This window comes from Pagrus major, chromosome 1 (genome assembly GCF_040436345.1).
Source record: "Pagrus major chromosome 1, Pma_NU_1.0".
Lineage (NCBI taxonomy): Eukaryota > Metazoa > Chordata > Actinopteri > Spariformes > Sparidae > Pagrus > Pagrus major.
Window position 1 is genome coordinate 1,762,881 of NC_133215.1, and position 70,781 is coordinate 1,833,661.

The following is a 70,781-nucleotide window of genomic DNA, read 5'->3' on the forward strand; positions in this document are numbered from 1 at the left end:
CCCTTTTATTAAGTTAACATTTTTATCCCTCCGCTCATCCGCGGCCTGCTGGAGGAGTCAGGAAGGTGTGTGCTGGCCGGTGGGAACCTCGAAGACGGTTTTGGTTCTGACTCATGAAGTCAAACAGCTGAGAGTCGGCTGATGACCTCATCCACAGCAGTCTGTGTTCGTGGACAGAGTCGAATCCTGTCCGTCAGTGTGTCGTCTCCTCCTCAGCACCGACAGTTTGGGTTCATCTGAGGTCACAGATCCTGGCACTCATGTTCACACCTGAAACTCCTTCAGGACATCATGCTTCATTCATGCGTACGCCTGTCAGACAGAACCAGAATCACTGCTTGATGAATTCCTGAGAATTGTTCAGTTTCAACATGTCGATTTACTTCCTCAGTGTCTGTGAGTCGGAGGAGACCACGGACAACAGCTTCACCTCTGGACCGGCAGATCGTCAGCTGGTGAGCCCGGCCGACCGCTCTGGTTTCCTTCCAGCTGTAACATTCAACTCAGCACATTGAGTGACCCGCGGCACCTCTGGGGAACGCTGTCTTCCCGCTGAGGTTTCAGTGTGATCATCTTAGGTTTTGGTGTGTGGTGTTCTGGGGGCATAATGAACAGATTGTTCTTCGTTGTGTTCGAGGTTTAGTCGGAGTCACAGTGAGGAGTTTAACAGCAGAGACGAAACTTCTGTTATTAAAGAAAAAAAAGGGGAAACAGCAGCTGATCAGTGACGAGCTGAAAGAAAAGAAGTGAGGAGGTCGGTGACTCGTGGCCTCCTGCTGTGAGCTGACACAGATTGTGCTGCAGCCACAGCTCTCAGCCCGTGAGACTCTCTTCTTCTGACCCGATGAGACGCTGCAGACGATGGTGGAGCTTCGCCAAGTTTTCCACTTCGCACGCTGAGAAAATTCCTCAAACGACCGCATCAAACCGCGAAAGTCAACATCAGCTGATCTGAAGCTGGTGGTGAGGAGGGAGCAGCTTTTTATACACACACTCTGTTTACTGTTGAGGTCGGTTCACACAAGACGTCTTTGTAAGTTATTCACATCAAGATTTATATCTGCTTGGACAAAACACATCACTTGCCCCGTAGCTTTTAATGTCATCTATAAAACAAAAAATTAAAAGGACTAAGTTTTAAAGTACGACAGCTTCACTGAGCCGTGCCGAATGTCCCCTGCAGGCCACCGTTGATGATTTATGGGAGCTGATGTGCAAGAAAACTTTGACCAACACAAAACCACAGCTGCAATTTCAAAAAGGCCCAAAACAACAACAAGAAGAAAAGATGGTTCAAAATCCAAGAAACAACTCTGAGCCTGATTTTTGTTGCTTGAGAGCAGAGAAAGTCAAAACATCATCAATCAATCAATGAGCAGCAGGAGGCGTAACAGGCTGCGTGCAGTCGGACACACGTGCACGAGTTTATTAGAAATGGCCGTAATTCAAAGGAAACTTCAAAACTACAGGGGGCAGCACGTAACCAGAGTAACTGATGCTCTTTGCTAGCTATCCTTGGCTGTAGCTAGCTGCCGTTAGCTGATTAGCTCAGTAGACTAACATTAGATTGTGTTTTATCTTTTTACTTATAAATAAAATACTTTTTTAAAGTTTCATTGTAAAATAAACTGACACAAACGATTGTTTCAGGATTTTCCAGGTTTTGTATCGACACCAGTGAAGAATCTGAGGAGTGTGAATTGTGTTTGAGGGTTTTTCTTCACGTCGGGGAGATTTTCAGTTTCAACATGTCGGTGTTGAAATAGTACAAATGTTTCTGCAGAGGAGGAGTTAGCTCCCGATCGCAGCCTGCCATCAGTCTGCTGTCTTGATTTTAAAGCTCCGGCTGAGTTTTGAACACATGAACATTAAGTGCCGGCTGCTGTTTGCAGAGCTGCTCCGTTTCACAAAGCAAAGAGCAGCTTCATCTAATTACATTTCCCTCAAACAAACTGCGGACAGTAAGGCATCTGTCAGCAAACAGAGGCCTCAGTCTGCAGGACGGGAGGAGGTTGTGCTGCATCAGGAGCAGAAACAGGATTAAACTCTCAGTCCGGTGTGTGTGTGATCATCAAAACACATCAGAGCTTCAACATCTCAGTTTGAGGAACACAACAATTATCAACACAGATACAAGAACGTTTTCTTTTCTGATTGGTGTCAGTAAGAGTCCGTTTAAAGAAGCAGTAGGAAGAGGTTCATCTTCTCTCTTAAAGGAACAGTTCACCCAGAAATTTAAATTCACCCCCATTCAGATGGAAAACACTTCTGGAGCTTCACAGTAAAACAGAGTTGCAGCGTTCTGCTGAACAACTGAAGCAGCTGGAGATGATTTAAACATCAGATGTCTCCGTGCAGCTCGTCTGCTGTGATCACAGAGATCAACCTGATCTGAGGAGACCAGATTAAACTCTTTATTAAGATGAAGTCTTCACTGTAGCTGCTGAGCTAACAGTGTTAGCGTGCAGCCCGTCTGAAGTGGCTGCACGAGCTCGACCACACTGGCTGAAATGTGTTGGAGCTCATCAGTCATCGTCTGACACTTATTTACATTTCAATCAGCTTTTTATTAGGATTCATTTGTAGATTTGTGGTTCGTTCATAGACGTCGTCGCTCAACTTCAACTCCATTCTCGCGTCTTGAGTTGTTAATTGGACTGTGAACAATCAAGATCAACTTTTATCAAACAAACAGGAGGAAATAATTAATCTACATCTGGTGCTGTAGTGAGTGTTTGTGTCAGACGAGGTATTCTGGTGACGCAGCAGCAGAGCAGCTGATGAATCTGCGTGGTTGTTTCGAGGTTTCAGGAGGAGGACAGAAGGAGGAGCTGGTTATTCATTCACAGGATGAACCGATGTCCTCCTGCAGAGGGTTTAAACTAGGAAACATGCAGCGAGGGAGACAGCTGGATCACATCTACTCCATTAACTGATGCAACAAGGAGCAGGAAAAGGTCCAGGGTCAAAGGTCACACTCAGTATGACAGTGAGCGAAGGTCCGTCACAGGTCCAATCCTCAACATCTACATCAACATCCATTATCTATAGCTGCTTATCTCTGAGGGCTGTCAATCACCCAGTGAGCAGAAACATATCGTCACTGTCAAGTCAAAGTTTTGGAGTTTGTCCTGTTTCTTGAGCCAAACAAACCATTCACAAAGTCACTGAACCGTCTGAACAACGCACGTGTTTCTCTGAGCTCATGAGAAGTCGACGTCCTGGAGAAACGTGGTTTCGACTGGACAGCGACGATATGAAAAAGACGTCCGGTGGAGAGTCAGACGTCTTCTCATCATTCACTAGTGATGTCATGTGACGTCCTTACAGGGCTCACAGGGTTTTATAATGTTTAAACATCTTTTCAACTAAATATTAAAGCTTTTATTACCAAATTTACCTTTGTGCTGCAAAAACCCTGAACCTCGACCTCAGGAGCTGCATGAGTATAATACAAACCTGAGAGTGAAATGAACCTGGAAGGAAATGATCGTGGATTACTTTAAAGAAGAAAGTGACTCGACTGGGACGAGGTGGAGCTGAGAGTCCGGCTCTGGGACGGTGTTGTGTCCCAGAATCTGACCAGAACCTGCTCACAGGGGAGCGTTTGATGCTCTTTGGGTGGAGAATTTGTTCATGGAGGAATTTCCCTGCAAAGCGTCAGAGTCCAGACAGAAGCGTCTCCCACCTCGACGCTCCCTCTGTTCCAGTACTCGGTTCTGGTTACTCAGCTCTGATGACGTCATCACAACCAAACTGTGGACCACAGGAGAGCCGAGCATCGTTCACACGGGAACGTCTCACCCGGTTCATCGCGTTGTGAGTCGCAGGCCCCACGTTCATACCTGGTATCAGCCTCCGTCCTCACTGATCCGATCACACCACTGAGAGTTTTACACTTTTATTTTACATTGTGTCCATCGTGCTGCTGAACAACTCACAACACTGAGACAAACAGGTCCTCCAGTCCTCAGATCAGGGATCAGAAGGTGATTCTGACTGTGGACGTCTGGACCGCAGTCCTGGTCCACATCGGGTCGTCCTGGTCTGTCTGATCATGTCAGCAGCAGCGAGGGGAGGGTGAGGAGGGTGAGGGAGGGGGGAGTGTTTTGTCTCTCTTTCAGTGACAGCGGTCCAATAATCTATTCATGGGGCTCCTCGAGGGAGAAGAGCCCAGCTGCTCTGATTTGAGAATAAAGAGGAGGCACCTTTGTTCTGCCGCTCAGCCTCCGTTTCACCTCCTCCTCCCCTCCCCCTCCCCTCCCCCTCCCCCTCCCCCTCCCTCCTTTCATTCCTCCACTCCACGTTTAGATATTTTGCTCCAGATTTACATAATCTATCGTCATGTTCATGTTTTATATGAAGCCGTGCTGCATTTTTGTCTCAGGAGTTGTAAAGTCAGAGTGAGAACAGTGTGTAACTAAAGTGGCCTGTGAAGACGGACTAGTGAGCAGATGAGTCTCCGTGTTCGCTGTGAGGACGTTTAATGTCCCCGACAACCTCTGTAGTCTCATTCAGACACTCGTTAGCAACCGCTAACTGTTTTTATCGGCAGTAATCCTGTAACTTTTCTGCGTTTCAGCGTTATCTTCTGAGAAAGTGAAGTAAAACCTCTTTGTGAGTCGTTGTGTTATATCGTCAGGACGGTGTGTAGCTAACTGCAGCCTGACAACAGGAACCACGGTCGCTGTGTATATATTTATGATATTATTATGTTTCCACACAGTTAACACTGTCCTCTCTGCCGTCTCGCTACACTGAGTTAGCTCGCTACATGCACACTGACACAACTGCAGGTTTACCTTCAGCAGGACGGAGACAGAGACACAGACAGACAGAGACGATGCTTCAGGGAGTTTATTTGATTTCTTTGGCCACAAAAGAAAAATACAGCGATTTTTATTTCCAGTAACAGATTATTTTTATGAAAAAGTAACTAAATAACAGATTACTTTAAGAAAAAGTAACTAAATAACAGATTACTTTAAGAAAAAGTAACTAAATAACAGATTATTTTAAGAAAAAGTAACTAAATAACAGATTATTTTTATGAAAAAGTAACTAAATAACGGATTACTTTATGAAAAAGTAACTAAATAACAGATTATTTTTATGAAAAAGTAACTAAATAACAGATTACTTTACGAAAAAGTAACTAAATAACAGATTACTTTATGAAAAAGTAACTAAATAACAGATTATTTGTATGAAAAAGTAACTAAATAACAGATTACTTTACGAAAAAGTAACTAAATAACAGATTATTTTTATGAAAGTAACTAAATAACAGATTACTTTACGAAAAAGTAACTAAATAACAGATTACTTTATGAAAAAGTAACTAAATAACAGATTATTTTTATGAAAAAGTAACTAAATAACAGATTACTTTACGAAAAAGTAACTAAATAACAGATTACTTTATGAAAAAGTAACTATATAAAAGATTATTTTTATGAAAAAGTAACTAAATTTAGTTAAATCTAAGTAATCTGGTATTTATACCAGATTCCTCTGTAGCTGTTCGGTCCACAGAGACAGTAATCGTCCTCTGAAGCTGCTCTGGGGTCAGTTTGGGGCTGTTCGCCTCCACGTGCGAGGCCACTTCTCCACCTCCGTGTGATCTGACTGTCAACAAACCGCGGCTCATTATCATGCGGCAGTGGGCGTGTCCCCGGCAGGCCCCGCCCTCCCGCTGGTTGATATTACCCAGCCTGCCCCGGGGCCGAGCAGAGTGCGCTCCGCTGCGGCTGCAGTCACACGGTGTCCGACCCGACAGCTGCTGAACAACACCAGGACAATAGCAGACAAAAGGTTCGGTTCGGAGCGGGACGGGTCTGTGTGTGCGGTTCTGTGAGGACGTGCATGTGACACAGCTCTGAAACCCGGAGCGGAGGAGCGCACCGACCGTCACTGAGCCCCGACAGCCGCCAGGCAGCAGCCGCCGCCGGCATGAGCTCCGTCCTCCTCCCCGCTGCCCTCAGCCTGCTGCTGCTGCTCTGCGCCCGCCTGCAGGTACACCAGGGTCCCGCTGACTTTTCTGCTATTTAAGTTTCTCTCTCTCACGACGGGTTGATTTTTTTTTTTTCGCTGCTGACATCTTCACTCTCTGTCCTGGTGATGAACCAGATGGATGACATCATGTTTGGGAAAGTTTTGAGGCTGTGATGAATCTGAATTATTAATGAGGCTTCATCACAGGTGAGCTGAGCTGCAATCAGTGACGCTGACAGGTGAAGGACAACAGGCACAATGTGACGTCAGGGTTCAGTTTAACTTTGCACTGAGGTTTGATCAGGACATTTAAAGCAGCGTCGGTGAATATTTACAGTTGTGTGCATTAAAAAAAGTCATTGTATTGGTTCCGTGTAAACTCCATCTGGTTCTGCTCAGTTCTGGATCATGTGGACTGTATGAGACAGTGCAGGGAACACAGGGTGAAGTGTCCAGGACGTGGTGGACTGTCTCCTCCTGCAGCTCCACTGGAGTTAAACTGACTTTATTTCAGAGTGAAGCTTTGGTTTAAAACATCCTGGTGACCGAGTTGAGCTCTGAGCTGCACAGATGTGTCAAACAGCTGCAGATCCTCCTTTTAACCAGCTGGTTTATTCATAGTTTCAGTTATATCTTCTTTTTTTTTTAACAGACTTATATTGTTTTGTACAAACTTTGCTCAAACGTGATTTATATTCTGGTGGAGATGCAAAATAATTCAGGCAGAATCTGGGTGTAAAATGATACGAGGCTCATATCTGTATGGAGGACCAACACTGCCGAAATCAATAATAAATACATTAATATGCCATTAAATGCACCAAAATAGTGTTTAAAATGTATTTCGTAAAATGTGACATCATTTCTGTTTGTTTTGATTGTTTCTGTAATTATTTACTTTCACATTTTGTTAATTAATTCAGTCATTTTTAAATTATTATTATTGTTTTTTTTAATCAAATTAATCTAAAAGAAAAAAGAAACCGGTCTGAGGACGTTGGATCGTGATCCGTCTCGACAGCGTCTACAATCTGTTCTGCAGGTGAATCGTGCAGATTGCAGTATTTAAAGGGACAGTTCACCCAGAAAGCTAAATTCAATCTTCAGTTTTGTAGTCGACAAAACATTTCTTCACAACGAAACATGATGCAGCTTTCCTTCAGTCTTTAATATAATCTGTCCTGTAGCTTGTTGCCGGGGACTCCACCTGCTGTGAGCTCACCTGTCCTCTCCTCTCTGCAGGTCTCTTCAGCTTCAGGACACTTTGAGCTTCAGATTTTGTCGATGCAGAACGTTAACGGGCAGCTGCAGAGCGGCGCCTGCTGTGACGGATCCCGGGACGCGACGGATCGACGATGCACGGCGGACGAATGCGACACCTACTTCCGGGTGTGTCTGAAGGAGTACCAGCTGAAGGTGTCCTCCGCTGGGCCCTGCAGCTTCGGCGCCGCCTCCACACCGGTGCTCGGCGGGAATACCTTTTCTGTCCACAACGCCAAGAGCGACAACGCCAGGATCGAGTTGCCGTTCAGCTTCGCGTGGCCGGTGAGTTCACAAGGCTGCGTTGTGTTTGTTGTGTCTGAGGTTTGGTTGGTTGAGCTTCTTCAACCAGATGTTGAGCTCTTTGAATCGGAGCTGAATCGACACCGGGAAGTTAAAACAAGTTGTGATGTTCACAGAAGCCGTTTGTAGTTCAGAAAAACAAAACAGTTTGTCTCGTGGATCCAGGAGGAATCAGGGAACCATCTTGTTATCAGGTCTGCGTCACTCTGACGCCTCAAAGCTTTTAATTCAGCTTCATCTTTTGGAGGAATGTGCAGATTTCTTTCTTTTATTGTTTGTCATTTGAATTTGAAGCTGTGTGGGTCTGAATGTTGTCCACACAGGATGGAGCCGCTCGGACGGTCCAACAGAGAATAACGAGTCGACTCGTGTTTCACTTCAAGCCTCAGAAATATGAGTTTTCCATGAGGTCTGAGCAGAAGTCAGGACCAGCAGTTTGCTTCTACAATCTGTGCAGCTGAGGAAGGTTTTGTTTTTAATGGCTGTGAGACCCTGATGGTGATAAACGTCATGCTAGTGACCGACATGATATCTGACTGGTGATTCGTGCTGGTCAGCGAGGGACTCTTTAATCACGTGTGGTTTGTGTGGTCTCACGTGTAGCTTCCTCCTCCTCCCAGCCTGTTTCCATCACATGGACACTGAGTCGGAGGAGATCCAGGAGCTGGAGGAAACAGCTTGAACTTGGATGACGTGTTGTTGGTCATCAGCTCCAGGAGGAGGCAGGTGATCTGAGGATTGTAGATTGCGGTTGATCTCGAAGGCGTCCGGTGAGTGAATCGTGTAGATTGTGGTAAATCTACTTGGAGAACGGTGACACCTGCAGCTTCCTCTCGGTGGTGATCACCTGTGAGGACGACTGTTTCTGCTGCACACGGTTTAAAGATGAAGACGGTCTGTGCGCTGAAAGCTGCTCAGTGACTTCTCCTCAGACTTTGACCTGTAACTCTTCTTTTCCTTTGTTCAGTGGTTTGATGAGATTAATTTGTGGTGTTCAATAACTTTATGAAACATTTCTTTTGAGTCGAGCTCCATGAGCAAACCCATAAAAATGGAATTTCTTAATGACACTGTTTGATCTAATGTTTTATGTAAGTTGTAATTATGAGTCCATAAAGTAATAATTATCAGTCAGTCTTTAATAGTTTTGACTGAGTCATGAATCTGATCATTACGAGCTCCTCGCAGACGTTTTCTCTCTGCTTCCTGTTTATTTTCCCGGTGGGAGCGAGCGGCGGATCGGCCTCGGGGTCGATCCGTGGCGCTCTGCTGACACCGGCTGAGGTTTCATGTGCTCATCAGTGGCTGCTGCGGTTTCCTGCCTCCAACTACAAATGAGGACAAACTGCACAGAAAGACTTTCCGTCCTGCGTTGTTGCCGTAGTTTTCTCCTCTGACCTTCCAGCGTGGCGGCGTGGGGGATAAAGGCCCGTTGTTGGCGGCTCTGCTGGGGCGGCCGCGGGACATTCCTGCTGTCGACCCTGGTAACTGGCATGTTAAATGAAGCCGTCGTGGTCGGCGGCAGGATGAGGTTTCTGTTATTGTTGTTCCCCTTTTTTTGTCTCCTCAGTCTGAACTGGCAGGACCGAGCCAGACTCTCTCTGTGAGCGCGCCAGTCGTGTTTATTGGAGCTGCGATGGCGGCTCAGCATCTGTAAAGTTGCGTTTCACGCCGAGACTCGTCTGTGTTTCTGGATCCAGGACTTTCTGTCTCTGTTTGTCAACCTTTGTTTCAGTGTCTCATCCTCTGAATTTATGACATTTTCATCCTTTTTTCTGTCCTTTGCTTTACATTAGCAGGTTACCATGGGAACAATGGGCGGCCCTGTCCTTCGGCGCTACGTTCCCTCAACCGTTCAACATCTGTATTCCTCAGCTCCTAGTGTTTCAAGTCTGTAGCCTCGGTTGTGAGGACGACAGCGGCCACAGACTCGTCCTCTTCAGTCCAGTCAGTTTGATTTTCATCTCTCGACTCTTCCAGCTTCCTGTTACAAAGACGAGAGAGGAGTGAAGGAAGGATGGAGAGAAAGTAAAGCCGGTAGCTGCCCCAGTGAATTATGGGAAGAGGGGGAGCAGAAGGGCCTGCTGGGATGTTTTTCCCTTCCTGTGCCAGAAGAGTCCAGATGTGGCTCCGCTAGTCGACCAAACATGGACGTATCTGAAGACCTGAGTCCCACTGCCTCCACTCACTCCTTGATTCCCTCCTCATTTCCTTTCCTTTCTGTCCTTTCTTCCACTCTTTCTTTCTCTCTCTGCTGCTGACGTTTCCTTTTCAGATGTATCATTTATTTATGCCAGTTGGATGCAGAACTTAAAGTCTGGTGAGACGTCGCAAGGCTTTATTTTCTATTAAACAGAGTATTTTTGAGTTTCCTTCTTGACGAGGTGACCTCGTGCTCGGAGGACGTGAACTTGGATGTTCAATCAGTAAAAAACACGACCAGATTCTCTGATAACGACAGTAACTTTCAGTAAAATGTGTTCCTGTTTTTGTTGTGAATCTCTTCTTGATTCTCACTTTGAGAAGCAGCGATGCCTGAACTGCATCTCGATCTCATCGTGCTGTCAGTGAGCGTGGACGAGGCGTCGCATCAACCACCCAAACAGATGGTAAACAGAAGCTGCAGTGTGAGTGAGTCTGCAGCTTCCCTCCTCCTCCTCCTCCTCCTCCTCCTGGACCTGCCTTCACATGTCGCCTGGCTCTGCACGCTCACAAACTATTTTCCCACAGTGAGCCTGCAGCCAGAGAAAGCAGTTCCACCTCTTCAATCAAACAATCAAAGGCAGTGGGAGTGATGGGAAATCACCAGCGGCCTGCAGACCAACGCCGGTCGATGTTTTGGCGAGAAGTGGCTGGAGCCTGTTGGCAGGTGACCATCTGCCAGCGTCTCAGTCCTGCTCTCAAAATCTAATTAGCTGCTCAAACCTTTTCGAGATGCCACCCACCGTGTTCGGTGGGCGACATGTTTGTTTTCCTCCGGGGTCGGGATCATCAGCGCGACGCCCAGATCGCGTTTTTTTAGCCAGAGAGGTGACGCAAGGATGTTGCAAGAGTCGCTCAGAGGGGTTTTTCAGTCACAGCTGCTAACGTTAGCTCGGTTCTGCATTAGTGACAGTCATGTGGCGTTGTGGTAAACAGCGCCGTGGTACACTGGAGATGTGACGCGCTCCGTGCTGAGCCGCTCAGGACGAACCAGGAGGGTTTCTAGAGATCTGAGCGTCGTCAGATTTTATTTAATCTGATTTTTTTTTTGCCTTTTTAGATTCTCAGTGACGTCTGCCTCTTATTCTTGTCAGGGAGAGAATAAAAAGCTTTATTTGCAGCCTTCAGGAACTGTGCCTCATTAGAAACCAGCATGCCTCTCAGTAGAGTGCATACCTCCGCCCGGACCCAGCAGTACCCTTTAATTCAACCAAGCCTGATATATCAAATAAAACATTAAATCTGCTGAAGTAGTGGAGTAAAAAGCACAATATTGGCCTCTGGAGTGGAAGTATAAAGTAGCAGAAAATGGAGATACTGAAGGAAAGTACAAGTACTTCAAAACTGTGCTTAAGTACTGGACTGAGACTCAGCCTCCATCTTAGTTTGGTGTAAATCTGTTCAGTAGTTTTTGTCCTTGGTGGAGGTGATGATGAGGCACAGGACCTACTGAGTCGTTGTAGACGTCTTTATCTCTCGGACATCAGTCCATAAATCCACCGTATATTTCTTCTTCCTCTTCAGAATCGGCGAACACATGAAACTCGTGTCAGACAGAATGAATCCCCTGTGTGATGTTTGCTGTGGCTCATTGTGGTCCAATAATCCTGTCAGCAGCTCTGAGCGCTCGATAACCTGACATCACAGGCCGAGCTAACCACTAATCTGTAAACTACACGGGGCCCGACTGTGGTTTCCTGCAGAGCCGAGTGTGGGTAGAAGAGAGTTTATCTAGCTGCTGTGGATCTACGCCAACATCAGCAGGGTTTGATAAATGTGCACAGGATGATGTAAGACCACCGAGGTTGACGTTCGGGAACATTTAAAGCAATCTAAGTTTTCTATCAACGAGTCTGATAGGACATCGACGCCACAACAAACCAGGAAACCATCGAGTCACGACAGTGTTTCCACTCGGACCTGGTCCACCCTGTGGCAGCTTTCCTACAGTTTTTGTTTTGGATGGTGGTCGGGTGTTGGTGCTATGTGCTCCTCACACAGGACTGACGTGAGCAGAGACCTTCACTGATTCATTTTTAGAGTAATACGTTTCAATTTAAATGGGATTTGTTGATCCTGACTTGAGACTTGTTGCAGGACTTATTGTTGATCATAACTCTGGACTTGACGCATGACTTGTGTGTTTTGGGACTTGGGATTTGTGGGTTTTAACTCAGGAATAGTTGTCTTGTCTTGACAGATGTTGCTGGACTTAACTTGGTTATTGTTGTTTTTACCTCTGCTCTTGACTCAGGACACGTTGGTCTTCTGGTTGGGACTTGACATAAGATTTGTCGCAGGACAAATGGGACTTGACCTGGTTCTTGTTGGTTCTAACTCTGGACTTGACTCTGGATTTGTGGGTTTTAAGGACTTGTTGGACTTGATGATCTAAAGATAGTTTTTGGTCTTGTCTTGCCAGATGTTGCTGGACTTGGTTGTTGGTGTTAACTCGGCTCTTGTATCGGGACTTAAGTGTAAGTGGGTCTCGTTGGTCTTGACTTGGGACTTGTTTCGGGACTTAAATGCCAGAACGTGAATTTACTTGTGAATTTGAAAACAGTGGTTTTGTCCTCAGAACAGAACTTTTCTTGTTCCTAACAACATCTGCACAGATACACTGAGTGCAGGACCAGCTAATATTAACTGTGGCCTCATTTACAACAACGTCCAGTCTGTTAAATTATCGGCACTGAAAGAAGTCGTTTCAAAGAGAGAAAACACACACACACAGACACACACACACACACACACACACACTCCTCAGTTTGTGTGACTCTGCTGTTATTTCTGGAGTCGTGTTGAGTTCAGAGTTTGGATGGTGTGAACGCTGGAGGGGGAGAGTCACTCCAACCACACACACACACACACACACACACACACACACACTGGCTCTGGTCCCTCTGTCATTCGATAGCGGTGAGAGCGACAGTGGCCTTAAGAGACAAAGAGTTTCAAAGTGGCGCCGAAATAATGGGACACACACACACACACACACACACACACACACACACACACACACACACACTCTCTCTCTACTGTGGTTGGTTGTTAATGCTCCTTTAAACTGCTGCTTGGAGATGAAAACTGCTTTAACGTTGTGAATAACAGACGAGATTTTCTGATAAATTACAGTTTGTTTCGACGGTGACGAGTATAATCATCATCAGTCCTGATGAATCTGTAGAGGAATGAAACCAGAAGGTTTATTTGAAGACACAAATGTTTTGGGTTTAACACTAAAACACAGAAACAGTAGAAAAACACGTTGTTCTGTACACACGTGCTGATTGTTGCTGTAGTTACATGTTGTTTTATTTTGTTTTTGTCCAAAGTTTTTATTGTTTAACCTAAAATGTTTGTTGTCTTCTGACATAAAGTCTGAGAAGTGTTTCATGTTTATTTGATGTTCATGTTTATCTATAAATGTTATTAAACTCATTCGGTGTCGGTCATGTTGGTTCCCAGACAGCTTTTTAAAAAAATGTGTTTTGCTTATTTTGTTGCTTCATGACATCACGTTGTTTAAACTAATATCCAATCCCAGATTGTGAAATTGTACCAGAAGCCCTCATCCGGCCCACGTACGGCGTGATGGCACGTCTGCGGTCCAGATCGGAGCCACACGCGGGAATAAACCCGAATAAAGCAGATCTGGGCCACAGTTCAGTCTATTCTGCTGGGCTGCGTCCGTCCCAGCCTTCAGCCAGTTCTGGTTTATTTGGTTGGCTCAGATCTGGCTAACCGGAGTGGACCACACAAGTGCCATCACACCACGCGGTACGTGGTCCGGATCTGGGCCGCAACAATGCTGCTCTCAGGGTTGAGCATCAGAAATATCTAGTTTATTACAAAAGCAAGAAAAATCATCATATTTTAGAAACTGTTTGGTCATTTCTCTTGATAAAATATTAAATGATTATGACTCTTTCCATTGATGAGTTTTCTCTGTGTGTGCAGAGGTCGTACACGTTGATCGTGGAAGCTTTGGACTTCAACAACGACTCTTCCTCTGGCAGTGAGTATCATCATCTTCATCACTCATCCTGTCCTGACGCTGCTCCTCCTCCTGAAACAAACATGACCTCTGAGCTCTGTGCAGCACAGGACACAGACACAGAAATGTTCCTGATTAATGAGTCTGTAATTAAACGTCCTGTTCCCTCTCTGGTTTCGGGTTGATGAAACAAACCCCCTCTAGCAGCAGTTTCTGGAGGTGTTTACGTCCCATTCAGAAAATGTGAGGAGGAGTGAAGCCGCTTGTCATCCAGCGGTCAGCGAGGCGGCCGCAGCGAGAGTGTTGGCTCGGTGCTGTATTTGGCGTCCCACGGGGAACCATTATAGACCCGGTGTGAAGTCGGCTGACCTCGGCCCAGGTGGGCTTCAGTGCAGGCGGCGTGGATGGGGGATGGAGGATGAGGCGGGGGCGACGCGGGGAGTCCAGTTCATCAGAGTTTTAGTCCGAACGTGGAAGCAGAAGGTTTAGTGACGATGCTGAAGCTGTGTGAGATTTGGAGGCTTCGTTCAGACACAAACGGAGCCGAGAGGTGGAAGCTGAAGCTGCTGTCCAGCCAGACGAGGACAGAACAAATATTGACCTCTCAGTTTAGCATCAACAAGCTAAGTGCTCCCCGGCACGAGGCCTGCAACCAACACCCGCGTCAGTCCGTTACCGTGGCTCAGCTCAGGTAGCAGCCGGCCTCCTCCGTGATTTATTTGATTTCATTATGATAAACATGATTGTACAACAGCAGGAAGCACTCAGGCCGAGTCCTCGTGTACGGTCCTTTGGAAAACTGGGTCTAAAAACAGAAAGGATCCGTCCAGATGAACATCTGAGCACAGTACCAGCACACCTGGGAAATAAACATATGACGTGACCATTCAAGACCATTAGCTGCATGAACTACCATGGACGAGTTATCATTTTACACACTCTTTACTTACCTGCTTACCTGATTATTTTCCAGCTGTAATAAAGGCTGACATCAGTGTGTTGGTAACAGACATGGCTGTAAACGGGCCTCGGACGTTCAGCGGCACAGAACGGGTCCTCTTCAGCTCCTCTGGCTCTCGGGCAGGTGTCGGCTCCACAGCTCAGGCGGTATTCATCGTTAAAGTGCCAGTTTTGAATATTTGCTTAAATATCCTGGCCGGAGCGGATCCAGGGTAACTATTTTTCAGATCTGCTACCTCTGTGCCGTTTTTAGCACCTTTTTCTTTTTTTTTTATTCTCCACCGTGCTGTGAAGTGTCACAGTTTGCTTCCAGGCCGATGGTTTCTGCAGTTTCTTTTCTGCTCTTTCAGTCCAGCTGCTTGTCGGTTAAACAGACGCCGTCACCTCAGCCCGACCACACTTTCCACCCCGCCGGTGAAATACCGCAGAGCAGCTCAGCATTTTCAAACTCTCTGGAATATTCCTGCAGCTACGACCACCTGCCGTCCTCCCTGACGGACCTGTTTCTGTCTGCGTTGACACCAGAGACGGTTAAAGACTGTTCATACAGCTCATGTATTCCACCTGCTGTACAGCAACATGTCTCTGTAACACAAACGTTCATCACTTCCCCTCCGTCTTCCCTCTCTGATCCGTTGTGTTTGCAGGCGTCGGCGGGGCGCTGATCGAGAAAGCCGTCCACTCGGGGATGATCAACCCCAGCCGCCAGTGGCAGAGCCTGAAGCACAACGGCCCCGTGGCTCAGTTCCACTTCCAGGTCCGCCTCGGCTGCGACGAGCACTACTACGGCTTCGGCTGCAACAAGTTCTGCCGCCCGAGAGACGACTTCTTCGGCCACTACGAGTGCGACCACAATGGCAACAAGACGTGCCTGGAGGGCTGGTCCGGTCCGGACTGCAACACTGGTGAGTTCTGAGGGTTCGATTGACGTGGGGCTCTGTTTGTTTTTACATAAAGACGTGTTCTGCTGACTCAGACTTTAAATCCAACGTCTTTATAAAGTTTAAGGTTCAAAGTTTAGTCCTGTTTACTGGGACTGACTTCAAGAACTCTCCCTGATGTTGTGTTCAAATGCTCCTGTGAAAGTCAGTCCTCCGTGACAACAGTCTTACTTACTGACTGACTTGCAGCTTATTTATTCATTTATTTACTTGCTTACTTACCTACATACTTGCTTGATTACCAACTTACTAAGTTACTTGCTTGCAGCTCACTTACTTACTTATTCACCTCCCAGCTCGCTGACTGTTACTGTTTTTAAAACCTCCCCCTGACGGTGTGTTCAAATGCTTGTGTGAATCTCATCGTCCATGACGACAGAGACGTCCGCTGACAGAATATTCATGTAGTTGTTCTGGAAACATCGTCGTGTGCTGACCGTTTCTCCTTTAACGTCTCTTGCAGCGATCTGCAGACAAGGCTGCAGCACCGAGCACGGGTCCTGTAAAGTGCCTGGAGAGTGCAAGTGAGAACCGACACACACACACACACACACACACACACACACACACACACACACACGCACACACGCACACACACACACACACTCTGTGTCCACAGTGACGTTAACAAACCAGCACACTGCTCACAGTATTTGTTACCCATCCTGTTCATGATATTTTTAATTTTAATCTTCTGCTTTGATTCATGCAGGTAAAAGACTCTGAGATTAAATGAACCTGTAAAATAAATATGAATCACACTCAGTAATATGTAGAAATCACAGCCTGAAATCAAATTCAAACAATTGAACCTGAAACTTAATGAACTCATCTTGTAAACCAGGTTCACATTCGTCCATGTTCCTGTAGATGATGTGTTCAGAAGTCTGATGTAGTTCATTGATATAAATCCTGTAAAAGCTGCATTAAGTGTATTTTTATGATTTCTTCTGTATTCTCATAATAATTAAATCAGAGATGTGATACTCATGTGTGTGATCACCTCTCAGGTGTCTGTATGGCTGGCAGGGGGAGTACTGTGACCAGTGCATCCCTCACCCCGGCTGTGTTCACGGCAGCTGTGTGGAGCCCTGGCAGTGTCTCTGTGACACCAACTACGGAGGACAGCTGTGTGACAAGGGTACGCACACACACACACACACACACACTGGACACACACACACACACACACACACACACACACACACACACACACACACACACACACACACAGATGAGCACACGAACGTTTTCATCGTACGTGTTTGTTCCTGCAGATCTGAACACGTGTGCGACGCTGCAGCCGTGTTTGAACAGAGGAACCTGCAGCAACACGGGACCGGACAAGTATCACTGCTCCTGTCCCGACGGCTTCTCTGGGGTCAACTGTCAGAGAGGTGAGAGCGGCGGGTCTGTGCTTCAGAGTCAATACAGTTAAAGAGTCCAGAGGGAGATAAGTCTTCATCATCTTAGTGATGTTGGGCTTTTTCCCCTGGTGGTACTGTCAGGCAGTAAATGTCTGACTGCACCTGAACACAAGCAGCAGGTGTGTGATGAACCAGAAGGTTCCCGTCTCTTGAAAGAGTGAATGAATCTTCTGAGCTGATGTTAAACGTGTCCCTGTCCGTCTCAGCGGACCACGCCTGTCTGTCCAGCCCCTGTCTGAACGCAGGCAGCTGTGTGGAGACCAGTCAGGGTTTCGAGTGTCGCTGTCCCCCCGGCTGGACCGGACCCTCCTGCTCCATCAGTAAGACCTTCACCTTTTACCAGATCCTCTCTGAACCCTCAGCGACGCCTCGTCACCTGCTGGACTTTGTGTTTCTGTCTGTCTCAGATGTGGACGAGTGTGTGGTGAACCCCTGCAGTCACGGAGGAACCTGTCAGGACCTGGTCAACGGTTTCAGGTGTACCTGTCCTCCTCAGTGGACCGGGAAGACCTGCCTCATCGGTCAGTCTGCTCGGCTCTTGTTGAGAAGTTCTGAGGTTGTGGTTGAGGTCTGAGAGGCTGTTTAGGAAACTTGTGGAGTGTTTATTGGAGTTATGAGTCATCTCTTCCATTGTTCATCAGTTTTATGTTCAAAATAAAGTTTGACCTCTTCCTCCGGCGCTGTCAGACAGCAGGTCTCCTCCTGCTGCTGAGGTCATACTGAGCCCTGATGAGCGCTTCATCATCTGTTTATCGTGTCGTTTCAGATGCCAACGAGTGCAACGACGGCCCCTGCGTCAACGCCAACTCCTGCCGAAATCTGATTGGAGGATACTTCTGCGAGTGCCTTCCAGGTTGGACGGGCCAGAACTGCGACAGCAGTGAGTGAGACGCTGCAGCGACACAATAATCTGTCTAACGGAGGCGTCGATGTGGTCAAGATGACACAATGTCATTGATTAATCTAATTTAAAGTCCTGCCTCGTCCAGTTCAACCCACAGGACCTGATCTGGGGAGAAAGTGACGAGAGATCCCGTTTGAATTTTGTCTCGATGCCAGACTGTAACTTTCCAAGTAAACAAAGTGTCAGTTAGTTGTAATTTGTAAGTTTGATCAATAAGCTCCCTTCACTTATGTTTGTATAGACTTCTGTCTTTTTGTTGTGAAGGATGAATCTCAGATGCTGCATCGCTGTGTCGGCCCCAGAACGAGCTGCTAATTTAATCTGTCGGGTCATCGGCGCCACTTTGAACGTCTTTTTCTCTGTTTGTACATGTTTGGGGTTTTTTTCTTCGACAAACTTGATAAAACTTCTCCAACGTTCACGTCCAACCAGAGCGGAAGATTAAAAAACCACAGCGGTCGACTCGACTTTATTAAATCTGAAGATTCAGCCGTTCACATTTATCATGTCCTGTGTGTCCACGGCCTGTAAATGACATTAGAACAGAATGAAATACAACATGTCTGTATAATAATGTATAATAACAATAATGTCTTACCTCCAGCAGCTTTCCTCTGAAGAAACTCAGTGTTTTTATGTTCTGTAGATGTTTTTACGACGTCGTGAGAAAACGTGTGACTTGTTTCTGCAGATATCAACGACTGTCGAGGTCAGTGTCAGCACGGAGCGTCCTGCAAGGTGAGCGTGACACTGTGTGTGTGTGTGTGTGTGTGTGTGTGTGTGTGTGTGTGTGTGTGTGTGTGTGTGTGTGTGTGTGTGTGTGTGTGTGTGTGTGTGTGTGTGTGTGTGTGTCCATGACAACAGCAGATCAGGTTTCTCTCATATAAACAGTCGGTCTTGGCTCGTTTCACATGCTGATTGCTGTATGTTTTGTTTTCCTGCCATTCTTCTTCTCACAGTGGTTTTATTGTTTACTGACGCCAGACAGATGAAGTTACATGGCAGCATTAACCGTCAGCGTCCAGCCTAACCGGCTCACTTTGATTCAGTGTGTTTAGTGTCATCAGAAAAGCTTTGGCCAGAACTGAGAACAGTCCACTTTTATTTTCAGGCGGTGAAACAGAATCCAAAGTCCAGACTTTAATGTCAGCATCTGAGTGCTGCTAATAAAACTTTAAGACTCATTTAACTCTCCAAAGAGTTTAAGAAGTAGAGTCCTGACCTCCTTAAACGTTTGGCAGAAGGCTCAGCGCTAGCTAAGCGCTACAAACAGAAGCTAACGTCAGCTTCAGGCTCTTTATTGTTTCCTGCTGCATTTAAAACGACCTGAAAATACATTAAAGACAAATAAACTCCAGTTTTATGAGGATAAATGATGATGAGAAGACGACGTCACATGAGAGGAATTCAGAGTTGATCAAAAGATTCAGAGCAGTAAAAAGAATAAAGGATGATAAATGGATTACAAATGAAAGCAGTAAAGGACGATGAGGGGACGACGTCACATGAGGAATAAGAAACAGATCTTTAATGAACGAGTGAAACCATCTTTGTCTTCATCTCTCTCTCTCTCTCTCATTCAGGACCTGGTGAACGGTTATAAATGTGAGTGCGCTCCGGGCTTCGGCGGCGAGCACTGTGAGAAAGACGTGGACGAGTGCTCCAGCGCGCCGTGCCTCAACGGCGGCCGCTGCCACGACGAGGTCGACGGCTTCCACTGCCTGTGTCCGCCTGGTTTCTCTGGAAGTCACTGCCAGGTGAGCGGTTCGCCGGCCCGATGAGCCACCTGAGCCTGAAAGCACAAAATAATGTTCTGTATTTGTGGAGCTCTGCTAACCTGCAAGCCAACAAAGGCTCAATGTGGATTATAAGTAGTCTGTAGGAGCTGTACGTATCAGAAAGTCATCAGTATTTTCATCGACATTTGAAATCTATATCTATCCAACCGCCTGAGTGTCGTCTGTGGAAGCTGACCGGTTCTGTCCGTCCACAGCTGGATATCGATTACTGCCTCCACGCTCCGTGTCAGAACGGCGGTCAGTGTTTCAACGTGGCGTCCGACTACGTCTGCAAGTGTCCCGAAGACTACGAGGGCAAGAACTGCTCGCGCCTGAAGGACCACTGCCGCTCCACGCCCTGCAAAGGTCCACACACACACACACACACACACACACACACACACACACACACACACACACACACACACACACACACACACACACACACACACACACTTTATACACTTTATATGGTGGTGGTTTCGGTTGGTTGAGACTTTTCTCTTCCCGGTCGGGTTCAAGTCTGACTTCCTCTCCCTCCTCTTCCTCTCCAGTGATTGACAGCTGCACGGTGGCCGTGGCGTCCAACAGCACGCCGGGCGGGTTGCGTTTGATCTCGTCCAACGTGTGCGGCCCTCACGGGCGCTGTCGGAGTCACGCCGGCGGACAGTTCAGCTGCGAGTGCGAGGAGGGATTCGCGGGGACGTACTGCCACGAGAGTGAGTGCACATGTTTGTCTTGTCTTTAGTGTTGAGGCTCATTAAAAACTGACTGTGCACATTAAATCATCTCTTTCCTGTCTGTCAGACATAAATGACTGTGAGAGCGCCCCCTGTCTGAACGGAGGAACCTGCATTGATAAAGTCAGTCAGTACGAGTGCATCTGTGCGGACGGCTGGGACGGACCCGCCTGCCACCACAGTGAGTCCTCCTCGTCCTCCTCGTCCTCTCGGCTGTAACGGTAGAGAGCGTGTACGGCGGCCATGTTGGACGTGTTTTCACGTTTTTGTTTTTTGTCGTTCAGACGTCGACGACTGCAGCTCCGCCCCCTGTCAGAACCGCGGCGTCTGTCAAGATCTGGTCAACGACTTCTACTGCGAGTGTAACAACGGCTGGAAGGGGAAGACCTGTCACTCAAGTACGTCTTTGACTTTGACTCTTCTGGTCTGGTTTAAGTCTCAAATGTTCACTGGCTCTTTGCAGTTTTCTTCTCATCCACACTCGCTGAGTGCGGCAGCTACGTGCAGGCTGCTGACGTCCTGTTGTCTGTTTTATCTCCAGGAGAGAGTCAGTGCGACGAGGCGACCTGCAACAACGGGGGAACCTGCCGCGACCAAGGAGACGCCTTCAAGTGTCTGTGTGCCGCCGGCTGGGAGGGCGCCACCTGTAACATCGGTCAGTGTGGCGACATGTTTGTTTTTGTGTTTTAAAGGAACAGTTCAACCGAAAATGTAAATCCAGTCATCATCTCCATGAGATGATGTGAAGTGTCGTCGTCCACAGAACATTTCTGGAGCTTCACAGTAAAACAGAGTTGCAGCGTTCTGCTGAACAGCTGAAGCAGCTGGAGATGATTTAAACATCAGGTGTCTCCGTGCAGCTCGTCTGCTGTGATCACAGAGATCAACCTGATCTGAGCAGATGATGTTTACACCCTTTATTAAGATGAAGTCTTCACTGGAGCTGCTGAGATAAAAGTGTCTGACGCTCCAGAAATGTTTTGTGAACTTCACCTGACCTCCCATCAGCAGAGAGGGAGGAGATGATGACTGAATATTTGGGTGAACTGTTCCTTTTGTAAGTGTCTTCGTGTTGATTGGCAGCTGACGGTCGTGTTTTGTTTGTTTGTTTTGGTCTCCAGCGAAGAACAGCAGCTGTCTGCCGAGTCCCTGTGAGAACGGAGGAACGTGCGTGGTGGACGGAGACTCTTTCAGCTGCGTCTGTAAGGACGGCTGGGAGGGCGCCACCTGCAGCCACAGTGAGTCACTGCACCGCCTGCACCTCATCTGGTCACCATGAACACGTTTAATGTGAAGACGACCAAACACACTGAAGTCTGACACTGTCTTTCTTTTGCAGATGCCAACGACTGCAGTCCTCATCCCTGGTGAGACACACACACACACACACACACACACACACACACACACACACACACACACAGTGATGTCATCTGTGGAGTGAAACATAAAACACACGGTCGTCACATTTTGAGTTTTTGTGTTTTAAGCTACAATAAATTCTCCTCAAATCAAATCTGGAGCCAAACGACCCGTTTGGCTCCAGATTTGTGGTCGGAGCAGATAAAAAGTCGAACTGCTCCCATCTTTGAAACACGGATCAGAACACGAACATGTGTTCTGTCTGTGATTAAGACGAGTCAGATTTACAGCTGCGTTAGTTTTTCGGTGGGAAAAGATTGTGAATTCTCAGGAGAAGCTTCTGTTGTTGAACGTCCTCCACCGTCTCTGTCCTGCAGTTACAACAGCGGGACTTGTGTCGACGGAGACAACTGGTACCGATGTGAATGTGCTGCAGGGTTCGCTGGGCCGGACTGCAGGATCAGTGAGTGTCGATCCGCCTCCTCTCCCCGTCGCTCACTCTCTCCCCTCTCTCTCCCCTCACTCTTTCCCTTTCTCTCCCCTCACTCTTTCCCTCCCCTCCCCTCCCCTCCCCCTTTCCCTCTCTCTCCCCCTTTCCCTCTCTCTCCCCTCACTCTTTCCCTCCCTCACTCTTTCCCTGTCTCCCCTACCTCACTCTTTCCCTCTCTCTCCCCTCACTCTTTCCCTCCCCTCCCTCACTCTCTCCCCGCTCACTCTTTCCCTCTCTCACTCCCTCCCTCCCCTCACTCTTTCCCTCCCCTCCCCTCACTCTTTCCCCCTATCTCCCCTCACTCTTTCCCCCAATCTCCCCTCACTCTTTCCCTCCCCTCCCTCACTCTTTCCCTCCCCTCCCTCACTCTTTCCCTCCCCTCCCTCACTCTTTCCCTCTCCCCATCCCTCCCTCACTCTTTCCCTCTCCCCATCCCTCCCTCACTCTTTCCCTCTCTCCCCTCACTTTTTCCCTCCCTCACTCTCTCCCCCTCCCTCCCCTCTCTCTCCCCTCACTCTTTCCCTCTCTCCCCTCACTCTTTCCCTCCCCTCCCTCACTCTTTCCCTCTCTCTCCCCTCCCTCACTCTTTCCCTCCCCTTCCTCACTCTTTCCCTCTCTCTCCCCTCCCTCACTCTTTCCCTCCCCTTCCTCTCTCTCTCCCCTCCCTCACTCTTTCCCTCCCCTTCCTCACTCTTTCCCTCTCCCCATCCCTCCCTCCCCTCTCTCTCCCCTCACTCTTTCCCTCTCTCCCCTCACTCTTTCCCTCCCCTCCCTCACTCTTTCCCTCTCTCTCCCCTCACTCTTTCCCTCTCTCTCCCCTCCCTCACTCTTTCCCTCCCCTCCCTCACTCTTTCCCTCTCCCCATCCCTCCCTCCCCTCTCTCTCCCCTCACTCTTTCCCTCGCTCTTTCCCTCTCTCTCCCCTCGCTCTTTCCCTCTCTCCCCTCACTCTTTCCCTCCCCTCCCTCACTCTTTCCCTGTCTCTCCCCTCCCTCACTCTTTCCCTCCCCTCCCTCACTCTTTCCCTCGCTCTTTCCCCCTATCTCCCCTCGCTCTTTCCCCCTATCTCCCCTCGCTCTTTCCCCCTCTCTCCCCTCCCTCGCTCTTTCCCCCTCTCTCCCCTCCCTCGCTCTTTCCCCCTCTCTCCCCTCCCTCGCTCTTTCCCCCTCTCTCCCTTCCCTCTCTCTCCCCTCCCTCACTCTTTCCCTCTCTCTCCCCTCCCTCACTCTTTCCCTCTCTCTCCCCTCCCTCACTCTTTCCCTCTCTCTCCCCTCCCTCCCTCACTCTTTCCCTCTCCCCATCCCTCCCTCACTCTTTCCCTCTCCCCATCCCTCCCTCACTCTCTCCCCCTCCCTCCCCTCTCTCTCCCCTCACTCTTTCCCTCGCTCTTTCCCTCTCTCTCCCCTCACTCTTTCCCTCCCCTCCCTCACTCTTTCCCTCTCTCCCCTCACTTTTTCCCTCCCTCACTCTCTCCCCCCTCCCTCCCCTCTCTCTCCCCTCACTCTTTCCCTCTCTCTCCCCTCACTCTTTCCCTCCCCTCCCTCACTCTTTCCCTCCCCTCCCTCACTCTTTCCCTCTCTCCCCTCACCTTTTCCCTCCCTCACTCTCTCCCCCTCCCTCCCCTCTCTCTCCCCTCACTCTTTCCCTCGCTCTTTCCCTCTCTCCCCTCACTCTTTCCCTCGCTCTTTCCCTCCCCTCCCTCACTCTTTCCCTCGCTCTTTCCCTCCCCTCCCTCACTCTTTCCCTCGCTCTTTCCCTCCTCTCCCTCGCTCTTTCCCTCCCCTCCCTCACTCTTTCCCTCTCTCCCCTCACTCTTTCCCTCTCTCTCCCCTCCCTCACTCTTTCCCTCTCTCCCCTCACTCTTTCCCTCCCCTCCCTCACTCTTTCCCTCTCTCTCCCCTCCCTCACTCTTTCCCTCCCCTTCCTCACTCTTTCCCTCTCCCCATCCCTCCCTCCCCTCTCTCTCCCCTCACTCTTTCCCTCTCTCCCCTCACTCTTTCCCTCCCCTCCCTCACTCTTTCCCTCTCTCTCCCCTCACTCTTTCCCTCTCTCTCCCCTCCCTCACTCTTTCCCTCCCCTCCCTCACTCTTTCCCTCTCCCCATCCCTCCCTCCCCTCTCTCTCCCTCACTCTTTCCTCGCTCTTTCCCTCTCTCTCCCCTCGCTCTTTCCCTCTCTCCCCTCACTCTTTCCCTCCCCTCCCTCACTCTTTCCCTGTCTCTCCCCTCCCTCACTCTTTCCCTCCCCTCCCTCACTCTTTCCCTCGCTCTTTCCCCCTATCTCCCCTCGCTCTTTCCCCCTATCTCCCCTCGCTCTTTCCCCCTCTCTCCCCTCCCTCGCTCTTTCCCCCTCTCTCCCCTCCCTCGCTCTTTCCCCCTCTCTCCCTTCCCTCTCTCTCCCCTCCCTCACTCTTTCCCTCTCTCTCCCCTCCCTCACTCTTTCCCTCTCTCTCCCCTCCCTCACTCTTTCCCTCTCTCTCCCCTCCCTCCCTCACTCTTTCCCTCTCCCCATCCCTCCCTCACTCTTTCCCTCTCCCCATCCCTCCCTCACTCTCTCCCCCTCCCTCCCCTCTCTCTCCCCTCACTCTTTCCCTCGCTCTTTCCCTCTCTCTCCCCTCACTCTTTCCCTCCCCTCCCTCACTCTTTCCCTCTCTCCCCTCACTTTTTCCCTCCCTCACTCTCTCCCCCTCCCTCCCCTCTCACTCTTTCCCTCTCTCTCCCCTCACTCTTTCCCTCCCCTCCCTCACTCTTTCCCTCCCCTCCCTCACTCTTTCCCTCTCCCCATCCCTCCCTCCCTCACTCTTTCCCTCTCTCCCCTCACCTTTTCCCTCCCTCACTCTCTCCCCCTCCCTCCCCTCTCTCTCCCCTCACTCTTTCCCTCGCTCTTTCCCTCTCTCCCCTCACTCTTTCCCTCGCTCTTTCCCTCCCCTCCCTCACTCTTTCCCTCCCCTCCCTCACTCTTTCCCTCGCTCTTTCCCTCCCCTCCCTCACTCTTTCCCTCGCTCTTTCCCTCCTCTCCCTCGCTCTTTCCCTCCCCTCCCTCACTCTTTCCCTCTCTCCCCTCACTCTTTCCCTCTCTCTCCCCTCCCTCACTCTTTCCCTCTCTCCCCTCACTCTTTCCCTCCCCTCCCTCACTCTTTCCCTCTCTCCCCTCACTCTTTCCCTCCCCTCCCTCACTCTTTCCCTCTCTCCCCTCACTCTTTCCCTCCCCTCCCTCACTCTTTCCCTCGCTCTTTCCCTCCCCTCACTCTTTCCCTGTCTCTCCCCTTCCTCACTCTTTCCCTCTCTCCCCTCACTCTTTCCCTCCCCTCCCTCACTCTTTCCCTCTTTCTCCCCTCCCTCACTCTTTCCCTCCCCTCCCTCCCCCTCCCCCTCTCTCTCTCCCCCCCTCTCTGTCGTCTGTTGGTGAAAACAGGAAAAGACAGACGTCAGCAGATGAACTCACCTGTCTCGTCTCTTTCAGACATCGATGAGTGCCAGTCGTCGCCCTGCTCCTTCGGCTCCACCTGTGTGGATGAAATCAACGGTTATCGCTGCGTCTGTCCGACAGGAAGAACCGGCCCGCGGTGTCAGGAAGGTAAAGACGGTTAACAGAGAGCAGTGATGAATGAACGAGGGAACATTGTAATAAACGTGTGGTTGGGTCCGAGTGTTCGGACGGTCGGTGCTGACGGTGTTTTGTGCTGCAGCGTCGGGGCGGCCCTGTGTGGTCCGAGGTCTGGTGGCTCTGGATGGAAGCAGATGGGACGAAGACTGTAACGAGTGCCGCTGTCACAACGGCCGGATCAGCTGCACCAAGGTACAACCCACACTCAGACACCAGAACCTTTGTGATGGCACAGGAGTTCATATGAGAGAGAGAGAGAGGATGAGAGCTAACAGACTTGATGACAATGTGATGAATATTGTCTGAAGAATGAATCCTGACCTCCTCCTTGTGTCTCCTCCTCCTCCTCCTCAGCTCCGGTGTGGTCCTAAACCCTGCAGCCTCCTCAGTAAGACCCGAGGCTCCGAGTGTCCGGCCGGTCAGACCTGCGTCGGCGTCCTGGACGAGCGCTGCTTCGTGAAGCCCTGCTCCAATCAGGGGGAGTGCTGGAGCCCCGCCCACAGAGCCCCGCCCACAGCCAGGTGTCACCCAGAGAGCGGCTGCGCCAACGTCACCTTCACCTTCAACAAGGACGTCATGACGAGGGTCAGTCTGGTTTCCTGCTGCACAGGAACGATTTGTTCAGAGCCAGTTACTAGATGTACTCGAGTACTGTACTTCAGTACAATTGAAGGGTACTTTTACTTCACAACTTGACGTATTAATATTTTCAGATATAATTGAACAGTCACAGCAGACATTTTACTGCACTGAGTACTTTTACTTTTAATACTTCCTGTACATTTCCCTGATTATACTCACATGCAGTATTTTTATGATGCATCAGCACTTTTTGCAGTCAGTGATGCGAGCGCAGACTCTGTTGCCCTCATGTTGCTGACGAGCTCCTCTGGCTGCTGTTTCAGGGCGTGACGGTGGAGCAGGTTTGTCGTGAGCTCCGGAGCCTCTACGTCGTCAGGAATCTGTCGTCCGACTCCTCCGTCTCCGTGAGCTGCGAGCCGTCGCTCATCACCAACAACGAGATCCACGTCGCCATCGTGAGTCACGTCTGCACCAGAAAACATTTTCAGCTGCTGAAAAACGACAGTCGACAGTTTAGAACAACACACTGTGTAATCAGCTGATATAAGTTGGTTTGGTTTCCAGTCTTCACATTAACTTTTACCAGAAGTCTGGAAAGATTAAACTGGAAAAGGAGCAAGAAGTTGAGATAAGAGCACAGGCCGAGTCCTGAGTGGAGCTTGAAATGTTAACAAACCGCCGCAGCCAGAAGATTACTGAGCGTCCTGGGAGCCAGAAATCAGTGATTTAGATGAAACCAGCATGAACATTTATTTAGACTGAAATGTCACCACGGAGCATAACGGAGTTTCTCCTGTCAAATGTTTCAGTCGGCAGACGACCAGCGGAGAGGTTTGACCTTCGTCAAGGAACTCACTGACAGGATCATGGATCTGGTCAGCAAGAGGAGCGCCAACGGCAGCATCATCAGCGCCATCGCCGAGGTTCGCATCCAGAGACGACAGAGCCACGACGCCAGCGGTGAGTTTCTAAAGGAGGAATCGGCACCGTTGTTTCTGCTGCAGCCTGAAACTGATCCGTATCGTAGGATGACTCGTTACTTTGAGGAAATCTAAACGATGAGATGTTCGATCAGTAATCATCAGTAACGTGTAGATAATGACTAACATGACCTGTTTTTCTCTCCGTCATCAGACCACCTCGTGCCCCTGCTGGTCTCCACGGTGATCGTTGTGTGGGCGTTGGCGATCGCCTCGATGTTGCTGTGGTGCGTGAGGAGGCGGAGGAAGCAGAGCGCCCACACGGGCGTCAGCACGCAGCCGCCGTCGTCCTCTCTGGCCCCCGCAGCCGAGGACAACAACGCCCTGCACAACAGCGTCAGCGCCGCCCGCGAGCAGCTCAACCACATCAAGAACCCCATCGAGAAGAACCCACCGAACCAGCACCACCACCAACTCCTCCTCCATCACCACCTCTGTGAGGACAAGAACTCCGTCAACGCCAACATCAGGAAGTCAGATGCTGGGAGCCAGTCGGACGAGGACGAGATGGACAAGAGGCTGCAGAAGGCGAGGTTTCCCCGGGCGCCGCCGGCGTACTCGCTGGTCGACTGGGAGGAGCGACCGGCCCACCGACCGACGGGAAGACCTTCGCACTGGAGCAGCAAGCAGGACAACAGGCAGCTGCAGTCACAGAGCGTGAACAGGATGGAGTACATCGTATAACCAGCCGGCTCACAGGGACTCGATACTCCAGAGACCTTCGTGACCTCGAGGGGATTTCTGCTTATTTGTCCTTTTTTATTTTATGTTCGTTTTCTGGTCAGGACTGAACTTCAAGATGGATTTTTGCTGTTTTAATTTATGTTTGGACTGACACTGGTCTGAGCGGTCCACTGCGGTTGGCTGGTTCTCCGATTTTGTGGACACCTTCGTTAAAAACGCCAGAATTTGGACCTGCAGGAACATCCCCGAGAGCCCGACAGGCTTCAGGATCTGAATTTGGAATTAAAAAAATATTTATTTAGTGTTTTTGCGGAGAGTCGATATGAAGAATCGTCCTTGTAGAATGTTTCTGTATAGATTGTAAATATTTTTTTTAATTAATCATTGTGTATATTTGACTCATTAACTTAATTGTCCAGAGCCTTAAGATATTTCTTTTTTTTTTATTTATGAGTATTGTTTCAAGTCGAAGCTTCTCGAGCCTCCGACTTCTCGATGGAAATATTATTAGATATTTTTCATCGTCGCCAAAAGTGTTCTTGAAAGAATAGTTTATTTTTAGCCTTTTGGATTTGGGCATTTTTGTGCCTCAACTGAATGTTTTGTACGTTGTTGTTCGACTGCGTTTTCTTGGTACGTTTGCTGGTCAGAGACACATTTTGCTGCTGACGTTTCCTTTTATACAAACCAACACGGTGGCAGATGTTTTCCTTTTTGCTACTGAAAAATTCTCCAAGGGACGCAACTGTTTTTGTAGTGATTTGTATATTTTGTACAGTGTAAAAATGAGAGTTGAGAACAGGCTTCAGATCCTGTTTTTGTAACAATCTGATCAAAACTGCAAAATTAAAAAAGGAGCCTGTGGAGTTTTCTTGTAAAAATCACGTGTGTATTTTCTTCCTCATAAAACATATGAAAAGATGATTTAAAGGAGCAGTTCACCCAAGATATGTCAAAACTCAGCCATCGTCTCCTCCTGATGATGTAAAGTCAGGCTCAGTCAGGCTCAGCCAGGCTCAGTCTTTACAATCTGTACAGTGAGCGACATCCTCTGTCCTCAGACCCTCGAAAAACTTTCTGTATTGAGAAAAAAAAAGATGTAAGAAACCCCAGGAAGAGCCACAGAGGAGGATCCCTCTCCCAGAGACAGGAAGTAGATGTCACATGTACAGAACAGGAAACAAAATCATAGTTTACAAGTTGCGTTGACAGAATATCTGATACAAATGATCAGAGAGCTGCTGTCCTGAGGAGACACAATCCTGCAAATGGTGTCGCACCAACAGGTGGCAGTCACTCCCAAAGAAACGCCGCAGTGTGCCCGCAAAGGCAGAGAAGAAGAAGACTTTAGTAAACAAGTCTGTTAACAATCACCAGAGTAACTGCTGCTCTCTGCTAGCTACCGTTAGCTAATTGGCTCAGTTAGCCGTGGAGCTAAGCAGCCCTTAAATCACGGAGGGAATCAAAGCGGTCAACCGGGCTCAGCAGCCTCCAGTGAAGACGACTGGACAGCAGACTGGGACTGAACTCGGCCTCTGAGAGCGACGGAGGTCAGCGTGAGGACAGAGGACACGGTACAGAGGTGATTTACAGCGGCTCTGACCAGGACTATGACTCCGGGGACGAGAAGACACGGCAGGCGGGACAGGACGGGACAGAGAGACAGACATCATCAGCGTGTAGAGGCAGAATATTTTCACATGTTACTCTGTGAACTGAGGATTTATTTGGACCGAACCAGAGGTGACTGTGGAGACACACCAACACTGTTCTGGTGACTGTGGTTCAGTTTGAATGAAGTGTGTTTGACGATGAGTTAACGAGGTGATGACGCTCTGAGTTCAGTCAGAGAGAAACTTGAGTTCAGACAGTTGGATTTTTCTGTTTAGAAGGAAAATAGGAGTCAAAATATTTCCTTTCTGATCTACAGAGTGCTGCTAGGACTGGCAACCCACATGAAGGCCGGTCGGATCAAGAGCTCCCATGTGTCACAGTTGTAATTTTGATTTAATATCAAATATTTTAAGCTTTTTTCTCTCAGGTATTGTTCATATCAGTGACTTTCACTTTTACTGAAGTAATATTTTTAACACAATATCTTTACTTCACAGAATCACAGCGTTGTTTCAACATAAACCAGAAATAGATGAAATAGAAAGACGTCTTTGACACGACGTCAACACTCCAACAGTTTCTTTGCACTCTGTTAGTTTTTTTTTTCATCTAAAATTTTGGCCAAACCTTTATTTTATCTTCACTGCTGTGATGTGTCCTTTAAAGTTTTCCTGGTTTACTGAAGTAAATACAAATCGATGGCTGCCTGAGAGGCTGAAGATCATCTGAACATCTTCAACACTGTAAAACGTGTTATTTGTAGTTAATGAGCTGAAACATGCAACAACACACCAGCTGTCAATCACTGTTGGCACACAAAGTACATAATGGTGAAACCCTAATGTCACACACACACACACACACACACACACACACACACACACACACACACACACACACACACACACACACACACACCTCATGTGTGTGCCTTTGTTCCAGGCAGCTCTCAGTCACCAAACACAGCCCAGTGTCCCTTTGTTTTTTTGGTGTTTTTAATGGTCCGAGTCATGAAATCTGAACCTCTGCTCTCTCGCCGCTTCAGAGCCGCTGGCAGCGCAGAGCTAACGTGATCGTTAGGATCACCAACGCCTCCACAACGTTCCACTAATCCATCTGAGAAACCCGAGTCCGCCTTGATGTCGACCGCGGAGAGGGACGGAGCTGACGGTAAAGTCTGGAAGTCAGACGGAGAGCAGAGATGATGCTACGAGCCTCGGTGGAGCAAGGCACCGACACTAGCCAAGGGGTTGAGGGTTCAATGCCCACTGTGACAAACTGCACTAATAATGTGAACAGATGTGGAGCTGTAAGGTTTCAACCTCGAGAGAATCGATTCAAAGTTCAACTCCAGTCTGGTTGTTATGGCTTTTGTAATATAAGAAGTCAGTGTTTTCACAAATTGCTCTGTAAGGGGTGTGGTTGAAGTGTGTGTGTGTGTGTACGTGTGGGTGCGTGTGTGTGTCTTAGTGTTTGTGTGTCTGTGTGTGTGTGTGTGTGTGTGTGTGTGTGTGCGTGCAGCAGTATGACTCAGCTGTGCAGAAACAGTTGTGGGAACTGCAGGAGTCTGGAGACGGCGAGGAGAACGGGCCTGACGTCAACTCCCTCGGGCTGAACACAGACGAGTAAACTAAACGACCGTCATGATTCCTGACATGTTTTACTGTCGCTCTCTTGTTCTCTTTGTTTCCGTCCACTGTGTTTTCTAAAAAAGCTCCAACATCTTGACTCAATTTCTCACAATCAAATCTGCAAACAGAGAAAAAAAACAGACGTCTGCACAAAGAAGCTGGTTCTCAGAGAAAAACCTCCCACAGCGCCTGAACACACACATCCAAGACAAAACTCCTCCTGAACACTTATTTCTTCCTCGACACGCTGAAGTTTGAGTCAAACTGAGACGCCACATCACGTCTCGCCACGTCCAACCCTATCGCCTGAGTGAATGTTGGACGTTCTGCACACCACGGACATGTTGAAAATTAAGTTTCAGGGCCTGGTTTGTTTCAGTGATGGTCCTGGAGCGAGTTTTGGAAACTGTTACTAAGAAACTGTCCTCAGATCTTCAACAGTGGTGGAGGCAAAATGTCCCCAAGTTTTGGACCCAATCTGAAGGAACCCGAGGAAGGTTGGACTCGGTTTGTTGCTCCAGGAGCATCACTGAAACGCACATCATTTATCCAGGAGATTGAGTTGGTCGTGGCGAGCGTGGCGAGGATAACATGTATCAGATTGTTATTAACAATAGTTTACAACAACTTGTGAACTTTTTGCACGACGGCAGACCTGAACACCGACATACTGCAGGTCAAAAGCAGCAAGCAGATTTTTAAATTCATCACACATGTTTTTCTATCTAATGTCAAACATGCTCACACAAGATTAAAACAGAAGAAGAAAGAAGAAGAAGAAATTCAAACTGAGAATTTTATTCTTTACGATATTAATGAGGTAATAACACAAACTGTCTCCATCAGTGAATAAACAAGCTGCTCTCAGAGGAAACACTGTTTGAAGCTAGAAAGGTGGCAGGGTCCGCCACATATAAACAAAGTAAAACAGTATAAATTGTGTTGTCCTTGTAGGTCAGTTTGTTTATTCAGTTTGTTTATCAGCCAATGAGGATCTTTCTCTGCTCATTAACATTTCTTCAAGAAAACTACAACTGCTCCTTTAACCTACAGACTGCTCCTTTAAACTACAGACCGCTCCTTTAAACTACAGACCGCTCCTTTAAACTACAGACCGCTCCTTTAAACTACAGACTGCTCCTTTAAACTACAGACTGCTCCTTTAAACTACAGACTGCTCCTTTAAACTACAGACTGCTCCTTTAGACTACAGGCTGCTCCTTTAAACTACAGACTGCTCCTTTAATCTACAGACTGCTCCTTTAAACTACAGACTGCTCCTTTAAACTACAGACTGCTCCTTTAACCTACAGACTGCTCCTTTAAACTACAGACTGCTCCTTTAAACTACAGACTGCTCCTTTAACCTACAGACTGCTCCTTTAACCTACAGGCTGCTCCTTTAGACTACAGGCTGCTCCTTTAAACTACAGACTGCTCCTTTAACCTACAGACTGCTCCTTTAATCTACAGACTGCTCCTTTAGACTACAGACTGCTCCTTTAAACTACAGACTGCTCCTTTAAACTACAGACTGCTCCTTTAAACAACAGACTGCTCCTTTAGACTACAGACTGCTCCTTTAAACTACAGACTGCTCCTTTAAACTACAGACTGCTCCTTTAACCTACAGACTGCTCCTTTAAACTACAGACTGCTCCTTTAGACTACAGACTGCTCCTTTAAACTACAGACTGCTCCTTTAATCTACAGACTGCTCCTTTAAACTACAGACTGCTCCTTTAAACTACAGACTGCTCCTTTAACCTACAGACTGCTCCTTTAAACTACAGACTGCTCCTTTAACCTACAGACTGCTCCTTTAATCTACAGACTGCTCCTTTAATCTACAGACTGCTCCTTTAAACTACAGACTGCTCCTTTAAACTACAGACTGCTCCTTTAAACTACAGACTGCTCCTTTAACCTACAGACTGCTCCTTTAATCTACAGACTGCTCCTTTAAACTACAGACTGCTCCTTTAAACTACAGACTGCTCCTTTAACCTACAGACTGCTCCTTTAAACTACAGACTGCTCCTTTAACCTACAGACTGCTCCTTTAAACTACAGACTGCTCCTTTAACCTACAGACTGCTCCTTTAACCTACAGACTGCTCCTTTAGACTACAGACTGCTCCTTTAAACTACAGACTGCTCCTTTAAACTACAGACTGCTCCTTTAACCTACAGACTGCTCCTTTAGACTACAGACTGCTCCTTTAAACTACAGACTGCTCCTTTAACCTACAGACTGCTCCTTTAAACTACAGACTGCTCCTTTAACCTACAGACTGCTCCTTTAATCTACAGACTGCTCCTTTAAACTACAGACTGCTCCTTTAAACTACAGACTGCTCCTTTAACCTACAGACTGCTCCTTTAAACTACAGACTGCTCCTTTAACCTACAGACTGCTCCTTTAAACTACAAACTGCTCCTTTAGACTACAGACTGCTCCTTTAAACTACAGACTGCTCCTTTAAACTACAGACTGCTCCTTTAACCTACAGACTGCTCCTTTAAACTACAGACTGCTCCTTTAGACTACAGACTGCTCCTTTAAACAACAGACTGCTCCTTTAAACTACAGACTGCTCCTTTAAACTACAGGCTGCTCCTTTAAACTACAGACTGCTCCTTTAAACTACAGACTGCTCCTTTAAACTACAGACTGCTCCTTTAAACTACAGACTGCTCCTTTAAACTACAGACTGCTCCTTTAAACTACAGACTGCTCCTTTAAACAACAGACTGCTCCTTTAAACTACAGACTGCTCCTTTAAACTACAGACTGCTCCTTTAAACTACAGACTGCTCCTTTAACCTACAGACTGCTCCTTTAAACTACAGACTGCTCCTTTAGACTACAGACTGCTCCTTTAAACTACAGACTGCTCCTTTAATCTACAGACTGCTCCTTTAAACTACAGACTGCTCCTTTAAACTACAGACTGCTCCTTTAACCTACAGACTGCTCCTTTAAACTACAGACTGCTCCTTTAACCTACAGACTGCTCCTTTAACCTACAGACTGCTCCTTTAATCTACAGACTGCTCCTTTAAACTACAGACTGCTCCTTTAAACTACAGACTGCTCCTTTAAACTACAGACTGCTCCTTTAACCTACAGACTGCTCCTTTAATCTACAGACTGCTCCTTTAAACTACAGACTGCTCCTTTAAACTACAGACTGCTCCTTTAACCTACAGACTGCTCCTTTAAACTACAGACTGCTCCTTTAACCTACAGACTGCTCCTTTAAACTACAAACTGCTCCTTTAACCTACAGACTGCTCCTTTAACCTACAGACTGCTCCTTTAGACTACAGACTGCTCCTTTAAACTACAGACTGCTCCTTTAAACTACAGACTGCTCCTTTAACCTACAGACTGCTCCTTTAGACTACAGACTGCTCCTTTAAACTACAGACTGCTCCTTTAACCTACAGACTGCTCCTTTAAACTACAGACTGCTCCTTTAACCTACAGACTGCTCCTTTAATCTACAGACTGCTCCTTTAAACTACAGACTGCTCCTTTAAACTACAGACTGCTCCTTTAACCTACAGACTGCTCCTTTAAACTACAGACTGCTCCTTTAACCTACAGACTGCTCCTTTAAACTACAGACTGCTCCTTTAACCTACAGACTGCTCCTTTAAACTACAAACTGCTCCTTTAGACTACAGACTGCTCCTTTAAACTACAGACTGCTCCTTTAAACTACAGACTGCTCCTTTAACCTACAGACTGCTCCTTTAAACTACAGACTGCTCCTTTAGACTACAGACTGCTCCTTTAAACAACAGACTGCTCCTTTAATCTACAGACTGCTCCTTTAACCTACAGACTGGGTAGTAGATTATCGGGGCGGCCCTGTTGTGTCTGTGAGCGGTTCAGGAGGTTTCAGACTGGATCTGTAAACTCTGACATTACAGGATCATCGGGGGACAAACTTTGGTCCCAGACCAGATTGTTAGTTGGAGCGAATCAAGATCTGAATCGGTCCAAACCTGCTGCATGATGAGCCCGGTTTAATCTTCAGGGTTTGTATTATTTCTACTGATATCTGCAGAACAGAGACAGCTTCTCCTCTGAGGATCATTCAGATTCCTCACAATCAAAACTCAGCTGAGGCCAACAGCTTTGTTCCAGCTGACTTGAAGCCAGATCCTCTCGTCCAAACTCCAACTCTGAAGCCGCAGCAGAGACCGTTGTACATACCACAGATTCCCGTCCCAGAGTGTGTGTGAGTGTGTGAGTGTGTGTGTGTGATAGTTTGGGGAGTGTAATGACTACCACATGCTGCTGTGTGTCGACCTGAGTGTTTGTTTCCAGTCTGACTCACAGGATAATGGCTGAATTTTGAAGCGTGTGCATCTCCAAAGCCACATGATGAAGAACAACACGATTTGGACTTCAGCAGCCGAGATGAGTCATCGTCCAACAGTCCGCTGCCTGCCAGTCCGTTCGGGGGCATTTTCTAAACCGACTCGCTCTAATCGGCTCAGTCCGGTTTGGGTGGTCTGTTGTTTCTAACAGATATCCACCGCTCCGAGTTCAGCCTGGTTCACTGTTCCCAAACGGAGCAGTAGGTAGCGCTGACAGGAAAAGTACTGCTTAGGATGCAGTTTCTCTGCTTTGGTTTTGGGGTAAACATCTGCGGTGTTGCTCATCAGCCTCAGGGATCCTGAACCTGGAAGAAAGCCACGTGACTGTGGGCCGCCAAGCCACGGTATCCACAATGCACCGACATCCTCCGAGCAGAAATGGAAATGAGTTTGACACCAGCTGCATTAGCTGTGTTTTGGCAGAACGGCCTGAGGTTTTATGGATTAGTTGTGGTTAAAAACAGGGAAGTGGAAGAGTTAGAGCACAGTCAGGATCAAAGTCAGAAAATGGAAATTAGTGTTAGGAGCTCAACATGAGGTCGGGCTGTTAGCAGGGTGGTCTCATCACAACCGACAAGTCAGCAGGTCAGTCTGTACAACCTGCTCATCATCGACAACCTGAGCGTCGTCAACAACCTGAGCGTCGTCTACAACCTGAGCGTCGTCTACAACCTGAGCGTCGTCTACAACCTGAGCGTCGTCTACAACCTGAGCGTCGTCTACAACCTGCTCATCGTCAACAACCTGTTCATCGTCTACAACCTGAGCGTCGTCAACAACCTGCTCATCGTCAACAACCTGCTCATCGTCAACAACCTGCTCATCGTCTACAACCTGCTCATCGTCAACAACCTGCTCATCGTCTACAACCTGCTCATCGTCAACAACCTGCTCATCGTCAACAACCTGCTCATCGTCTACAACCTGAGCATCGTCAACAACCTGCTCATCGTCAACAACCTGCTCATCGTCAACAACCTGAGCATCGTCAACAACCTGCTCATCGTCTACAACCTGCTCATCGTCAACAACCTGCTCATCGTCTACAACCTGAGCATCGTCAACAACCTGCTCATCGTCAACAACCTGCTCATCGTCAACAACCTGCTCATCGTCTACAACCTGAGCATCGTCAACAACCTGCTCATCGTCAACAACCTGCTCATCGTCAACAACCTGCTCATCGTCAACAACCTGAGCATCGTCAACAACCTGAGCATCGTCAACAACCTGCTCATCGTCAACAACCTGCTCATCGTCTACAACCTGAGCGTCGTCTACAACCTGAGCATCGTCCACATCACATCAACAAAAGGCTCCAAATAAACATCAAAGGTCCAATTTGTAAGAGAGCTGATTGCTGAGTCTCATTACCAACTTGTAAACACTGACGCTGTGGGTTGGTAGAACGCATCAGTACTTGACGAGTTGGGAATGAAACTTAAATATCAACTACCTTAGAGACTGGACCTTTAACCTTCTCAGGAAAGACTAACAGCCACAAACAATTAGATTTACAGGCACCTGAAGGCCACAATCCTCTGTCACAGTGCACCTGAGGACCGGGGTTCCAGTTATGTGGGAGCCAAACTGAGTTGCGCTCCCATGAGAGCAGTTAAATCACACATCTGCAAGGGCCACTAATACATTACACACCAACAACCATTATTTTAATCACAAGTAATGCATTTTCCAGAGCTGTTTCAGGCCTGCAGTGACTCTTACATTCTCCGACAGTGGAAATACGAAGCCCACACACAGAGCTGCATCTGTTCTACCGAGTTGTGATTAATTGAATGATCCTGATCTGATATCGTGTTTTAGGCTCCAGCCTGAGGGTCGACTGCTGTTTGTGGCTGAGGATAAAAAATCAGAAGGATTAACTGAGATGGACTTTAGTCGAAATACAATTTAAACTGTCCTGTGTTTTCATTTGTACTGTCACTGTTTTTAAATCTAGGCTGCCGCTATATGTTTTATTTATTAGTATTGGTAAATGGACTCGTATTTGTATCGTGATTTTCCAGTCTACTGACCCCTCATAGCACTTTACAACACTTCACACACTGATAGCTGCCAAGTTTTCAGTATCTTGCACAAGGACGCTTCGACATGCAGCTGGGGGAGCCTCCAATTACTGGACGACCCGCTCTACCTCCTGAGCTACAGCCGCCCACGAGGCTACTATTTTGTACATTTTCACAAACACAGGGAACTTAAGTAGGTCTGCATGTATAGTTCTGTATTTCTGCTGTATTTCCATTTATTGTAGGCTACTTTATGTCGTCATTGAGAGGGAAAAGACATTTATATGTTTTGTGGCTCCAGACAGATTTTATTTGGCTCCTTTGATAGTAAAAGGTTGCCGATCGCTGCAGGATGAGTGTCGCTCACGTGTTCTTCGGCTCAGTGCACTGAGACGACTGTCCTCACGAACCATGTTCACTACCTCATGTAAGAAAACACCTCACATTATCATGATGAGCGTGAACAACAGACACGTTTCATTAAATCGTTGTTGGTCCTCTCAGACAGCGCCGTCATCTTTCTACATTTTGCCTCTTCAGATCAGTTTGTGATCAGCAGACGAGCTGCATGGAGACATCTGATGTTTAAATCATCTCCAGCTGCTTCAGTTGTTCAGCAGAATGCTGCAACTCTGTTTTACTGTGAAGCTCCAGAAATGTTTGGTGAACTATGAATCAAACACAGATTGGAGGCCGGTGCACCAGGCAGGTCGAGGTCATATTATCATCTGTGGTCTCATCGCCCTCTCAGTGTCGAGACATCCAGCTTTAACTTTCACAAACCTGACGTGTGTGTGATCTAACCCTCACCTCCAGCAGAAATATAAATTATACGAACAAAGTCTGCCCCATGTAACCACGGAGACTGAAAAAAGCTGCAGCAAGAAGGAAAAGTAGAAAGAAGAGGAGGATCGGGGAGAGGACTGCTCATTATTCAGCTGCGTGTCCTCCTGACTGAAACAAACAAACCCTCCTTCAGCTGATCAATATCAAATTAAACTGGTGAACATGCTGCGATCTTTACAGCCTTTCCTCTCAGAGATGTGGGGCTAAATACTGCTGCTGGTCTAAAGTCAATCAGGAGGAATATCTGGTTATTAACAGAGAGTCTGTTCTACAATCAGACAACAGCTCTTTAAAAATCTCTTTGTTCTCATTCTCTCCTCACAAATAATGAACACTAAATGAATATTTCAACAGTTTCAGCACAGATTTGAAAATGCTCTTTTGACCATGTTCAGGTCCAGTGATTTAAAATTATTCATTTGATTAATGCAGTGATTGATCGTCTGGTCCACAGACAGAGACAGAACCGGCGCTGACTGATTATAGTGTGTATTTAAAATACTTTAAGTCATCCAATAAAATTTAAGTGATTGTAAGAAATAAATCGGAGCATGAGCACTGATCTGTTTTCATTGTTTCTTTTCACACCGTGGGTCTGAGGGAACCACGTCTGGATCCTCTACGTCCTGTACATTTGGCAGAACTGACAATAAAGTTGACTTTGACGAAACACAACGCGCAGTAATAATGATGATACATTTTGCTAATCTAGGTACTGAGACGCTCGACTGTGTTCACTCAAGTCAGTTAAAAATTGTTTGCATCTTAGACAGCTGCCGCGCTGACAGCTTCTTCTGTCTTTTTGTTTCAGAAACATGAAACTGTTTTTGATTTCATACGGTCGTCTGACTCTGTTCTTACCTCATCAGCTGAAACAGAGGGGCAGTCGGCTCGGTCTGTAGGTGCCTGATGCTGCCTGGGTGGAAGCTGCTGAGGTGGAGATGTCTGCAGGTGGAGCTGTCTGCAGGTGGAGATGTCTGCAGGTGGAGCTGTCTGCAGGTGGAGCTGTCTGCAGGTGGAGATGTCTGCAGGTGGAGCTGTCAGCAGGTGGAGATGTCTGCAGGTGGAGATGTCTGCAGGTGGAGCTGTCTGCAGGTGGAGATGTCTGCAGGTGGCCGAGGATCTGCAGGCGTAGGAACAAAATATTTAGTGCACGTGAAGAGAGAAGAGGAGTTCCTGTGACAGCTGGTTGTTACATTATATTAATAAAAATAACGACACCTGAGCCTCATCAGAGCCGGTGGTGGAGGAGGAAGTATTCACACCCTGAAAGTAACAGCAGCTCCGTATCTGCAGCAAATCTCCATCAAATCAGCCTGATTTGATTGAGATGTCAATAAAAATGTGTCTGAGGCTGTTTAATGAAGTGTCCTGTCACTGAGAGAAGCTCCTGGTGATGAAATTATAAGAACTTCAAACTCAGAAGTTCAATATTTACAATATTAATGCTGTAAAAATACAAACTGTCTCCATCAGTGAATAAACAAGCTGCTCTCAGAGGAAACACTGTCTGAAGCTAGAAAGGTGGCAGGGTCCGCCACATATAAACAAAGTCAAACAGTATAAATTGTGTTGTCCTTTATGGTCAGTTTGTTTATTCAGTCATGAAAACAAAGAGAGTTTGTTTATTTAGTTTGTTTATCAGCCAGTGAGGATCTTTCTCTGCTCATTAACAACTCTACATAGTGCTTATTAATATATCCTTTAATATTTTTACAGAAATCTGGTCACCTCATTAAAAGAAAATATTTATTCCTCAGTTATTCTCTGAGCACCTGAACAGTGTTTCCAACCTGCCCTGATGAATCTAACGAGCAACAGACGTTAGCTGGTGTCTAATTAAAGTTTTAGAAACAGTTTTAGTAAGAAAAATAGCACAAGTGAATCATGTTGATTTGTTTTCTTCCCTCTTTTGTGGCGCACTGACCTGTAAATGTTTTGTTTTGTTCAGAGCAGCAGGAAGCAGGAAGTGTTTGACGTGTTGACTGGCAGAAGAGTTTGTTTCCACAGCAGCAGCCGACGGAGGAAACATGTTGGTGCTGTCCAGGCTCCACAGAGCTGATACCATGCAGCTGTGCAGGGAGGTGAAAGGTCACTGAGGAGGATGAGCAGAGGCCTGACGCTCACTGAGGGCTCCTGGTGGACAGGTGTGGAACTGCAGGGCCCCTCCACCCTGTGGTGCGTTCAGGGGCTTAGTGTTAAATCAGGAATATTCAAACGTATGAGACATTTACTGTCCCTCCACTCAGAAGTTGTTCTTAAAGACTAAAAGTGAAAGTCACCCATAAAAGTATCTGATGTTAAATGTGTTTAAAGATATCAAAGACCCAGAGAGAAGAGTGAGCTCGCGCCGTTCTGTCTGTTTGTGCAGTGAAGTCTGGACTGAATACCAGAGATCATTAATCATCAGCGCCTCACAGAGATAATGAACCACATTACAGTCACACGGTGAGACGACATGAACAGGGACAGTCTGCAGGCGCGAGGACGATCGATGACTCTAATCGTCCCTCTGGATGATAATGAGACATCGATTTGTGATTCAGCAGAAACAGCCGAGGCAACCAGAACACTGATTCTGTACCGTGGTTAAAGTTATTGATCCGGAGGAAAAGTTTTAATAACTTCAAAACTGCTTCTCTTGTAAAACACGTCCCTGAGCACAGACATTCATGGTCCCCACAGGTTAAACCCTACTGATCTTGGTGAGCCTCTGACTTCTCTCTAGCGCCACCAACAGGTCCAAACATCTACTTCATGGACGACAGACAGATGGATTATCATTAAGGTTCGTAGAGACATTCACGGTCGTTGTGAACGTGCAGCGCCATCATCAGGTCATTACTGACATTAGTCTGATGCTTTGGTTTTCTTTAAATTTACCATTACGACCTCAAAGAGCTGCTGGTATTGTACTGACGGCGCCCTCTATAGGCTGTAATGTCCATTACAGTGATAAAGATGTAGAGTTTGATGTGAAAGTGGTGCTGCATCTTTCTTTGGTCGTTTCTCCGTTTTAAATCATCTCCAGCTGCTTCAGGTGTTTCGCAGGATGCTGCAACTCTGTTTTACTGTGAAGCTCCAGAAATGTTTTACTTCACCTGACTTTCATCAGCATGGAGGGAGGAGATGCGGACTCCATAAATCAAATTAGAAATCCTCAACAAAGACGCTCCTAACGTGCAGAACTTGCCTTAGAAACATCATGTTTTTAAGTTTGCTTCAGTATCACAGTGATCCAGTGAGAGTCGTCTGTACATCCACAGGTTCACTGCTAACTGGAAGTGCTAACAGCTGATTCAATGTAGTTTTGGAGCATTTTTCCTCCTTTTCTTGGTTGTTTTTTTCTGTTTTACTTTAGTTATATAGTTATATAGTTATAGTTATATAGTTATAGTTATATAGTTAGTTTTAGTTGTTCAGCAGAATGCTGCATCTGTTTTACTGTGAAGCTCCAGAAATGTTTGGTGGACTACGAGACTTCACCGGGGATGTTTCCACTGTGATATCTGTTCGTTAAATGTTTTATCATTTACATTTTGTGTCTGTAAACGTCTAAATTAGATAATTCACATCTTTGAAATGAGTTTTGTTCTCAGATGAGCAGAAATCTTCACTTCACACCAAACTGCAGTTTTTATTCCTCTTTATATTCTGAAGGTTTTTACGGAGGGCGTTGTTCACATATCATTTGAAGCCTCCACCCTATTTTATGTCTGTTGACAGTGTTTCTGATGTATGGAGCGAGTTCCCTCTGTAAAAACCTCCGACTCCAACATGTGAACAACATGAAACAACAAGTCTGAACCTGACTTCATCCAGTGTTCACATTTCTGTTCTGGGAGTCGATGCTTTTGGTTTGTATTTCACACAATAACGGTTCATTTGCATATTTCAGAAAACTTGTCCTGATGTCAGAAATCAGCTGTGGGAGTTTCATGCTAATATCTGTTAGTTTTGTTTCGCCCTCTTCACCTGCAGTGTGAGGAAATGAAGCTGTTCAGGTTCATCGTCTGAGGGTTCTGATGGACTTGGCTGAAGGGGAACAGCTGAAACAACCGGGCCGTAGCTCATCACAGAGGAATGGGAAACATTTTCCATCTTAAAAATACTCCCATGAAATTCAGCGTGTAACTTTGTTTTCTGCAGATCAGGTTACAGGAGGGAAGATCCGGATCCAAACACAAACCCTGCAGCCTGACGAGGACTCCCTCAGTCCAACAGTTCAGGGTCTGGACCCTCTGCTGGACCTGAACCTCCTCAGATGAGACCGCACACGGACTAAAAACTGAGGCTGTGATGTGTTCACACACTGCTTTATTAGTCGTTAAAGGAACAGTTCACCCAAAAAGTTAAATAAAGTTTCATGGTCCAACAGAACATTTCTGGAGCTTCACAGTAAAACAGAGTTGCAGCATTCTGCTGAACAACTGAAGCAGCTGGAGATGATTTAAAACAGAAAAACCACAAAGAAACAAACCAACCAAACTCCAGAACTTCATTAAAAACTTAGCTGAATTAGCTGTTAGCACTTCCTGTTTGCAGTGTACTCATGTATTTACAGACAGACATCACTGGGTCACTGTGATACTGAAGAAAACTTAAAAACATGATGTTTCTAAGGCAAGTTCTGCACATGTGAGGAGCGTCTTTTTTTGAGGATTCTCCTAAACAACTGAAGTAGCTGGAGACTTAAACCCGAGAGACTTTTTTTGGGAGGTGAACTGTTCCTTTAACAGTGAAGGTGTATTTTGTGGCTGCTGCTGATGTCACACCTCCTGGAAAGTCAGTTCAAAAGGTCAAGAGGTGACTGAAGCTTTTCCCCACATGTTGATACTTTCCTCTCCCTCTGATCACTGAGGTAAAGCTACAGAAGCTCTGAAATAACAAGTCGATTAAATAATCCTCCTGGAAGCCAGTGAGAACCAGAGATCTACAGAGGCAGAGCAGAGAAATAAGGTTTTATAACCTTATTTCTCTGCTCTGCCTCTGTAGATCTCTGGTTCTCACTGGCTTGGTTTGTTTAGAAATCTGTAACTGGCTCATAACCTTCATACTGTCCCGCTCACTGATGGTTGTCGACAGTAACAACTTTGCTTTGATACACACGGTACCTGTTGGTAGATAAACTCAGCGTTGGTTCTGATCTGCCTGGACTCCAACTGACTAAGACCAACAAGTTCACACTTTGGAGTAAAAGCCACAGCGTCATCGATATATTTCTGTTTTAATGCAGTAAACACTTAAATGTCCACACGTTGTTTATTGGAGCTGTTTCTGGAAGCAGCTTCACTCCCCGTCAGCTCACAGGAGGTAAAGTTGGAGCTGTGATCCTGCGTTTGTTATTTAGTCTGCTGACTGCAGGTTTGATTATCTGATTGATACTTCTGATCATTTTATCGGTTCGCTGATTGATTTTAAAATCGCAACTCAATCATCATCCGACCATCAAATCAAACAGGATCAAAACACAAACTGTCCGACGACACCTTCGTCACCGCAGTTTAATCATGTGGACACGGTGGATCAGTGAGTTTATCAGAGTGTTGGTCTCAGTCCTCCTCTGTGGTTCTGTCCTTCAACCACACGGTGAACCACCGTCAGTCCAGTCTTTCCTCTGCAGGTTTCTGTCTGAGCGCCGCCTCGGAGCGCACAGAGCTCCTTATGGCTCTCTGCATCAGCCAGGTGGTCAGGTGGATGGTGACGAACGCCCCGCCGGCCGCCCACAGCCAGTTCCTCCTGATCCAGCTGTGAGGCTTCATCCTGACCCGGCTGCAGGGGGACAACACACAGACACTTTATTCATACAGGCTGAATTAATGTTTGCTCAGAGCATTTGATGTATTGTTGCTGTCAGGAAGTTCAGAGGTTTTCTACAAATATTTAGAGAATAATTTCGGAGCCTGAGTTTAAAGATCCAGTATCAAAGAGTCCTAAAACCCAGAAATCAGTTAGCATGTTAGCATGTTAGCACGTCCTGTCCCCTCGTCTCAGAGTTTGTTGAACGTGTTTTCAGTTAAATGTGTGAAATAAGGTGTGTTACAGGCTGAACATATAAACTCATCATTAACTGTCCACAGTTTAATTATGAAGCTCTGCATGTGTTAAAAACAGTTAGCGGTTGCTAACAAGTGTCTGAATGAGACTACAGAGGTTGTCGGGGACATTAAACGTCCTCACAGCGAACACGGAGACTCATCTGCTCACTAGTCCGTCTTCACAGGCCACTTTAGTTACACACTGTTCTGACTCTGACTCTACAACTCGTACATTGATCAGTTTATAGAAAACCTGGATAGTAATTGTGCAGTGAGACGCTCAGTGGTGGAGACGTTTCAGTCATGTGACCGTGATGTCGTCTGTTTGTAGCCGAGCATTAGCTTTTTACTGCTACACATTTATCTTATCATATTTGTTCATCTGTTTCCACTTTAAACTAGTTGTGTAAAACCTGCACTGACTTTGTGTTTATAGAATGAAGTTTGCCTCAGTACAGGAAGAATTGTCTTAGAGCAACATCTAGTGGACAGAAGAGGAACTGCAGCTGAGCTCAGCCTGTTAGACTGAGTCCAGACCTGCAGGTGCTGCAGGCTTCATACCTCAGTGAGAGTTACTTGCTCTTGGCAGCAGCAGCAGCAGCAGGAGGAGGAGGAGGAGCAGCAGCAGGAGGTGCAACGTAGGCGACGATGCCGGGCTCCGGGATGAACTCCTCTCGGTCTTTACGCAGCAGCGGGTTCGCCTTCAGATTGTACCAGCCCCAGTGGATCAGCCCCAGACTCGTTCCCATCACAATCAACACCTTGTAGCTCTTCCAGAACTCCCGAAGGCCCATGACTGACCGGGACCGAGCTGGTAAAACACAGACGAGGATGAACGTCAGCGCGACCCGTGATGTAGAACAGAAATGTGATTCTGTTGGTGTCATTAAACCCAAATACACTGAGAGTAATAAACCTGAGAGCGCTGCATCACACTTCAATGACAAAATACATTTTAAAGGTCCAAAAGATATCATGTACAGATCTTTGTCACAAGTGTTTGATAACCACATTCAAGGGATCACTGCAAATAAAAATGTGTTTAGATATAAAATAATATCAACATATTTTAAAAACCCATTTTATGGATATTAGCATCCACCCAAAAATGGTTCGTCGGAGCTGAAATGATTATTGAAATAATCAAAACAATAAATCAGTTTTAAGGCTGAATAATTAATCAGCACTTATTTTTATAATATATTCTGCATTTCAGTCTTTCACCAAAGCTCCTCTGATATTTGAGAATCTGCTGCTTTTCTGTTTCTTTTGATCACAAACTGAATATCTTTGACTTTTCAGACTGAAGGTCGGACAAACAGAACAATGTGCAGGTGTCACCTTGTGGTCCAGAAACGTTTCTCTACGTTCTGAAGTTTAAAGGAGTAGTCTGTAGTTTAAAGGAGCAGTCTGTAGTTTAAAGGAGCAGTCTGTAGTTTAGTTGAATCAATGTTAATGAGCAGAGTAAGATCCTCATGATGGAATAAACTGAATAAACAAACTGACCTTAAAGGACACAACTTATACTGTTTTACTTTGTTTATATGTGGCGGACCCTGCCACCTCTCTAGCTTCAAACAGTGTTTCCTCTGAGAGCAGCTTGTTTATTCACTGATGGAGACAGTTTGTGTGATTACCCCATTAATATTGTAAATAACTAACTACAGACTGCTCCTTTAAACGTGTTCTGTTACATTATTATTTTGTCCCTAAGCCTTTAAATAACTGAGATTACACTGAATAAATAGACACAGCAGCACAAACTGAACTTTTACACCTTCATGTCGGAGGATTTTACAGTTTGAGCCTCACTGACAAACCTGTTACTGTTAAATAAGACGCAGACAGACAGTTATCTAACATGCTAACGGTGAGCTAGCAGTGCTAGCAGCGACGTGATGCTAACAGGCTGCTAGCTGCTAACTGTCGGGCTCGTGTGTCGTCCGTTCAAACCGCTGAGCAGCAGAAATCAAACTTTACTCACCATTAAAGTAATAAACGAGAGTGTGTTGATTCTCACCTTCAGGGATCAGCTGCTTCTCCTGCGCCGGGCATCGTGTCCGGACCCCGGACCCGGAAGTGAGGCTGCCCGACCAGCTGCCTGAACGGATTTATCTCAAGAGTTCAGGTTAAAACAACAACAACCTGGTTAAAAAGCAAGTAATTAAATATAAAGCGTGTTTGTTGTTGGTTATTATTCATCTTACACGAGTGTTTAAAGAGAACATACTTTCAGACAAAGCCTCGATGATTTACAGGTTTTACAGTCAGGCAGCCGTGAGCCGAATACAATGAGCCTTATTTACATCGAAAAAACTATTTCATATCGCTTTTTAATGTTCAAGTGCAAATTATATTGTAATTTTAAATGAAACACACAAAATAAGGCGGCAGAGTATAAGAGATCTATTTTGAGTCGAACAGAATAAATGGACTACAAAAGTGTGATTAAAATGTGGATTTAATGTATTTAACATCTTAAGATGAATGGTTGATACATATTATTTATAACTAAATTTAAATGTATTTGTATGTTTATATATATATATATATATGTACATATATATATGTATATACATATACATATATATGTACATATATATGTATATGTACATATATATGTATATACATATATATATGTACATATATATATATGTACATATATACATATGTATATACACACACACATATGTATATATGATAACCTAATTTCCCCTCTGGAATTAATGAAGTTATCTATCTATCCATCTAATTATGACTGAAATGTGCTTTATTTGGAAGCAATTTGTGATGTGATTGACTTTAGCCTATTAATTGCATTATTTGTGCACTATTAGATGAATCCCCTGCTTCACTGCTCCCCAGCACCAGTAGGCAGCTGAGGTCCAGAGGCGCTCATGCCGCCCTGGCCAGCTGCCCATATTGCCCACATGAGGAACCGCCCCTGCCTGAACTCTCACCAACATCAACAAGACAGAAGATCAGCTGTGAGGACCCTCCAACACTCCTGCAGCTCAGCGGCTGATGTGGACACTTCAAGCCTCCAGGTCACATGACAAAGGACGAAGGAGACGTCTGGTGTCCAACACATATTATATTCACACACTGTGATTTTTATATAACAGAGAACAATGTGGGAAAACTCATCAGACAGGAAATATTCTGTGTCTATGTGAGCGTGTGTGTGTGTGTGTGTGTGTGTGTGTGTGTGTGAGTGTGAGAGTCTGTGTGTGTGTGTGTGTGTATGTGAGTGTGAGAGTCTCTGTGTGTGTGTGTGTGTGTGAGTGTGTGTCCCTCCTACAGAGACACTGAGGAACCAGGTGTCCAGAACCAGAACCCAGGATAAAGAGGTTGAGTGAATGTGGTGTTGAAGGTGTCGAGGTGGATCAGTGAGTCAGAGGAGACTCTGTAGAAGGACAGAGTGCCAGCAGGACAGTCCACATACACTGCTACTCTGTAAGAGACAGAGGAGGAGGAGGAGGAGGAGGAGAGATGTGTTCTTCTCTTATTGTGACAGACAGAGTAACGACCACCATCAGAGCAGCTCAGACTCCAGGACTGATTATTCTGTCCAAACACACAGTCCTCACTGTCTCCTCTCCTGCTGATTCCTCTGTAACTCACTGATATTTGAACCCTTCCTCTCCACTCGACCTCCCAGTAACAGCGACCAGTCAGACCATTTCTACACAGCAGCTGAGGCCACCAGTCAAACCTCTCTGGATGATCAGGATATGGCTGCTCCTCTATCACACGTGTCACCTTCCTGTTGTTGTCAGACAGTTTGAGGCGTCTGTTCACTGTGTTTGTGTCCACTGTGAGTTCACAGACATCTGATGGAGAGAACAAGACACAATACAGCAGCAGTTTATCATCTAACACAGCTGATGGTTTATTTGTTGCTTTATTAACAGACTGACTGTTAATTAGATCAAAACTTCACAATGACTCATCTTTTTGGATCTTCTTTCAAACTGACAGTTGAATGCAGATACACAAGCTTTAGATTTAAACTACTTTAACATGTGCTGCCTTGTTTTCATCAGTCAAAGTGAACACACACTTACACTTCCTCAGACCAGGTTTCAGCCTCTGCTCTCCACCATGTTCCACCCTGGAGGAAGAAACAAAGTCAGAATGAACCTTCAGAAGCTTCCTCATCAATGATCTTCATAAAGCTTCACTCAGATCACCATGAAGACAAAACAGCTGCATTTATAAAACACACTTCATACACACACTCAGACTTTACATCAAATATTCACAAACAACAACTACATAACTAGACAATTCCCCGTTGGGAAATCGCGAGAGTGGGCTGTGCTGCGCTGCATGTCTGTGTGTGTGTTTGTGTCATCTGCCTGCCTGTCTGTCTGTCTGTCTGTCTGTGTGTGTGTTTGTGTGCATGTGTGTGTCTGTCTGTCTGTCTCTGTGTGAGTTCCTGGCTTGAATGAATGAAAAGATAATCATTAAGTATAGTTGAAATGTTGAGATACTGTGTGTGTGTGTGTCTGTCGTCTGTCCGTCTGTTTGTCTCTGTGTCTGTCTCTCTGTCTCTCTGTGTGTATGTGTGTGTTTGTGTGCATGTGTGTGTCTCTGCGTGTGTGTCTGCCTGTCTGCCTGCCTGCCTGTCTGTCTGTCTGCCTGTCTGCCTGCCTGCCTGCCTGTCTGCCTGCCTGCCTGCCTGTCTGTCTGTCTGCCTGTCTGCCTGCCTGCCTGCCTGCCTGTCTGCCTGCCTGCCTGCCTGTCTGCGTGCGTGTGATTTACATTGAAGTGAATGGAGCAGTTGAGAGCCTGCTGCACCAACATTCTGCCATACACAATCATTGAAAATCCTGAATTTTTCCAAAATCACTCACCATCATTAAAGGGTCAGGGTTCAAAAACAAAACATCGTAGGAAAAAAGTTCAAATACAACTTAATAATAAAAAGCTGGTCGACTGAATAATCACTGAATAAATTCATTTTCCTGACATTTAATAATGTGAAGTGACAGAATCGACCGCAGTGGAAAATATATGAAACATAAAATAAAACTACGACTGAACTTTGAACCTCGACTTTTAAAACAAAACAAACGAGACGTCCTCAAAGTGTTCAGAAAAAAATCCTGACAACTGGACAAACTCATTCTGATGAACATCAGGTCAGATCAGGTATCTAAACACTTTCTGACAGCAAACTTAATGCTTTTAAACATCTTTTAAAGAAAATCAAAGAACATTAAATAACCTGTCAACAACTAATGAATGCATGTTGGAGCTGGCGGATATGAAACGATCTCATGTTGACCTGAATGAACTGTGTTCTCCTGTTGTGTCAATCATGAAACAGAAACTCTTCACACGTCTCAAACTAAATCTTAAATGTCTAAATGTTGTAGCTTTCATTCACAGCTGGCTTCAAATAATTAACTTGAACAACAGAAATGTGTAAATAATAACTCAACATGAAGAACAATATCACTGCGGAGCACTATAGCACGTTAATACTGACAGGCTGTTAAAACCTCTCCACGTAAAACTGAACAGTCTTATTTCTACACTGAACTTTATAATCCTGTTATCTCACAGTTAAATATGAGAAAAGCTTCAATCACTGATGACAACACGCTGGTTTTAAACATCAGGGTTCAGATATCATCACTGGTGGAGTCTTTGCTGTCTGTCCTGTAGGGGGCAGTGCTTTTTATAATGCCAGGGTCAGACAGGACATGGAAGCAGCGCGCTCGGAAATTCTCGTGCGAGCCACAGCCTTTCTGTTCACGCCAGATGCAAATTTCTCCGCGCCGGTCGGCAAGCGGCTCTGCTCCTCGGCTGTTCTGTAGTCACACTTGGAGCTGTTTTTTTTACCATGGTTAAGTACATAACTGCATAAAATTATAACGCCATGTTTTCCTGACAACTGAATGATCGCTGCACGGCGCGCGCAGGCAGCGGAGCAGAGCGCTGCGGCGCCTCCTATGTGAACAACACCATGACATGGGTGCCGAAACGAAAATGGCTCCGCTCCTTGGCGCTTCGCAGCTAATCGTGTCGCTTCCGTGCTGGGGTGCATGTTAGTGCATGTGAGTGAGTCCCTCTCTGTCCGACCTTCAAAAGTTTTCACCATGGCGGCCTGGTAACACACTTTCTCATACTACATCGAAACAGTAACCAAAATATGTTTCTGGAAACATTTGAAGTCACTGTAGCACAATATTGATTCATGTTTGATCAGCTCTGCCTCATTTTACTGTTATAACCCTTTTCCACTGGTCAAAAATCCCACTTAAACCTGCTAAGATCAGCTTTTGTGTGCAGTGGGAATGTGTAAACTCTGCATTTACACCCGGGTCAGTGACTATGCAAATAAGGAAGGTGGAATTGAATTTTGGATGCTGTCTCTTGTTATTTTTATATATGGTTCAGTAATGGCGTCTTGAACAGAGAATGACGTGACACTCCTCTGTGTGTGTGTTGAGATCTGTGCTTCTCTGTTCTGGTACATAGTGGCCTGGTAAGACACTTTAACATATAACATCGAAATAGTAACTAAAATATGTTTCTGAGACCATTTGAGGTCACTGCAGCAGAATATTGATTGATATTTGATCAGCTCTGCCTCATTTCACTGTTATAACCCTTTCCCCTAGTCAAAAAATCCCACTTAAACCCACTAAGATCAGGCTTTTGTGTGCAATGGTAATATTTAAACTTTGTGTTATTTTCTCTTCTGTTTAACTGGTGCTGTTTCCTGTTTCCGACGCTTTCATGATGTAAAACATGACATCATGGTCTTATGTTTACAACGTAACGCTTCAAATAAAATCACAGAGAGGCTGCGTTGCCTGTGGGAAGTGGGAATGGGGTCATCTAGAGCGACATCTAGTGGCAGTAGATCTCAGACATTTGACCTTGAAGCCAGGGTCCCTCAGGGCATAATTCAAATGGACACAGTGCATTTTGTAGTGATGGAAACTGGATTTCTGTGTTTTACTCACATATATCACATATCTAAATAAGGTAACAACACATATTCTGGTCTAATTCATTATAATTTCAGGAAAATGTTAAATGGAAAAAGCCTCTATGTCCATTTTTAAACACTTGTTAACAAATATTGATAATTAAAAGAAGCCATTTTTTTCATTTTCTGATTTTAATGACAGAACAGACATTAATTAAGACAAAGGTCGAACAGACAGATTGTCAAGAGCTCTTGTTGTCTGTTCATACCTGAGAGTGTCCAGTCTCCAGTCTGGATCCTCGAGTCCAGCCGACAGCAGCTTCACTCCTGAGTCTCCTGGATGATTGTAGCTCAGGTCCAGCTCTCTCAGATGGGAGGGGTTGGATCTCAGAGCTGAGGCCAGAGAAGTACAGCCTTCCTCTGTGATCAGACAGCCTGACAGCCTGGAGACACACACACACATGCACACACACACACACCAATCAATCATCAATTTTAAAATGCCCTGTTGTTGAAATAGCTCGTGAATTTCTCCATTTACACCATTAAAACACAATATTTCATTAAAGATAGTTCTTGTTTGGCACAAGCTCCTCATCCATCATGGTGCTAGCTATAGAGTGGTGTAATTTATAGTCCGAAAACAAAGAAATCAGTTAGCATGTTAGCATGTCCTGTCCCCTTGACTCAAAGTCTGAGTTTGTTGAATGTGTTTTCAGTTAAATGTGTGAAATAAAGTGTGTGGTTACCACAGACTGAACACATTTACATGTTTTGTTCTATAACATAAAACACATCATTAAATGTCCCACAGTTTAATTATAAAGCTCTTCCGTGTGTTAAAAACTGTTAGCGGTTGCTAACAAGTGTCTAAATGAGACTACAGAGGTTGTCGAGGACATTAAACGTCCTCACAGCGAACACGGAGACTCATCTACTCACGAGTCCGTCTTTACAGGCCCATTTTAGTTACACACTGTTCTGACTCTGACTTTACAACTTGTACATTGATCAGTATATAGAAAACCTGGATAGTAATTGTGCAGTAAGACTCTTAGTGGTGGTGATGTTTAAGTCATGTGACCGTGATGTCGTCTGTTTGTAGCCTAACATTAGCTTTTGACTGCTACACATTTCATTTACGCTTCAAACATCACAAAGTGGAGTTCATCTGTGGAGATTATCTTGATCAACAGAACCTGGAAAGATCATAAACTTGTGTTTGACATAGATTATTTTCTGTAATAATCCAGATTACAGTTCGATAATCCCACAGAGGAACCAGGGCCATGCTAACTTAAGGAGTTTGGAAATGGAAGTATGATGACACTAAATACAACAACCTCTACGGTTATCTCTTGAATAGGGTATGAATCCTGACCTGAGAGTCTCCAGTTTACAGTGTGGATTCTTCAGTCCAACAGACAGCGGCTTCACTCCTGAATCCTGCAGGTCGTTGTTACTCAGGTCCAGCTCTCTCAGACTAGAGGACTGGGAGCTGAGAACTGAGGACAGAGCTTCACAGCTTCTCTCTGACAGATTACAGCCACTCAGCCTGACGGAGAGTTAGTGACAAAGACAAACACTGATACTGTTTCTGTCTCATACAATATAAAACACATCACATTTCTATGGACTGGGTCTTTATAGTCTCAAGTATATTACTGGGATCTGTCAACAATTAATAAAATGTCCTAAATTATACTCATATCTCTGGGATTGAGCCTGACATGAACTACAAAGTGACAGTTTTCTTCTATTTCATGGATGCATTAATCTGTAGAGGTACAATCAAACTAAAGGAACAATATGCATGTTTTACAACTGATCAACTAATCAATCTGATGACTAAATCTTTGAACTCTTATTTGATTGATATTTGATATTAGGAGATTCATTAGTGGAGAAAAACCCTACATGTGTGATACAGTATCTGTTCACCTACAGAGCTTTGTTGGAGGCTTTGACCACTGGCAGCAGCCTCAGAAGAGCCTCCTCTGAAGCACAGTATTTCTTCAGGTCAAACACGTCCAGATCTTCTTCTGATGACAGTAAGATGAAGACCAGAGCTGACCACTGAGCAGGAGACAGTTTATCTGTGGAGAGACTTCCTGATCTCAGGTACTGTTGGATCTCCTCCACTAGAGAACCATCATTCAGTTCATTCAGACAGTGGAACAGATTGATGCTTCTCTCTGGAGACAGATTCTCACTGATCTTCTCCTTGATGTACTTCACTGTTTCCTGATTGGTCTGTGAGATACTTCCTGTGTGTGTCAGCAGACCTTGTAGGAGAGTCTGATTGGTTTGCAGGGAAAGACCCAGGAGGAAGCGGAGGAACAGGTCCAGGTGTCCATTTGGACTCTGTAAGGCCTCGTCCACAGCCCTCTGGTAGAGATGTGTTGGTTCAGGTTTGTCTCTGAATGGAAACACCCACCACCACCACCAGGAGGTTTGTTTTCCTTCTGCCAGCAGATTGACTCCAGATTTGATGAATGTCAGATGGACATGAAGAGCAGCCAGAAACTCCTGAACACTCAGATGGACGAAGCAGAACACCTTGTCCTGGTACAGTCCTCTCTCCTCTTTAAAGATCTGTGTGAACACTCCTGAGTACACTGAGGCTGCTCTGATATCGATGCCACACTCTGTCAGGTCTGATTCATAGAAGATCAGGTTTCCTTTCTGCAGCTGCTCAAAAGCCAGTTTTCCCAGAGACTTAATCATCTTCCTGCTCTCTGGAATCCAGTGTGGATCTGTCTCAGCTCCTCCATCATACTTGACTTTCTTCACTTTGGACTGAACCACCAGGAAGTGGATGTACATCTCAGTCAGGGTCTTGGGCAGCTCTCCTCCCTCTCTGGTCTTCAACACATCCTCCAGAACTGTAGCAGTGATCCAGCAGAAGACTGGGATGTGGCACATGATGTGGAGGCTTCGTGATGTCTTGATGTGGGAGATGATTCTGGTGGCCTGCTCCTCATCTCTGAATCTCTTCCTGAAGTACTCCTCCTTCTGTGGGTCAGTGAACCCTCTGACCTCTGTCACCATGTCAACACACTCAGGAGGGATCTGATTGGCTGCTGCAGGTCGTGTGGTTATCCAGAGGCGAGCAGAGGGAAGCAGTTTCCCCCTGATGAGGTTTGTCAGCAGCACATCCACTGAGGTGGACTCTGTAACATCAGTCAGGATCTCAGTGTTGTGGAAGTCCAGAGGAAGTCGACACTCATCCAGACCGTCAAAGATGAACACAACCTGGAACTCTTCAAAGCTGCAGATTTCTTTGGTTTCAGTGAAGAAGTGATGAACAAGCTCCACCAAGCTGAACTTTTTCTCTTTCAGCACATTCAGCTCTCTGAAAGTGAATGGAAATGTGAACTGTATGTCCTGGTTGGCTTTGTCTTCAGCCCAGTCCAGAGTGAACTTCTGTGTGAAGACTGTTTTCCCGATGCCAGCCACTCCCTTTGTCATCACTCTTCTGATTGGTTCGTCTCTTCCAGGTGAGGCTTTAAAGATGTCTTCTTGTCTGATTGTTGTTTCTGGTCTGTCTGGTTTCCTGGATGCTGTTTCAATCTGTCTGACCTCATGTTCATCATTGACCTCTGCAGTCCCTCCCTCTGTGATGTAGAGCTCTGTGTAGATCTGATTCAGAAGGGTTGGGTTTCCTGCTTTAGCGATCCCCTCAAACACACACTGGAACTTCTTCTGAAGGTTAGATTTGAGTTGACGACAAACTGCAGCAACAGTTCCTGAATGAAACACAACACATCAGTGAGTGGATGTTAGTGTGAAGAAGAAAACAGTTTATTGAGGAAAATCCTCTTACTGCTCTGCAGACAGTCAGCCAGCTCCTCCTGCTTCATTCTCCTCAGGAAGTTCAGTGTGATCTTCAGAAATGCCTCTCTGCTGCTCCTCCTCTGCTCCTCCTCCTCACCGTCCAGCACCTCCTCATCCTCACTCTGCTTCTCTGAGCATTCTGGGTAATCTGGACTCAGAACCTTCTGGAACTTCTTCAGCTCGTTCTTCACAAAGGTGACAACGTTCTCCTCAAGATGCTGCAAAAGAGTAAAACTTCAAATGTAAAATGAGACATTTCATTTCATTTGCAGCTGAAGTAAAGTTGTTGTTGGACATTTACACACCTTAAATATGGAGTCCAGGTCTGTTGGATGCTGCTGGACAGACGGATCTTCAGGAACCTCAGAACCTTTTTGCTGCTGAACTCTGGTAAGAACAAAATACTGTGATGTTTTCTCAATATAAACACATACACATGGTTGTGTTAGAGGCTCAGAATGAAAAACTATCAGACTGCTGCAACATTTTCAATCAGCAGGGTTTCCTGTGCCACATATTCACAGTCAGCAACACTTTTCATATCATCGTCTGATGTTCACTCTCCACACATCACCTCTGCTGTCACTCTTCACTGTGAACTAGGTTGTAATAACATCCTCATATAATCCTGCTCTTAATTTCTCACAGGACCTCACTAAAAACACTGAGTCACAAACATGTTCATGTCTAAATGTACACAAAGTCAATAACATTTTCACTGCAAAAGTACAAACACATTAAACATAATCAATAATCAATATATTTTCACACTGTGTTAGAACAACTCTGTATGTTCCACACAAATCTCTTATTAACTGTTTTACCAACTGATTTGAATCTTTTCCTTCAGTTCAGATCAGAGAGTCGAAGTCACTTTGTGTTTTACTGAACTAAGTGACTGAATCACAGCAGTTATCCTCACTGTCTTCAGTTCAGTACAATGTTCAGCCTGTTTGTCAGTTATACTTATCAGAGTTCCTCAGATTTCTTGTCAGACTGTGATCCATAAACATTGACCTCCATTAAAATCAAGCTCAACAGTCACAGTTTGAATTTCTACTCGACCTAATTGTTTACTTGTTTATTACTTCTACTTTGCTCTTGACCCACTGTAGCACTCGCCACGTTGTATTTGAGATTTTTAAGTAATCGACTGTAAAATGTCAGAAAAGACTGAAAAATGTTCATCACAAGTTTCCAGAGTCTTCATTCGGTCCAGAACTCAAAGATTTCACATTACACTGATGTAGAAGAGAGAAAAGAAACAAATCATCACATTTGAGAAGATGGAACCAGAGAGAGATCAACATCTTTAGTCCACGAATGATTTGAACATTCGATATCAAATCTAAAGGAAAATCATTTGCTCTCATTTAATCACTTGCTTCATGTATTAACTGTCATTTTCTGGAAAATCTTTAATACTAAATGTTCCTCTTTGAAGAAAACATTAAATCAGTGGAGTGTGAAAGTTGAGACCAGCTGACAGATCATTTTATGTCAGGACTTGATAAAAGGAGAGCTGCAGAACAACAAACTCTTCTGGTTTACATTCTTACCTGTCTTCAGCAGAGTGGTCTCCATCCTTGAAGTAAATAGGCCAATCCATGGACCGGTCACTCTTCACTGACACTCTGCTGGGTGCAGGAGAGTCTGGTCTCTGCTGCTGAACCCTGATAGAAACAGACAGACAAACCAACGCACCTCTCAAACCTTCAACCACAAATTAATGTTCAAATGTATCAAAATCTAAAGTTGATTTAAAGAGAAGAAGTCCAGAAAAACCATCAGAGTTTGATGATCCAGTTTGGGACAATAACCAAAGTTCATATTATAAGTCAGATAAACTGGTTCTAGTAATCGTGTCATGTTGCTGATCATTCCTTCAGTTTGAAGCTACAACCCTTTTTAAAATGTGACATGATGAGATCAGAGGAGGTGGACAACATTACAGGAGGCTTCTTTGAAATGATAAACATCAGTAAAATGTTGTCTGAATGTTACAGATGAAACGTTCCTCCAACAATAACATTGTAAGAACATGTAGAGAACATGATGAAATGTTACAGGAACGTTCCTGCTGGCTGGGACTATGTTGACTTACTGAGTCTCTGAAGGACGTTTTCCTTTAAACTCTAATGGTGGATCCATGGACCAGTCACTCTTGATGGACACACAGCTGGGTCCAGGTCCAGGTCCAGGTCCAGGTCCAGGTCCAGGTCCAGCAGAGTCTGGTCTCTGCTGCTCTGGGCTTCAACACAACACACACAGAGCTTTGAGTGTGAATCATGATGGTGGAGTGATTTGAGTGCTGAGCTGTGACATGGAGAAGAGTCATGGACAGTTGGAGATCCTCATCTCACCTCTGAGCTTTGGTCTGGCTGTCATGTTGCCCACACAGAGTGGTTTTAGAGGGAGGGCCTCCCTCCTCTGTCTCCTCACACTGATTCATAGCAGAGCCCACACCTTCACACAAACACAACAACATGATTTATCAGCATTCCTCTCAGTCACATGACAAACATACAGAGTCTGACTGGAGGAAACTAATGAAGCTTTCTGACACCAAATGATAAAAACACAAATCTGACAGTTTAGAATGAAGTTTAAAGTAAAACCAGCTCAACATTTAGTTTCTGACCACAGAGACCACAAAGAGCAGTTAAGACGCTTCAACAAGCCAAAATGAATATTTCAGCTCAGCAGAAGCTGCTGAATTCACGTCCACATCAAGTCACAGAGACTTTCTACCTTCATCTGTAGGAAACACTGGAGCAGAGCTCAGACTGTCAGTCCATTCATTGATCAGCTGATTGACAGATCATTACAGGACAGCAGTTTGAATGATTTACACTCATTTTTCCTGCAAAAATAACAAACATGAGCTTCAGACTTCTTCACTGTCTTTATAATTTAAACCTTTGTGCTGCTGGATGTCAGACTTATTAATAGTCGAGTCTAAACAGCTGATGGATTGTTAGAAAAACTGCTGAAACTAAGTTGATAATGAAGATAATGGTCAGCAGAATCCTGAACTGAGAGAGAAGAAGCTTCTTATTGATCCATCAGGAAGAATCAATTGAGTGGAAGCTGCAGCCAGGAAGCCAATCACAGAGCAGCTGGTGTAGTTCTGCTGTCAGTCCACTAGATGTCCTCAGTCATCTACAGTCACTACAGAGCTGCTCAGTAAACAGATAAACAGGCTTGTTTCCAGATGAACTGCTGACAGTTTCCCAGCAGCCTTCAGTCTGTACAGGAAGTCACAGAAACACTCACTTCCTGTTAGATCTGATTGTGATGTATTAAAATGTGATCAGACCCAGATATCAGATTATAAACAGTCTACACTTGTTTTAATTATGAAAGGACGCCTGTTTCAACACTTCACAGACGATCTGTGAGTCTGTTTGTGGTTCAGCCTCCATTTTACATAAACTCTCATCATATCAGTGTTTTGCTGTTTATGAATCAGCTGAGCAGACATGTTGCTCCTAAACTACATCAATACATTGAACACATTAACAGTCAAACAGGAGAAAGAAGTACAAGACTTCATTATTGATCTGTCAGATCTTTAGACTGTCAGGGATTCACATCTGTACACATGACATATTGTATTTGATTCACTGTTGTGTGTGTAGATCAGAGAAGTCAGAGAATTACCAGCTGATCAAGGTTCAGTCAAAGAACAACAAGTTTTCAGGCCGTCAGACCGGTTCTGACAGAACCTCATCTCTCAGCAGTGAGTCAGCTCAGATTACAGTCCAACTTGTTTCCTGCTGCTGATTAAATCAAACTCAACATGAAAAGGTTCATTTTAGCCGTAAAGTAACATATCAGAGAAAAATAGTGAATTAATTCATGAAAACCTTAAAACAGTAATTAACAGTGTTGAAAGGATTCATCACTGCTCTCGTCTACAAGCTCATCATGTATCCACAAAATATAACAAATGACAGCAGAGTTTCTTCATCAAAGGTGTGTCATGTTACCTGTCAGAGTTCTCACCTGTTAAAGTCCAGATGAGGTCAAAGAGTCATTCTTCCTTCGTCTGCAGACTCTGACAGACGCTGCTGGTGTCTGTGTTCATCTGACCGACAGCCGTCACATCCTCATACCTTCAAATACAAATCCAGACGCGTCAATGACGTGAGAGCAGAAACCCAGTGTGAGCTGTAGTGCCGCCAGTCAGCAGCAGGTGTCAGTGTTACAGAAGGTCTGTCAGTCAGCGCTCTGATGGGAGAGATTTCACAGCAGTTAGACACACTGACAGAGATCCAGAGTCCAAACTGCAGGAACAATGAAGCCCGAAAAGAAGAAGAGAAAGAAAAACAGGTTGATTATTGAATGAGGGAGAGAGAACAGTCTGTAAACTCATGACAACATGTGACAAACACAAAGTGCATCAACAAAGAGACAGAGAGGTGGACTGAAACCAACCAGCAGATATCTGACACACATTTACAATAAAGCTGCCTCTTTCAAATGTTTGTTCTGTTTTCATTCAGTAACAACAGCATTAATGTTTGGTGGCTGAATTTAAAGGAGTCCTTCACATGTTGTCACATCTCAGTATCTTAATACAAAACTCACATGCTGTATGTGTGTTGAGAGAGTCGCTGCTGATCATGTGTTCTGCTAAACTGGACTTTCTTTCATTGTCACATTATAATATTAATACAATCACAATCAGCTGATCAAACTTTGATGAGCACATGATTGTGGCTCGGTCTCTCTTGTTGAAACTAAACTTCTCTCCACAAACATGTCACATTTAGAATAATGAGGTCGTTGTCTACAAAAATACATCTTTATTTTAAAACCTGCTTCAGAAATAATATCATTCTTATTGGTGGACTAAGAGACTGGACTGTTTGTAAAAAATGTACATTTTCACAAGTACTGTACTTCACTACTTGACTACTTAACTTTGACATACTTGTACTTTACTTTGATACAGCTTTACACTTCTCTTCCACTCCATTTATCTGACAGCTTTAGTTACTAGTTACTTCACAGATTATTATTGTAAATATGTCAGTTGGGCTCATATCAGTCTCTTGTCTCATTTCCCTTCATTTCAACAGACAAAAGCATTTGGACAGCAGCGCGAGCCTCTTTAAATTCATTTAGCGTCATCTTAAATTGTTCCACACCATCTGAGATCCTCTCAGTATCTCCACCATCAGCAATCAGCTGTCTGACTTTGTTAACTCATTTTCCATTTGAGCACTCTCTTCTTCAGCCATCATTCCGTATCAGTCTTTAGGATTACAGTTCAACTCATCTCTGTTTCTTTTTCTTTTCCATCAACACTTTGATCCAAATTGTAGGAGCCACACATTGTTTTGTTGAGGATGATTTGGGTTTCGATTTGTTTGGTCTGGTTGCCAGGTGATATGTGGTGTTTGGGTCACATGGGCACCGTAGTAGGTTACAATAGGGGCTGAATCACCTGAACTGGGGGAGGAGAGAGGCGAGTTAGGTAGCCGTAATTTTTGTTGACTGCCTTTTGTTCAAGTTTGATCGTTTTGATACATGTTTTCCAGCTGATATGTGCGCGTAATCTGAAAGCCGCTGTAGGAGCTCTTTTGTTATTAAATACACTGAAACTCACCTGGACTCAGCGTGCTTCTCTGTATCGGCAGCAGCGTGTGATACAAATATACAGGACCTATTCTCTACCTCTCAAGCAAGTTTAAGGGATTGGAAAGCCGCAACACAAATCTTAACAAACACATTTCTGTCGGATCTGTTTTCTTTCCATGACAGCGTCCAAACATCCAGATATCGTCAGTTTCATGTGTCATCTTTGTCACTTAACCGTTCATTTCAGCCATGTAATTGAGTCGTGGACTCACTTCTGATCCGTGCTTTAGTTCACTCACGAGCCTTCCCAGCTGGCTCGCCACGTCATGCTGGTGGCGAGACTTCGCAGCTGGCTCGCCACGTCATGCTGATTGCCTAATCAGAGTGCTCCGTGCGCGCAGAGGTTTCCATACTGTCATTCATAAAAGTCAATGCGTAAATTTCAGCCAGCGATCCGAAATGTATCCGTCATGAGTCCAGCGATTATTCCAGCGGATCCGGAGTCTTGGACTATGTTCTGGCTTGTTCTTTAAAAGTCTTTTAAAGTTTGCCATCTTGACAGAGCTCCACTTCTTGACTCGCACGTTAAAAAGTCGCTGATTCTGTTGCCTCCATTTGATTTATTGACACTTTGAAACAAGACAAAAAAACAGTCTTTGTGAGGTCAAAGACGGTACCGACCCAGTTCTACACCCTCGCTTGCTGAAGAGCCCAACGACTCCGTTCCAACCGCTCTTTCACAGCTGATCATCATCTGATTAATCACATTGATTGGTTGTCACTTCATGGATCAAAGGAGAATCCTACACGGACTCAGCAACCTGTGACAATATTAACGTTAACATGAAAATGTCTGACACCTGCCCTCTTCCAAACAGTCTGCAGCGTCGACTTCCCAGATGGTTCTGCGTCAGAAACCATCAGGCGTGTCAGATGATTATTGATGTACAGTGTGAGTCTATAAACCATCCAACTGTTGTGTCCTTTAACAGGGAGAATAGAAGCAGGAAGAGAATGAAGACAACAACACTGAACAACTCTCCTGATGATCCATCAGTTTGTTGTTGTTAAGAACTGAACCAATTAAAAATGTATGAACCAACAATCAGAGATGGGCCCGAACACATCAGTATGCCTCAGTATGGGTTGGATGTTGTTGGGCCAGTTGTTGACGGGAGCTCCACAGTTAAAGTGAAGTCATTATTTAGTCTCCATCATGTAGTAACCTGGGGCCAAATGTAGAAACCATGTGAACACACCAAAAATGTACTTACGCCACTTTTTCCACGCAGGTTTCCAAATGTATTAAAATGTACAGCAGTGAGAATGTGTGTACACGTGCACATCTTTAACACCATGTGTACCATGCAGCAGTCTGTTCAGGCTGATTATTGTGATGTTGCAAGTTGTCAAAAATTAGATCAAAGTGTGAATTAGGGTGACGTTTTATTTACAGCTGTTTGTTTTGTCACTAAATTGTGTCAGGATTACATCTATAGCTTAAAAAGCCTCATTATGATCACACAGTGATGCACGAGTTGTTTTTACTGTCTTCTGTAAATATGTTTGTCAGTGTGCATTATGATCATTATAATGACAATGATCCTCATGTAAAGAAACTAATACAGACATACACAAGTATGTGATATGATGTTCATGTATATAAAATACAAATGACGTCCAATATAAACAAACTGTGAGTCTTATTTTAGGAATTTCCCTTTAACATATTCACACACTGAACAAACAGATAAATGAGTCGTTAAAAAGCCTTTTTAAAGATCACACAACATTTCTGTCTCAGAATTTGTCAAATGGTCAAAATGTTCACATGAAGCTTTTTTCTTCATGAGGCTTCAGCTGCTTCAGTGTTTTAATACATCCATCAGTTGTGACTGCAGGAAGCTGATATTCACGTATTTATGGTTCTGGTACAAACTCAAAGTGACGTCACCGGTTTTAATGTGAAACTTCAGCTGTGAAACATCATCTGAAGCTTTAATGTTTCACCTCCATCAGTCAGAGATGATCTCTGTCTGTATCTGTGTGGATCTGCTGCCTCCTGCTGGTCACTCTGCAGTCTGACACTCTGCTGCTCTGCACCAGCTCACATCAACCACTTCCTGTTACTGACGAGGAACCTAAAGGAGAAGGAAGGGTCATCACGTCACTGGATCTCTGGTGTCAGACTGTGGTGACGGCTGTATTGAAGTCTATGGGAGATGATGGAGAAACACTACAACTCAAAACATCTACATCGTCTGACTTCTGATGAAGAAATGGCCCCAGAAAATGAAAGAACACTTTCAGAGAGATCAAAACTAAAGAAACACAACTTCCTGTCCTTACTTCTTGAGCTCTGTAACAGTGTGTTAATAAGTGTCGCTGGGTCTCGTCTTCATCACAATAAATCACAGGACATATTTCAGAGCATCTCTACTGCTCTCTCTCAAGCAAAGAATATCAATCATCATTTCTACTTTAATTCTGGAAACTACTGTACAAACACATTTCTAATTAAAGGCTTTGTTAAATACTAAAACAAGATATTCAACCTTGTTGTTGACCAATTATTCAAAGATTAAGAACATAAAACAATAACTTGATTCTGGTTATTTTAACAAAACCATTTATTACAGAATCATATTTGTTCAATGTTAAATCATCATTATATTTGGCTGATAAAATACTTATTTGTGATGGGTTATGTGTGTTGAATATATTTTCAACTGATTTAAACATTCACAAAAACAGTTTTTAACATTTTGAAACATTGATGAGGCTCAGTGTCTTTAATTATAACACATGGTACTTCCCTGAACTCTCACCAACATCAACAAGACAGAAGATCAGCTGTGAGGACCCTCCAACACTCCTGGAGCTCAGCAGCTGATGTGGACACTTCAAGCCTCCAGGTCACATGACAAAGGACGAAGGAGACGTCTGGTGTCCAACACATATTATATTCACACACTGTGATTTTTATATAACAGAGAACAATGTGGGAAAACTCATCAGACAGGAAATATTCAAAGCACATTATTGTTATATGTTTTAAAAAGGGCTCTTTAAATGTAGACTCAGTCTGAACTGACTCCTGTTGGTATCACCCAAAGCATGATGGGAAGTGTGGTCCTCACAACTCTGAACTGATTCAACTCAACTGGTAATAAAAAACATGTGGAGCCACAAAATACATCTAATTTATTATGTTCTTTACCAGCAGAACATTATTTTAAAGTATTGAGACTCAGAATGTGTCGACAACATGATTCTTTATATACAGATGATGGAAATGAACTGAAATAACTAGAATGAAAAACAATCTGATGATCGACTTCATGAACAATAATAACTCATCTCAGTTACAAAAACTGTGGAATCATATTTGTACAAAGTCAAATGATCAGAACATATTTTTACACTTTCATGTTTGTGGACCTGATTTACACCTTCAAACACACCTGGATGTGTGTGTGTGTGTGTGTGTGTGTGTGTGTGTGTGTGTGTGTGAGTTTGTGTGAGTATGTGAGTGTGTGTGTGTGTGTGTGTGTGTGTGTGTGTGTGTGTGTGTGTGTGTCCCTCCTACAGAGACACTGAGGAACCAGGCCAGAATCTAAACCCAGGATAAAGAGGTTGAGTGAATGTGGTGTTGAAGGTGTGGAGGTGGATCAGTGAGTCAGAGGAGACTCTGTAGAAGGACAGAGTGCCAGCAGGACAGTCCACATACACTGCTGCTCTGTTAGAGACAGAGGAGGAGGAGGAGGAGGAGGAGGAGGAGGAGGAGGAGGAGGAGAGGTCTGTTCTTCTCTTATTGTGCCAGACAGAGTAACGACCATCATCAGAGCACATCAGACTCCAGGACTGATTATTCCGTCCAAACCAACAGTCATCACTGTTTCCTCTCCTGCTGATTCCTCTGTAACTCACTGATATCTCAACCCATCCTCTCCACTCGACCTCCCAGTAACAGCGACCAGTCAGACCATTTCTACACAGCAGCTGATGCCAGTAGTCAAACCTCTCTGGATGATCAGGATATGGCTGCTCCTCTCTCTCACATGTCACCTTCCTGTTGTTGTCAGACAGTTTGAGGTTTGTGTTCACTGTGTTTGTGTCCACTGTGAGTTCACAGATATCTGATGGAGAGAACAAGACACAATACAGCAGCAGTTTATCATCTAACACAGCTGATGGTTTATTTGTTGCTTTATTAACAGACTGACTGTTAATTAGATCAAAACTTCACAGTGACTCATCTTTTTGGATCTTCTTTCAAACTGACAGTTGAATGCAGATACACAAGCTTTAGATTTAAACTACTTTAACATGTGTTGCCTTGTTTTCATCAGTCAAAGTGAACACACACTTACACTTCCTCACACCAGGTTTCAGCCTCTGCTCTCCACCATGTTCCACCCTGGAGGAAGAAACAAAGTCAGAATGAACCTTCAGAAGCTTCCTCATCAATGATCTTCATAAAGCTTCACTCAGATCACCATGAAGACAAAACAGCTGCATTTATAAAACACACTTCATACACACACTCAGACTTTACATCAAATATTCACAAACAACAACTAAATAATAAAAAGCTGGTCGACTGAATAATCACTGAATAAATTCATTTTCCTGACATTTAATAATGTGAAGTGACAGAATCGACCGCAGTGGAAAATATATGAAACATAAAATAAAACTATAACTGAACTTTGAACCTTGACTTTTAAAACAAAACAAATGAGACGTCCTCAAAGTGTTCAGAAAAAAATCCTGACAACTGGACAAACTCCTTCTGATGAACATCAGGTCAGATCAGGTATCTAAACACTTTCTGACAGCAAACTTAATGCTTTTAAACATCGTTTAAAGAAAATCAAAGAACATTAAATAACCTGTCAACAACTAATGAATGCATGTTGGAGCTGGCGGATATGAAACGATCTCATGTTGACCTGAATGAACTGTGTTCTCCTGTTGTGTCAATCATGAAACAGAAACTCTTCACACGTCTCAAACTAAATCTTAAATGTCTAAATGTTGTAGCTTTCATTCACAGCTGGCTTCAAATAATTAACTTGAACAACAGAAATGTGTAAATAATAACTCAACATGAAGAACAATATCACTGCGGAGCACTATAGCACGTTAATACTGACAGGCTGTTAAAACCTCTCCACGTAAAACTGAACAGTCTTATTTCTACACTGAACTTTATAATCCTGTTATCTCACAGTTAAATATGAGAAAAGCTTCAATCACTGATGACAACACGCTGGTTTTAAACATCAGGGTTCAGATATCATCACTGGTGGAGTCTTTGCTGTCTGTCCTGTAGGGGGCAGTGCTTTTTATAATGCCAGGTTCAGACAGGACATGGAAGCACCGCGCTCGGAAATTCTCGTGTGAGCCACAGCCTTTCTGTTCACGCCAGATGCAAATTTCTCCGCGCCGGTCGGCAAGAGGCTCTGCTCCTCGGCTGTTCTGTAGTCACACTTGGAGTTGTTTTTTTACCATGGTTAAGTACATAACCGCATAAAATTATAACGCCATGTTTTCCTGACAACTGAATGATCGCTGCACGGCGCGTGCAGGCAGCGGAGCAGAGCGCCTCCTATGTGAACAACACCATGACATGGGTGCCGAAACAAAAATGGCTCCGCTCCTTGGCGCTTCGCAGCTAATCGTGACGCTTCCGTGCTGGGGTGCATGTTAGTGCATGTGAGTGAGTCCCTCTCTGTCCGACCTACAAAAGTTTTCACCATGGCGGCCTGGTAACACACTTTCTCATACTACATCGAAACAGTAACTAAAATATGTTTCTGAAAACATTTGAAGTCACTGTAGCACAATATTGATTCATGTTTGATCAGCTCTGCCTCATTTTACTGTTATAACCCTTTTCCACTGGTCAAAAATCCCACTTAAACCTGCTAAGATCAGCTTTTGTGTGCAGTGGGAATGTGTAAACTCTGCATTTACACCCGGGTCAGTGACTATGCAAATAAGGAAGGTGGAATTGAATTTTGGATGCTGTCTCTTGTTATTTTTATATATGGTTCAGTAATGGCGTCTTGAACAGAGAATGACGTGACACTCCTCTGTGTGTGTGTTGAGATCTGTGCTTCTCTGTTCTGGTACATAGTGGCCTGGTAAGACACTTTAACATATAACATCGAAATAGTAACTAAAATATGTTTCTGAGACCATTTGAGGTCACTGCAGCAGAATATTGATTGATATTTGATCAGCTCTGCCTCTGTTATAACCCTTTCCCCTAGTCAAAAATCCCACTTAAACCCACTAAGATCAGGCTTTTGTGTGCAATGGTAATATGTAAACTGTGAGTTATTTTCTCTTCTGTTTAACTGGTGCTGTTTCCTGTTTCCGACGCATTCATGATGTAAAACATGACATCATGGTCTTATGTTTACAACGTAACGCTTCAAATAAAATCACAGAGAGGCTGCGTTGCCTGTGGGAATGGGGTCATCTAGAGCGACATCTAGTGGTAGTAGATCTCAGACATTTGACCTTGAAGCCAGGGTCCCTCAGGACGGGCATAATTCAAATGGACACAGTTTGCATTTTGTAGTGATGGAAACTGGATTTCTGTGTTTTACTCACATATATCACACATCTAAATATGGTAACAACACATATTCTGGTCTAATTCATTATAATTTCAGGAAAATGTTAAATGGAAAAAGCCTCTATGTCCATTTTTAAACACTTGTTAACAAATATTGATAATTAAAAGAAGCCATTTTTTTCATTTTCTGATTTTAATCACAGAACAGATAAAAATTGAGACAAAGGTCGACCAGACAGATTGTCAAGAGCTCTTGTTGTCTGTTCATACCTGAGAGTGTCCAGTCTCCAGTCTGGATCCTCGAGTCCAGCCGACAGCAGCTTCACTCCTGAGTCTCCTGGATGATTGTAGCTCAGGTCCAGCTCTCTCAGATGGGAGGGGTTGGATCTCAGAGCTGAGGCCAGAGAAGTACAGCCTTCCTCTGTGATCAGACAGCCTGACAGCCTGGACACACACACACACACACACACACACACACACACACACACACACACACACACACAAACACCAATCAATCATCAATTTTAAAATGCCCTGTTGTTGAAATAGCTTACGAATTTCTCTATTCATGCCATTAAAACCCAATATTTCATTAAAGATAGTTCTTGTTTCGCACAAGCTCCTCATCCATCATGGTGCTAGCTACAGAGTAGTGTAATTTATAGTCCGAAAACAAAGAAATCAGTTAGCATGTTAGCATGTCCTGTCCCCTCAACTCAAAGTCTGAGTTTGTTGAATGTGTTTTCAGTTAAATGTGTGAAATAAAGTGTGTGGTTACCACAGGCTGAACACATTTACATGTTTTGTTCTACAACATAAAACACATCATTAAATGTCCCACAGTTTAATTATAAAGCTCTTCCGTGTGTTAAAAACTGTTAGCGGTTGCTAACAAGTGTCTAAATGAGACTACAGAGGTTGTCGAGGACATTAAACGTCCTCACAGCGAACACGGAGACTCATCTGCTCACTAGTCCGTCTTTACAGGCCCATTTTAGTTACACACTATTCTGACTATGACTTTACAACTTGTACATTGATCAGTTTATAGAAAACCTGGATAGTAATTGTACAGTAAGACTCTTAGTGGTGGTGATGTTTAAGTCATGTGACCGTGAACATTAGCTTTTGACTGCTACACATTTCATTTACGCTTCAAACATCACAAAGTGGAGTTCATCTGTGGAGATTATCTTGATCAACAGAACCTGGAAAGATCATAAACTTGTGTTTGACACAGACTATTTTCTGTAATAATCCAGATTACAGTTCAATAATCCCACAGAGGAACCAGGGCCATGCTAACTTCAGGAGTTTGGAAATGGAAGTATGATGACACTTAATACAACAACCTCTACGGTTATCTCTTGAATAGGGTATGAATCCTGACCTGAGAGTCTCCAGTTTACAGTGTGGACTCTTCAGTCCAACAGACAGCGGCTTCACTCCTGAATCCTGCAGATCGTTGTTACTCAGGTCCAACTCTCTCAGACTAGAGGACTGGGAGCTGAGAACTGAGGACAGAGCTTCACAGCTTCTCTCTGACAGATTACAGCCACTCAGCCTGACGGAGAGTTAGTGACAAAGACAAACACTGATACTGTTTCTGTCTCATACAATATAAAACACATCACATTTCTATGGACTGGGTCTTTATAGTCTCAAGTATATTACTGGGATCTGTCAACAATTAATAAAATGTCCTAAATTATACTCATATCTCTGGGATTGAGCCTGACATGAACTACAAAGTGACAGTTTTCTTCTATTTCATGGATGCATTCATCTGTAGAGGTACAATCAAACTAAAGGAACAATATGCATGTTTTTCAACTGATCAACTAATCAATCTGATGACTAAATCTTTGGACTCTTATTTGATTGATATTTGATATTAGAAGATTCATTAGTGGAGAAAAACCCTACATGTGTGATACAGTATCTGTTCACTTACAGAGCTTTGTTGGAGGCTTTGACCACTGGCAGCAGCCTCAGAAGAGCCTCCTCTGAAGCACAGTATTTCTTCAGGTCAAACACGTCCAGATCTTCTTCTGATGACAGTAAGATGAAGACCAGAGCTGACCACTGAGCAGGAGACAGTTTATCTGTGGAGAGACTTCCTGATCTCAGGTACTGTTGGATCTCCTCCACTAGAGAACCATCATTCAGTTCATTCAGACAGTGGAACAGATTGATGCTTCTCTCTGGAGACAGATTCTCACTGATCTTCTTCTTGATGTACTTCACTGTTTCCTGATTGGTCTGTGAGATACTTCCTGTGTGTGTCATCAGACCTCGTAGGAGAGTCTGATTGGTCTGCAGTGAGAGACCCAGGAGGAAGCGGAGGAACAAGTCCAGGTGTCCATTTGGACTCTGTAAGGCCTCGTCCACAGCACTCTGGTAGAGATGTGTTGGTTCAGGTTTGTCTCTGAATGGAAACACCCACCACCACCACCAGGAGGTTTGTTTTCCTTCTGCCAGCAGATTGACTCCAGAGTTGATGAACGTCAGATGAACATGAAGAGCAGCCAGAAACTCCTGAACACTCAGATGGACGAAGCAGAACACCTTGTCCTGGTACAGTCCTCTCTCCTCTTTAAAGATCTGTGTGAACACTCCTGAGTACACTGAGGCTGCTCTGATATCGATGCCACACTCTGTCAGGTCTGATTCATAGAAGATCAGGTTTCCTTTCTGCAGCTGCTCAAAAGCCAGTTTTCCCAGAGACTTAATCATCTTCCTGCTCTCTGGAGTCCAGTGTGGATCTGTCTCAGCTCCTCCATCATACTTGACCTTCTTCACTTTGGACTGAACCACCAGGAAGTGGATGTACATCTCAGTCAGGGTCTTGGGCAGCTCTCCTCCCTCTCTTGTCTTCAACACATCCTCCAGAACTGTAGCAGTGATCCAGCAGAAGACTGGGATGTGGCACATGATGTGGAGGCTTCGTGATGTCTTGATGTGGGAGATGATTCTGGTGGCCTGCTCCTCATCTCTGAATCTCTTCCTGAAGTACTCCTCCTTCTGTGGGTCAGTGAACCCTCTGACCTCTGTCA

General features: G+C 45.1%; 5 protein-coding genes and 1 long non-coding RNA gene across 7 annotated transcripts in view; 1 reads left to right on the forward strand and 5 right to left on the reverse strand.

The window, feature by feature from the left end:
* Positions 1-5,772: 5,772 nt before the first annotated feature.
* On the forward strand, positions 5,773-28,297 carry LOC141014209 (protein jagged-1a-like). The gene is made up of 26 exons (XM_073487943.1): positions 5,773-6,015; positions 7,237-7,539; positions 13,720-13,777; positions 15,364-15,621; positions 16,121-16,181; positions 16,668-16,798; positions 16,935-17,054; positions 17,291-17,404; positions 17,492-17,605; positions 17,851-17,964; positions 18,680-18,726; positions 19,572-19,745; positions 19,982-20,132; positions 20,321-20,485; positions 20,574-20,687; positions 20,791-20,904; positions 21,048-21,161; positions 21,628-21,744; positions 21,846-21,873; positions 22,246-22,331; positions 25,818-25,931; positions 26,044-26,153; positions 26,316-26,546; positions 26,867-26,998; positions 27,353-27,503; positions 27,678-28,297. The coding sequence occupies exons 1-26, from the start codon at positions 5,953-5,955 to the stop codon at positions 28,205-28,207; spliced, it is 3,714 nt and encodes a 1,237-aa protein (XP_073344044.1). The 5' UTR covers positions 5,773-5,952; the 3' UTR covers positions 28,208-28,297.
* LOC141015042 (uncharacterized) lies at positions 19,694-26,130 on the reverse strand. The gene is made up of 4 exons (XR_012180537.1): positions 26,027-26,130; positions 25,800-25,860; positions 19,963-20,124; positions 19,694-19,780 (listed from the first exon to the last, which is right to left on the reverse strand). It is a non-coding gene; the product is annotated as an uncharacterized lncRNA (long non-coding RNA).
* A 15,633-nt stretch (positions 28,298-43,930) lies between the features above and the next one.
* LOC141006416 (uncharacterized) lies at positions 43,931-44,482 on the reverse strand. The gene has a single exon (XM_073478620.1). The coding sequence runs from the start codon at positions 44,480-44,482 to the stop codon at positions 44,321-44,323; it is 162 nt and encodes a 53-aa protein (XP_073334721.1). The 3' UTR covers positions 43,931-44,320.
* Positions 43,931-46,860, reverse strand: LOC141006402 (uncharacterized). Of its 2 annotated transcripts, none has more exons than XM_073478599.1 (3): positions 46,779-46,860; positions 45,320-45,569; positions 43,931-44,492 (listed from the first exon to the last, which is right to left on the reverse strand). In XM_073478599.1, the coding sequence occupies exon 2, from the start codon at positions 45,550-45,552 to the stop codon at positions 45,331-45,333; it is 222 nt and encodes a 73-aa protein (XP_073334700.1). In that variant the 5' UTR covers positions 45,553-45,569; positions 46,779-46,860; the 3' UTR covers positions 43,931-44,492; positions 45,320-45,330. The 2 variants fall into 2 exon arrangements, with proteins under 2 accessions (XP_073334700.1, XP_073334708.1); XM_073478607.1 differs by having other exon boundaries at positions 46,743-46,786.
* A 974-nt stretch (positions 46,861-47,834) lies between these two features.
* LOC141014290 (NACHT, LRR and PYD domains-containing protein 3-like) overlaps positions 47,835-70,781 on the reverse strand; it is a 27,480-nt gene continuing 4,533 nt past the window's right edge. The window contains exons 7-12 of the mRNA XM_073488058.1: positions 69,680-70,781; positions 69,116-69,289; positions 53,089-53,262; positions 51,977-52,150; positions 48,826-48,872; positions 47,835-48,591 (exon numbers count right to left, since the gene is read on the reverse strand). The exon at positions 69,680-70,781 is cut by the window's right edge and continues 702 nt beyond it. Of these exons, the coding sequence (XP_073344159.1) occupies positions 48,056-48,591; positions 48,826-48,872; positions 51,977-52,150; positions 53,089-53,262; positions 69,116-69,289; positions 69,680-70,781 (2,207 nt within the window). The 3' untranslated portion in view covers positions 47,835-48,055. The remainder of the gene's footprint in view (positions 48,592-48,825; positions 48,873-51,976; positions 52,151-53,088; positions 53,263-69,115; positions 69,290-69,679) is intronic.
* Positions 64,078-67,697, reverse strand: LOC140994123 (stonustoxin subunit beta-like). The gene is made up of 2 exons (XM_073463697.1): positions 67,661-67,697; positions 64,078-65,272 (listed from the first exon to the last, which is right to left on the reverse strand). Exons 1-2 carry the CDS (start codon positions 67,695-67,697, stop codon positions 64,719-64,721), a joined length of 591 nt encoding a protein of 196 aa, XP_073319798.1. The 3' UTR covers positions 64,078-64,718.

Bases quoted from the DNA above. Each gene is read 5' to 3' on its own strand.
- LOC141014209 (XM_073487943.1), top strand. From the start codon at position 5,953: ATGAGCTCCGTCCTCCTCCCCGCTGCCCTCAGCCTGCTGCTGCTGCTC. The intron at 15,622-16,120 runs GTGAGTTCTGAG...CGTCTCTTGCAG, and splicing joins CGGTCCGGACTGCAACACTG to CGATCTGCAGACAAGGCTGC. The intron at 25,932-26,043 runs GTAAAGACGGTT...TTTGTGCTGCAG, and splicing joins CGGCCCGCGGTGTCAGGAAG to CGTCGGGGCGGCCCTGTGTG.
- LOC141006416 (XM_073478620.1), bottom strand. From the start codon at position 44,482: ATGAAGCCTCACAGCTGGATCAGGAGGAACTGGCTGTGGGCGGCCGGC.
- LOC141006402 (XM_073478599.1), bottom strand. From the start codon at position 45,552: ATGGGCCTTCGGGAGTTCTGGAAGAGCTACAAGGTGTTGATTGTGATG.
- LOC140994123 (XM_073463697.1), bottom strand. From the start codon at position 67,697: ATGCCCGTCCTGAGGGACCCTGGCTTCAAGGTCAAAT. The intron at 65,273-67,660 runs GTCTGAGATCTA...TCTCTCCATCAG, and splicing joins CCCTGGCTTCAAGGTCAAAT to ATATCTGTGAACTCACAGTG.